This window comes from Cottoperca gobio, chromosome 5 (assembly GCF_900634415.1).
Source record: "Cottoperca gobio chromosome 5, fCotGob3.1, whole genome shotgun sequence".
Taxonomy (NCBI): domain Eukaryota; kingdom Metazoa; phylum Chordata; class Actinopteri; order Perciformes; family Bovichtidae; genus Cottoperca; species Cottoperca gobio.
Genome location: NC_041359.1, coordinates 3,679,133 through 3,751,221, shown reverse-complemented (window position 1 = coordinate 3,751,221; position 72,089 = coordinate 3,679,133). Strand labels below are relative to the sequence as shown.

The following is a 72,089-nucleotide window of genomic DNA, read 5'->3' as shown; positions in this document are numbered from 1 at the left end:
TTTTCTGAGACAGTCCTGTATATGTAAAAGTCCCGCACTCCAGCTATAATATACATGTCAGTGATTTCTTTATGCTAAAACTTTCTATGTAGCACCTTTAATTTATATCTATTGCCTTTAATATGGTTACCAAATTTAAGCTACTTCAGGTATAGCAACACAAGTGTGTGGAGACAGATGGACCCACGGAGAGACGGAGACTGATGGAGACAGAAGCAATACATTCCCCAGCGCTCTTGTAACACCCTTTCAACTCTGACGCTTCCTCTGTTGACGTGAGTGAGAGACGTTTGCTCCTCGTTTTCTGCTTCTGAAATGTCAAAGCAGCTGTTGTGGCTGCTGCCGAGCTGCTCTGTCTTTACTACCAGAGGAAGAGGCAGAGAGTCACTCTGTTTGTAGTATGAAGACTATTTCTCTTTCTATTTTCATATTTCAGATCGCAGAGCCTTCGGGATGTGAAGGAGAGCATTTCCCTCCTCATTAAAAACCTTGTAAGAGGAGAAGAGTCTTGTAGTTGCACACACACACACGTACGATATACATTAGATATGGACACACACGGATACACAAACATAGACACACAGCGACACTGAAGGTTCAATCAAGCTAACGGAACCCGACAGAGTAATCACAGTCACATACAGGCTTCCCTCTCGTTTTATCTCATCTCTGTTTCATCTCCCCACAAATCTTAATCCTCACCTTTTCTCTACCCCTCCCACCATTATCCCTGTTGCATTCCTGTCTTTCCGCTCTCCTGCTTCATCTGTCCTTCTGGCTCCTTTTCTGCACTTTTTTAAATGTTGTTTTCCTTCATTACTGATTCCATTATTAGTGGAAGGAAGTCCTGCATAAAGGACAAACTAGAACTAGAAGGGCACTTGGAGAGTGCAGACCACCGCCAAGGCCAAATGTCCAAACTCGCAATGTCAAGCAAAGTGAAAAATACTTCCTGTATCCCCTCATGATTTGGATCCGCTCCAACATTTAATGAGTGCTTCATCCTTCCACCAAGTTTCATGAAAATCAGGCTGGTAGCTTTTCAATGATCCTGCTGACAAACAGACAAACAAACCAAACTGAAAACATTAGCTCCTTGGCAGAGGTAACTATTAAAAGTACACCTGGACTGTTTAATATCTGTTTAAGTGATGGAAGCATGGATAATTAAACAAACCATATGGACCTAATCAAAGTAAACAGTGAACAGTTGTAATTATAAACTAAAATGATTTGTTGAGTAAAACTTGAAACAGCAAACGAGATGAAACCTGTGCACATACTGTAAAAGTTTTTCACAAAATGTCATTAGCAAACGTACATTAGCTACCAGACACAGCAAGGGCGCTGATGTATTGTGAGTCGGAGTCAACAAATTCTGTTTTGGAGTTTACATTTCAATGGAAGGCCGCGATTAGGGATAAAAACGTGGTTAAAGTTGTAAATTGAAACAAAACAAGAATGTAACTAAATTACTTGGTTAGGTTGAATAAAATTAAAGTAAGTCAACACTGGCTTTTGTTTTCACACGGGACATTAAAAGTAAGTCTCTTGTAAGTGTTTGGTGTGGCCGCTCCTACCTCCTACCTACGTGACTTTGATTAGAACCGTATTTGTGAAACGTCAAAAACAAAGAAGACAATACGTTTCCTTCTAAATGTAAATGACGATGCAGTTTTGTTGTATATCATTTTAGGAGACCAGGCTCTAAACAGTATAGGATTGAACCCTCCAACTACCTTCTCGTCATCATAAATAAGACAGAGATTTCAAAGGAGCTACAAACAAATCGCTGGGTCTATGTTTCCATAGATGGTTTCCCTTTATATATTATTTATTTTTTTAATGCAAAGGAATAACTAAGGCAAATAAAGATCCTAGCATTTATTTCACATATGTTCTCAGTTGCTTTCCCCAAACCCATCAGCCTATCAGGTACTGGGAGGAATTAAGTTTGTGAGGAAATGTTGCTGCAGAGTGTCACTTGAAAGAACTACAGTGACATACCAAGTGGAACTGGATGTTCCGCTGACACAGCGTGTTACAATCACTCAACATGGTGTTTGCTTAAGTGCAGCACCGCAACCAGGAGACACAGGGATGATTATTCTGCAGAGAACAACAGCCCCATCTCCCAGAAAACTGTACAGTATTGACTGTTGTCCTACATGTCAACAAAGAAGTCATATCCAGCGATTTAAGTTGCTACAACGGTCTCATTGGCTGTCTTTGATGTTTTTCTTTTGCTCCCTCTCTGTCTGTGGTGCTGGGTGGGTGGAGGTGGAGAGGTAATGTGATGCAGAGGAGCGACTGGAGCGAGACGGAGCTCCGAGAGAAAACCCTGGTTCACACCAGGATGGCTTACACTGCTGCTATACTCTCTGATCACACACACACACACACACACACACACACACACACACACACACACACACACACACACACACACACAGTATCACGCACACACAGTCATACGCACACAAGCATGCATATTCACGGGTGTGAACACACACACGGTGGAAGTGGAAACACACACACACACACACACACACACACACACACACACACACACACACACATTCAGAGCGGCTTATGAGTTGTGCACCTCAATACCAGCCGCAGTATAGCCCATCTGTGAAAAGGTAAATTGAATTTTACAGGCACAAAGCCGACTCCCCTGTGGTCTTTAGAAAAAAAGCCCCACTTTGTGAGACTAAAGCTTTTCTAAAGCTTTAGTCTCTTCATCGTTTTTTTTCCCCCTTTCCTTTTCTTCTCCTCCCTGCCTGCCTCTCTCTCGCTCTGTGGGGGAAATGAAGGTGTGAGAAACACTGATCGATATGCTCATTAAAGAGTTGTGTCTTTGGGAGGCCTGCAGAGGGTCCGCACACAAAGAGCACAGAGGCAAACGCTGCCCTGAAAAAGCTTGCTTTATCACCTCAACACCGTCCATAACTGAACAGCGCCACTTTTCACAATCACAAAGAGCTAAGAGTAAAAACAATCCCTCTCTTCTTCTCCCTCTTCCTCCTTTTCCTCCTCCTCTCTCCAATCGCCTCTTTGCTTGCCCAGAGACGTAGTTAAAACATTTTTATTCTGCTTGTGCAGAGGATTTTCCAATCTGTCCGTGCCTCTATTATTAGAAGCTCCCATACATAGCCTGTGTTTCTGTATTGAGTTAACAAAAACAGCTATGCAGCGAGTCACTCTGCCCACACAATTAACCCCCACACACACACACCGAGGTACTGGGAAAACGCAGTTTGATATGTTAACTTCTAATTAACTACAGCACTACCGCCTCCACTGTTTTACAGTGTGTGTGTGTGTGTGTGTGTGTGTATGTGTGTGTGTGTGTGTGTGTGTTTCAGGCAGGTGGGATAGACACTGACAGGTGGAATAAAATTGCCAGTGCGAGGTATCCATCTGTGCAGGATCCAGCATATGCATTTCAAAAACTCTGCAAGGTTTCCATGCCAAATGATGGAGAGAGATTGACACTGTTCCATCTGCCACTGCAGAGTCTGTTTTTGAGCTGTATTGGAATAAACAGGGGTGGATAGATTATTCAATTTGAAGAGCTGTTTGGCTGAAACTAAGAGGATAACAATAAACAAAAATGCTGTAAAGATGTGTTTAGGAAACTGCTTCCATCACTTTCCATGTGTTAAACTGAGTGAAAACACCACCTTGACCTTCGAAGAGAGATGTGTTTCTCAAAGTCAAGGATGGTTCCTTGGTAGAACGCCTCCTTCAAAAGGGAAGGAGGCTAGGCAAGACTCCTTCCTAGCATTTGGAAAAGTACTAACAAGTGCGTCGGTGTGGGGAAGAAATGTACGTTTTTAATTCTTCTAGTAAACTTCTAGTAGCAATATTGATTTTGAATAACTCAGCAAGGCTATATTAACCATAAGTAATAAAATCAACAGGGTTATGGACAATTGTTATAAACTTACATAAACATACAGTTAATATGTTCTCCTCAAAGCCACCAGACTTCATTGACAGAAACAGTCATTTTACCTCGCTGATCATAACTCGCTTCATTCAAACTCGACAGAAACTAAATAAAACTCTTTAAAACTGTTTCCACAGTTCCAACAATCGCCAACTCGGGTTTGATCGAAATCACCCCTTAATCCACAGAGTGAGATGTGAAAGTATACCAGCTCTACTCGTAGTTTTTCCTCGCTGTCTCTCTCTGTCGCTGCTGGCCTCTTTGCTGTTAGCTCGCTGAACGAGTCGCTAAGCAACGAAAGTCGGAACAAACTTTTAAATCAGACCTTGTAAATCTAATGTGAGTGAAGATTCAGCAACTTCAACGCAATTTATCGCCTTTGTTCAGAAACAGATTTGGGAGGATTGCTGAGGTGAAACGACTTAAAGGTTACTGTATATTTTCTATTTTTCCTAATCGGGAGAGAGGGAATGCATTGAGCGCAAAGGATTGTAGTTGATTTATTGGCTACACACATGTATCCTTGAAAATCTTCTGAAAGAAGGACTCAGTCCTCGACCGATCCTTGACTTCGGAACAGTCCTTCGGTGGGTTAGGGTTAGGTCATATTGGATGATTCACCGCATCATTATCATTGGTCAGTTCCAGCACAGGAGTGTGCCCTAAATGTAGTAAGGCAGAAAGTAACAGGGTCGGACCTGCAATAAGTTATTTATGTTTGTATTAACCATATTCATGATCTTCCCCTTCTCCTAACCACACTGTACTTACCAAGCGCAGATATTGAGCAGAGAACAAACATTATAAATTGTTGGCATTGGTCTGTTTGTTGACTGTAATCCGGGGTTTTGCAGAATCGTAGTGGTCTGAAGTTCAATACCCAGCACGAACTGCAACTAAATATTGCGCTAAAAGGAAAAAAGTGTATATAGTGATCTTTTTTACCCTCTCTAATCCCATGTAAATGTATAACCAGTGTTGGTGACAGTAAGGGACAATATAAACATATAATCAGTTAAAGTTACTGAGAAGAAATACGTAGCAAAATCACAGTTAATAATACAAATGTTGGTGGTTATATCCGAATATATATCTTTTTTGGTGAAAAGCTTATATGTAGGATTTCACATTCATCCTGTTGCTTTGCATCTATTAGAATATTTCCGGACAGCAAAACAGTTGGGAGAAATTTAAGTGCAACACCATTAAGGTTAGGATAGCTTTCAAGGATCTGTCTCTACGTCCAGACAGACTATTCATTTGGCAGTATCTGCTCAAATTCTTTAGTTTTTTTAAATTGGTTTTCTTGTTTGAATTTGCACCGCCTTTCGTCTGCCAATCAAATCAATGCTCATTGCTCTAAATCTGCCAAGCCTGCGACCAGCCGATCACGCCAAGGTGGGTGCTCATTGTTTTGGACAAGAATGCCTTTCGTGCTGGAAATTCAACAATATTTATTTTCTGAAATCTGAAAATGGCTTTAACATAACTGTTCTTTTCAGCTTTATTGTCCAGCTAGTAATAAGACATTACAACAGGGTAACTGATTACATTTCAAAAGTAACCTTCCCAACACTTATAACTTTCAGTTTTCTTCTAGAGAGCCTGCAGATATTAGACACTATTCAAAATTCAGCAAACTACAACATGCACAAAAAGTACAACGACTACTTAAAACTGTTGCTCACAAATGGTAACAATTGCAAAGCATTGCTTCCACTCACGGGTATAAATGTTGGCTCAGACCCCTGAGTGTTGATACATTAGGAGACTGGGAGTCGGGCTCCATTTGTGCCTCTGGTTCCCATAGCTGTACTGGCCAGCTCTGGTTGCCTGGGTTACTGCATCCCTTGCGGATGGTCAGCTCGCTGTTGCTATGCTAATGAGAGTATATCAAAGGCACGAGCGGGAGCGGCTGCCTGTCAAATGAGTGTGTGCATGTGTGTGTGCTGTATTTACAGTCTGACACCACAGGGTCACAGAGAGGCCAGAGCCTTTCATTTGAAATGCCACGCTAATTAAGAATTTGTGAAATTAAGCACGCGATATCAAACTTAGCATTTTATTCATTAGGCATGGAGCTCATCCTAATGGGATTTCTCTTCTCCATCTCAATGCTTTCCCCACCTCTCCTCTCACCTCCCCTACTGACTCTTCCTTTTCCTCGCTCCTATTTCATTATTTACATCCCTTTCTTTCCCTCTTTTTGGCGCAGTTTATCCGTTTAATCAGCTTACACTGGGAGAGGAGGGGGAGGGTGACACGTGATCTGCATCATTCTCACATCCTCATAGTAATGCATCTTTATTAGGCTCCCAACATCAGCCCAGGAGACAAGTCTCCGCTATCACTGTCAATTAGCAGGGGATCCGCTCGGGGAGACGGCCCGCTTCTCTTTATTAATATCTCCAAACAACCACGCAGCACTCAGATGTATAGGAAGAGGCTTTCTTTTTATTAAAACACACTCAGAGCAGCAGAGCAAACCACACAAGAGAATGTCATCAGGCGGTGTAAGGTGCAGTTGCAAAAAAATAAATAAAAGGATGAAGGGTGCTTTGCTTTATTCAACGTGGGGACAGATATTACATTATCATTTCATCATGGCTTTCTGGCAATATGGCTTTTTCAATCAGCGGATACAGACATTATTTATTCATAGATGCATTTTTAAAAAGGCACACAAGATACAGCATAGCCAATCTCCATAGAGTTGACACAATCAAATATACATGAATATAATATTAGTGTGAGATGGGGGGTAGGGGGTAGGTGGATGGATTCAACTTTATTCATATCGAGAACAAGAAAGAAAAAATAAAAAAGAAAGATTAGATTGGAGGACATTTACTATACACATTTATTCCTTCACCTGTTTTATTTCTTCCCAGAGACTTCTATTCTATTTGTTTGAAGAGGCTTCTGTGTGTGTGTCACTTTCTGTTGCCTGAGTGAATCTTTGTGTTGTGTGTGGTCTGGCAGTATATCCTTGCTTTAAGGCAAGTGTCTCTTTAATGAGGCTTTGCTGCAAAAGGAGCTCCCTAGGACTCTTGACGTGCTCTGCATTTCAAATGCTCTCTTCTGCAGCACGAGGACCCCTAGCACATCCTCTCCTCCATCACACACACACAGTACCTCGCAGGTTGATGTGTGTGTGTGTATGCCCTGCTGTGCCAAAGCATTGATTGGTGGGTTTCCTGAACAGAGTGAGAGCTTGTCAATGAGAGACAACCTTTCTGATGCAGTATATATGTCTTTCTCACTTTCTTTCTCTTGCCCTTTCTCCTTCTTCGTCTCCCACTGCGATACTCTCTGGCCTCATGTTTATGTATCTCACTATGTCGAGCTGTTCAGCAATGCTACTCTGCCAAAGGTCCAACCTCCTCCTCTGATTTTTCTCTCCCCCTCTTTGCTTCGGTTGTTCCCCGCCGCAAGGGCCCAGAGAAATGAATAATATGAAACTCCATAGAAAGAGAAGACAGCATTACACACACTCAGATGTTGTGTGTGTCGTTGGGTGGCGGGGAGCGCAGAGGGCTAACAGAGGTGAAATAATTTGCAAGATGCTACAAACACAAATCCTATCAAACAAAGTCAAAGTATGGACGCTCAGAGCGAAGCCGCATTAATGTGCAGATTTTGGAAAGCGCAGACTGGTTTGCTATGTGCTCAACGGCTTTGATCGCATATTGGATCGAAGGCACAAGTTTAAACAATATCGGTGGCTTAGTAAATGTTATGAATAGACTCAAATGACACAAAGTGTATTTGCAGTTTGAGCAGAAAGGCTCAGTCAAAGCTTCCTAAACAAAGACACAGACAGCTAGTTTTCACTTGTTTGGAGTTTTCACACGTTCGATAGTTGACGGAAGCTGCAATCAGGACAAGTGTTGTCTTTGTGTGTGTTTGTGTGACGCCACGCTTTCTTGTTTTTCAAGGAGAATGAAGTGTTCACGAGCGGATCAGCTCATTAGCGGCCCTGCTGAATTGCTCTTAATGAATGCTATGAGGCTCTAATGAAAAGTATTGTTCTTGAGCACAACTAAATCAAAAGCTGTTTAAAGCGTGCGCTCGTGGCACACACACACACACTTCATCAACGAGCGTTTGGTGAACAGGTCTCCGATGGCAACTCAACACCATGGTTACAGGGGCTAACACCCCCTGAGAAATCAATCTCTCATTTAGACCACAGCCACTGCTCAATACCTGCTCCGGTATCGACCTGTGGAAGTGGAAGTGCGAGTGTGTGTGTGGAGAAAGAGTGTGAGAGAGAACAGGAGGTGGGGCAGGATGAAGAGAAAGGGCTGAGGGAAAAAAAGTAGAGAGAAATTGATTTATTTCCCATTGATGATGGCGATTTGGCATCAGATATGACCTGTTTACAGCCCCCGGCCAATTAGAAAAGTTTTTCTTTTCTGTTCAGCTGAACACAACTCAATATACGTTTCTTTCCATTTTGAGACGGTACGGTAAATATAAAACAGAATTAGCTGAAAGTGACGTGCGTGAGCTCAGATAGCCTGGAGCAGCTGTAGAAGTTGTTAAGAGTTGTGGAGGATTGTGTTAAAGGTGGTGAGAAAAATATAGTGTCCATCTCCTATAACCTTCAGCCCACTAAAAGCGAAGACTCCAGGAGATTTTCAGCATTTAAACACATAAATTGGGTATTTTCCTGGCAGAGTTGCTGCTGACTGCTGCTGTTTTTTTAAAGTTCTCATTACCCCTATTAAATTCTGACACTTAAGACTATTAAGCAAAACTGCTCTGAAGCTGTGGCAGTGAACCAGGTTACATTCCACAAAGTGTCCCAGTAATGTTCCTGGTGAGCATTTACAGAGAAAAAGCATTGAGTAGTGAAATATTAAAGAAAAAATCTGAGATCCCAACTGGTATTAGCAAATACACCAACGCAACTGAGATGCTGAAATAACATTTTCTTCCAGTCAGCAGTGAAGAGTTCATTTTGGGTGCGTCGATGCTTTAATTTTACTTGGTGATTTTCAGTTTATATAACAAAGTTTCTCTTTCTGACATCTGAGAAAACAACCATGATGATGTCATTAGTCCGGTGGCAGGAAGGGTCGTATGTAAGAGTTGCATTATGGGAATTGTAGGATCGAATGTTTTTCATTCAATCTTGGAGTTCCATATTATTATCATTTATTCAGTTAACATTTAGTTTACATTGTCTCTACATTTCATTTCCCAACATGAAAACCTGGTTTTAAAAATCCCCAAATACAGAGAACACATCCTCAGTGTCCTCATACTGTAGCTTCGGCCTCGTCGAGAACAAAAGCCATCTGATTGTCCTTCTGTTCATCTGCATGATAACATATATTTTTACATCTGATGTATGGCTTTTGATTTGTAAGAAGAACGTTTGTTGGAACTGTAACACGTACAAAATACATCTTTCCTATCAGCAAAGGTGAAAATGTTGAAGATTTACTGTTTGCCGAAATGAAATTCTGCTGTCAAAATGTTTGATGGCAGCAAATATTTGATATGAAATTGAAAAAAGGTGAAATCCTTAACAGCACCAAGTGAAAACGTTGTGCCCAGGATGATGGCTGAACCTCTTCATGAGGTACTACATTTCAATCAGTTATGTCTCAAGGTTGTCAACATGTTGAATTGCCAGGTGCAGCCTTAACAGCGATTTATAAATACATTTTACTCAACTTAATCTCAACACTCCTCAGGCATCGACTTAAACTCTCGAGGGTGTCAGAATTGCTTTTCCATCACAAGTAGAGTATTTGCGGTTGGCAGGAGAACACGGACCAAGATAGGATTGGTTGGGCTGTGGTTGGGGGCTGAGGGCTGGTAATGAACATGGCGCAGATCCGAGGTTGGCACAGCAGGCTGCGATCTAATCAGCGCTGCACCTTATTTTCATCTACATGTGGAGGAGAATTAGATATTTAACGGTCACAGTTATATCTTCCAATCCCACGGCTTGGGTTTGCACCGTGGACACCTTGTTAAGTGGCTAGATGTGTCCAATCAGCCAGCGTAGGTGGGTTGTCAGCGTGTGTTCGCACGTGAATGTGTGTGGATGCTATTAGCTGGTTAGCACTCCTCGAACCATTGGCGTTTGTGTGTCTGCGCGTACTGCGTTTGATGTCTGTAGACTGGCACAAATTGGCAATCAGGTGAGGTTGGCATCCTCACCAGGATCCTGACTCCAATTGGCCCCTTCTCCCCTCTCCCATCCTTTTATCCCTCTCTTTTCCCCTCACCAAAGTCGTTTTAACTTGACCCTGACAGGTGCTTCTGACAAAACCCATTACAGTCTCAATTACGCTATATCTCTCTCTCTTCTTCTCCTCCTCTGCTCGTTTTAATCTACTCTCTCGGCATCCCTTTTCCCCATTCCGTCCTCTGATGCTCCAATATTGGTGGGAGCTCTAAGCGGTCGGCGTTGGCGCTTCCTTCCTGACTCTATCACCAGTCTGTCACCGCTATGCATCTCAGTCCTCCTAATTAGCCTTTCCTCTTCATTAGGAAAACAGAACAGATGTGGGTGAGGGAAGGAGAAAGAAATGGAGGGACAACAGGGTGAGGACACACGGGAGGGAAGAGTTTTGTAGTACAGAAGCCACTCTGACAGGGTTGAGGGTTACATTCACTGAAGAAAGGCACAGATTGCTGGGCCTAGTCCACACGTACAGTTATTTATAAAAACGCAATTTTGGCCTTTTGTCTACATGCGTTTTAGATCACTGACGGAGCTTTTCAGAAAATCCTTTTATTTTGACAAAGATTTCTTTTTAGGACAGTGCTTGTGTGGACTTTAAATACCTGTGTGGGTGTAGACTAGGCCTTTGACATTCAAGTGGTCAGGAGTTTCATTTCCTTGGATACTGGATTAAAGGGAAATACGCTTATTCACTTTCTTGCCAAGAGTTCCGTCTGCCTCCAGTTTGTATGCTAAGATAATTGATTCCCACTTTACTCCATGCTAAACTTACAGACATGAATCGTTCTTCTCATCCAACGTTCGAAGTCTATAGGGGTGTTTCTGAAAATGTCCAACTATTCCTTTAAACTGGGAACAGACCCTCGGACGTAGTTCACAAGTAGGAGAAAGGCTCTGCCTTAAGGGTTCGTTCCCTGCTGGGATCTTCCATAGTTAGAATTTATGTATGCACTCATTATACAGCTAAGAGCATTGGATAGAATGGCATTAATATTAAAATATTATCTAACCGATTTGTCGTTCACACTCTCTCTCTCTAACAGTCTCTCTCCTCGTTTGTCTTTGCAGCAGTTTACCTTCTTTGCCGGAGAGAAGGGGGAGGGCGGCGAGGTGTTGAAGGAGACGAGCGAGAGGTACAGCGAGGGAGAAGCAAGGGATGAATCTCCCCGCCGTCTGCAACACTCTCCGCTTCGTCGACTCTTCCCCTCGTTTCTGACCCAAATCTAATGCGACAGGACTCGTTTTTGCACACACACACACACACACACTCACACTCACACTCACACACACACACACACACACACACACACACACACACACACACACACACTCACACACACACAGTTACAGACACCTCCTCCCACCTCCCCTTCCCGCTGTCGCAGGAGTCGTGCACCACCCTTCTATTTTTAGCCGTTTGTCCTTGAGTTACAATCTCTGAAAATTGCCATGATCCATAAAAGACTGGGTTGTGGTGCTTGAGGGAAAACACACACACACCCTTCCTCACCAACTATCCTCGCTCAACCCCACCTACCACCTCCACGTGTGTGTGTGTGTGTGTCTGTGTGTGAGCAACAAATCGTTACCAATTTCGAGTCTTTCGCCATTACTGGAGCGAATATTCCTCTCATTAAAGAGGTGAATTGGAGGGAGCGTTAAACGAGTGTAATGCCGACAGATCAGGCTGTTCTTTTCTCTGCCCCCCCACCACACACGCACTCATCCCCCGCCTCAGAAAGTTATCCACTGTAGCCAATTAGCATGACTGCTCTGTCTAGCATTAGCCCCCCTCTTCCGTATCGAACTCTCGCTCTCATTACCGTCTTTTTTCTCTCTTCCTCCCCTATCCTCCTCCAACCCCTCTTCTCATTCTCTCGCTTTCTCATTAGGGCTGCGTCGTAACACAGTGAATCATAATAGGTGCTCTACACTGTGAAATGGCTTTAGCTTTGTCTCATTTCGCCGCTTGTAGCGGGAGAATGAGTAAACAGACAATCTATTCCATGCAGGCACAGACACACACACACACACACACACACCACCAGACACAATCAGGGCCGTCCATTAATCTGTCGTAAAGCAGCTTTTTGCCCGCCTGAAGAAATCTGTGATATTCAGAGTCAGTGAAAGAGAGAGTGGGGGCTAATCTGTGGGAGACGCCATGCAAGGCCATGTACTATCCACTGATTATAAACCGAAGAACCCCACGACGTAGAGACTTTCTGGAGAGATGCAATAGATGGAGGAGAGGAAGAGATAGTGGAAGGAAAAGGGTGAATGTGGCGGAAGGGCGAAAGGTAGACGAAGAGGAGATGGAGGATGGGCGGAGGAGGCGTGGGGTGGAGACGGCGGCACCGAGGCGTATTCTAAGCCCTGAATGTAAATATGCGTGAGGGGATTATCACAGAGTGCCAGGCGGCGCTTTTGGGTCTTTGTTTCCGTGACACCGTGACGTTGGCTTTGTTTCCCTGACAGCAGACGTGTGTGTGCGTCTGTGTGTGTATGTCATTGTGTGTTTGTGTGTGACATCCAGGCATCTGTTTCCTGCTGGAAAAGGTTAATTACATCTCCACTGCCTGACTGGACGTGCCATGCATAATCACATGCGCTAATGAGACCTGCGTGTGTGTGTGTGTGTGTGTGTCTTTGTGTCTCGATGTGCATTCTGAAAAGGCAGTTCCATAGCAGCTGAAAATATCTCTTAACCACTTGTTTCAGCTTTGAAAGTCTATTGTTGCAGCCAAGAAGAAACGCAAGAACACAGACATGCTTGCAGAGTCACACACTTACACAGGTGACAGCTGGAAGCGCACCGCAGTGGCATTTACGGACAGACTCTCCCCTCCCACCGGAGGACATTAATGGATGGGTCTGCATCAGTGTGTGTGCGTGTTTGTAATTACTTGTCTGCCTATTAATGAGACGGAGATGCTATGGCATCAGAGGAGGGACTTCTCACAAACCCTGTTGCTCATTCTGACCCTTGACTCCTATCTTCACACTCCAGCTAAGCTGCTGATTGGACAGCTGCTCTGCTTTAGATTGGGCCCAGCTCAGCGTGAAAACTGAGATGGGCTCCAGCCCTCCATGGGTGACTTTGGAAATTACTGTACACTTTCTCACTTGGCTGAAGTTTTCACTAAGTTGATCTGACATAAGCAGGTAGGTGAGGATTCAGCGTCCGTGGAGCTGCGATTAAGGAGGCGAGGGGAGAGATGGGGCCTCGTTGAGAAGTGTGACTGAGAGAAATAATGGTTGACTAGAGTCTCTGCACGCCTTATACAGTACAGCTATGGCAATAAATGAATCAAACTGATAAGAAATGTGTTTTTGGAATAACATCAGCAGAAGCAAAGTTCCCAGTCAGCTGCCAAGAGAAGAGAGTGAGCAGGGATGGGTAATAGGGATCATTATCATCATTCTGATACAGTATTACAGTAGTTGAGTTTATGGAACCTGAAGCCTTAGTCACATGTACTATTGGAAAAGATGCAGTATCGGTTCAAATATAAATTCTTAATTTTCAATAAAAGCCTGATGAAGCCCCTTTAGCATCTCTGTTATAGTGAGACAGTCAGACAGTCTGTGCTAAGCAGCAGTAACCCGGGCTGCACATTCCGGTCTGTTAAAGGATAAAACCCTGGTGAAGGTGAGGAGAGCACAGCTGCCTGCGCCACATTCACACCTCAGTCTCCTGATCCCTGCATCGTTCTACCTGTTCTACCTCCTCACCCTCCTTTTCCTCCACTTGCTCTTTTTTCTTCTTCTGTCGTCTGCAGCAGGACCCGTTCAGGCCGCAGAAGCAGGCCCAGGTGAAGGGCATGGCCTGTCTGACGCACCCTGCGGAGGGAGAGAGGGAGGAGAGACAAGGAGGAGAGGAGGGGAGGCGTTAAAACGTTAATGCTTCATCTGGCAATTTGTCAAGACATCACACTGCTTTCGAGTTCATGAGCCTTTTGAACACAAAAAGATATCCGTAATCATAGAGGAAGAAAGCGAAGATGGTTTGTTTGTTTTTCTGTTTTTTATCCATTTTAAAGCAAAGTGAGTTTTATGATTAGAACTTTTAAGAGAACTCTATGATGAAGAGATTCAGCCCTTTTTTTGGCATCATTTGATTCACTTCCAGTTTGCCTAAAATAAAAAATATCATCAAGTCGGCATGTCATGCTGTGCAGTGCACGATTCCAAGAAAAGTGCCTCCCAGTTTGAAACATGCATTAATATTTATCTCTGATCTTATTATTGCTGTGGCTGATTTGAACACACATTGGGAAATTTTACTTGATGAATTGAAATTTATATCAACACACGTATAGACTTCACGAAGACCAATAGGTTATTAAATCAGCTTATGAAGAACCTTCTGATGAAAGGCTTTGGCTGAAACATTTAAGCAATGATGCTTTAATAAAACATGAAGCTGTAAAAACATTAAGAGCTTCAATGGTGTGCCATCTCTGATCTCCTTTAACAGTTCTTTTAATGAATGTTCCATAACATAGAAACACAAGAGTGATCATGCAATGATACTATAGGTTTATGTCATAACCTTCTCATTGTTGCATAATGGGAACTCCACACATTATGCTTGTCTAATGCAAAATAAACTAATATTAAAATAAAGAATAAAGAATCTCAAGAATTTAAAACCCCCTGTGAAAGGGTTAAAGTCGTAAGAAGAACACAGAGAGCACCCACACTGTGGTAGCAATCTGTCAATCACAAGGTAGCCCCGCCCTAAAGCATACGCCACTTTATCGTCTATTTTACTCTAAATGGGAACATAATTTACTAACTGAACATCATGCTGTATTAATGAAGACTTAAAACTAGGCCATAAACTTGTCGGGAAAATGTTAACTGATGTAATAAAGTGAGAAGTGTGGTCATTTTCTCATAGACTTCTATACATCCAGAGGAGTCGCCCCTTCCTGCTGGATATTGAATAGAATGTGAGATTAAGGCACTTCCACATTGGCTTCACTTTTCAGACTCGGATGTTGCCGCCTGTCAGGAACGTATCCTCAAACATGGCTTCAAATCTTAATCGTCTGAGATTTACCATCACTTACATCAACTACAGGTTTACAGCTGGGAAAGTGTAGTAATCGAGTACAAATATAGCAGACAGCTGTCGATAAAGCTCAAGGCCGAGTGAGTTTGTCTTTCCCGTTTGTGCAGTGCTCTCAGCAAGAAACTCAATGCAGAGAAAGTTACTGTGATTCAGTCAATAGGTCAGTCAAACATACACTGCGGTAAAGATTGGCACCGTTGTCTATAGAGCGCTGTCACTCAATGAGGAGAAACATTACCATTGTGATTCTTCCCACATTTTTCTTCCCATCCGTATATGCGCCTCAATTACTCTTTCCCTCTCCCACTGTTTCTCCTTTTCTTGCTCATACACACACCCACACACACACACACACACACACACACAGCCAGAAGTAGTCTTAAGGCTCACTAAACTCCAAACGTTAACATTTTTCAGTTGCGAGCTAGCAGCCAATCACAAATGAGCAGAGATTAGGAGACGCGAGGTGAAACTGAGAGCTTCATTAAATACCAACCTGAGTCAGCAGGCCTGGTTGGGGAGTGTATATTGTGTGTGTGTGTAATGCAAGGGGGAAAGAGTGGGTGACAATAACACAGGCACAGAGCAAACATAAAGTGTCTGCATTCATGCGTGTATGTGTGTGCTTGTGTGGCTTTAGGGATTGATGTGGGCTTCAACCTGTGTCATATGGGGGCAATTAGCTGAGCTAGTTTCCAGGCTGCCTGCAAGCAGAGACAAAGCGCCTCGGGCCATGGAGTGTGTGCGCGCGTGTGTGTGTGTGTGTGTGTGTGCGCGTGTGCATGTGTGTGCACATATATGCCGTTAAACCTCCATGTACACTTATTTTATCCCTCTTGTCATTTCATATATCCATCTAATCCTTGTCTGCAGATCTCCCACTCTGTACCCAATGGCTTAAGACCCTATGTGACATGCCAGAGAAAATCACATAGGAATAGAAAGCCATAAAACACAGCAGCGAGCCAGTCACGTCGAGAGCAGGAGTAAACTTTTCTTCGCAGTGAGTCGTATGTGTGTGTACAGGTGTGTGTGCAACTCTCACTTCATGCCTTTAACACCCTCAGCTTGTCTGACAGTTTACAAGGCCCTGCAGAGGATTTACAACAGTGCTGAGACACCTCTCTCCACTGTATCCTTCTTGTCTCCTGTGTATCCTCCAATCCCTAGCTCCCCGTCTTCCGATCTCTCCTTCCCCTCACTCTCACCCGCTCTTCTTTCTCCATTTGCTCACTCTCCGTCCCTAGCCCGCTGCCAGCCATTGGAGTCCATGTCTTGTTTTGGTGGTGTGTAATTACTAGGGGTTCTTTCACAGAGATGAGACAGATGAAAACACAGCCTGCAGACCCTCTGAATTATTAACTGGCTGAAAATGGATGAGTCAACGTTAACAGAGAGAGAGAGGGAGGCAAAGCAGCCCACGTGCATCCACAAATACACACATAAATGAACAGCCACGGGCCCGAGTACAGCGTGGCACCATGGCGGGATCCAAACTCGGGTTAGACCAATATTTTTGTTCGGTGATATTGGCCAAGGAAAAAGCAATGAATTTGAATTATTTAATACTTTGATAAAAGTTTAACTTGTAAATGATTCATTTTAAGGTGGTGATGTTCCCAAGTATCCGCACCAACTAATCATTGGTTCTGCTCTAGCGTGCTGTAACCCCTGCAATTAAAGAATAATAATGACTGATATTGGATTTTTAGGCTGATAATGATATTGATATTTGAGGGTTTAAAATATCCCCATAACAATTTATTGGCTGATCATTTAAAAAAATAAACACATTATCATACATTTTGATAAGGATAAATAGTTGTTACCAACATTATACAGTATGTCAATCCATTTGAAATAATAAAAACATTAAAACAATAAACGAAATGACCAGTAACATTAGCGACTAACAACCCTAAAGAACAGAAATATATATACAAAAGAAGGCTTGAATAAATACGTACATATATACAAATTCAAAATCTGAACTATACACGTTATTATTGTAACAAACATTAAATGGAGCAGTGTATGAAAGTGAGGCTCTAAAATGAACATTCTTAGAGTAATATGCCAAAATGATGTCAGAGACGAGGAAATACCAAATTGGAGCCCAACTTGCTATCCCCACTTATTCAAGCATTTTCACATTCAATGTCATAGAGATGGTTTACAGTTTATAAAGTCTATTGTGACCTATTGCCTTAGGAGAAAGTGTTTGTTCCTACAGTGTAATAGAGAATGAAAATAGTAACTTTATACTAAAGTTGTCAGAGGACAAAATGTTACTTCAGTCCACGGCTGCCAACTTTTCAATTTAGTTTGGAGCGAGATTCAGTATCGGTGAAGTTTATGAGTAGGACTTTTGTGACACGACCCCCAGGAATTCTGTTTAAAAAGTTCAGCAGGCAAAATCTCACCTTTAAAGCCTGCATAGATGAAAAAGCAAGTCGATAATCACGTGTCAATGATAAATAAGTATGGTTGATCAGCATACTTGCCAACCCTGCAGACATCACAGCATTACTGATTAATCACTTACGAAGCTGAAACCGGCCAGCTGTGAAAACATCCTTATTTGATATATTCTATTTGATGAAATAGATTCCAGAGATGGCACATTTATAGCTGCTTGAACAGAAACATATGTTTGCAAACATGAAATATTTTGTAATTTAGTGCATTGTTCAGCAGTTATGGCGTTAATGCCAGGCAGGCAGTTAGACTCTCTTCACAGCAGGTACCTGTTCCATCTGCAGTCTCAAACTGGAGACATGATGTCACTGTCAAGCCGGCACGGCATATCTGCTGGTTGCCTTTTTGTGCAACCAGCATCAGACTGTTGTAGAATATCAATAATCGTACTCATGTGCAGATCAAAGTGTCCTTTGATTAATTGTTCTACAATTTCCTTCTGCACACAAACATGCATGGTGAAGACTGACACATTGGAAACAGTTCACATAAAAGATTTAGACTTTTTTTCTGATCCCACCTCGTGCCGACTTCAGGAAACATGCAGCCTGCAGTGTCCTTTTGTGCACACAGAGCAGCAGCTCACCATCGACTTGTGGAAGTAAAGAAATAAAAACATTTGCACCGTGCAGAGTGAGTACTGACAGCTGCTCATTCTGAGGACAAACAAGATGGACAAGTGAAACATAATGCATCATTAATGACACGTTGAATAAAACATCACACAGTTGTGGCAATCAGCCCGTACTAGTTTTGAGTCAGCAGCAGATGAGCCCATCATACGGTTTATACTGTCTGTCCTGCTGTCATATTATTTCAACACACATTTCAGATTTGTCAGCTGTTTATTCTAAACATTAATATGCACGTGCAAGTAAGCTGACACGTACATGCTCGTATCCAGGGCAGCCTCTCTAACCATGGAAATGGCCTTAGGAAACGCATCTCACTTAAAGGAATGTTTCGACACATTGCAAAGTACGCTTATGGACTTTCTGGGCAGAGTTAGATGATGAAACCTTTGAGCAGAGCCAGGCTAGCTGTTTCCCCCTGGTTTGAGTCTTTGTGCTAAGCTAAGTGGCCGCTGGCTGAAGTATCATATTCTCTGCACATGCAGAGATAAGGAATGAGATGAAGAAGCAGGGTTTAAGAAGAGGGGACCTCAGATATTTTGAAGCAGGTAGGATTAATGTCAAAGTCATCCATCCTTGTTTTAGTCCGTCTCTTTCAACCTTATCCCTGTGAAAACTCGCACCGCTTCCTTGTATGTGCCTGTGTATGTTTATGCGCGCGTGTTTGTGTGCGTCTGTGTGCGTAAGCTGATTTGTGTCTTATCAACATTCGTTGTGGAAACAGACAATGGTGGCTTATTCGTTATCTTGTTGTTTGGACGACAAGATTAGGCGATCAGCGTTTGCACGAGTGAGCGAGAAAGTACGAGCATGCATGTATGTGTGTGCAGCTGAGCCTGCATGTTGTGTCCGTGTGTGTCAGGAGAAGCAGATAAGCTAAGAGAGTTGTGCCTTTAAGTTTGAGTGACAGAATCCTAATGCTGATCCCAATGGTCAACAGCCCAGAGACGTTCCTCAGAAAGCTTATTAAACTTGATCCATTATTTATACTATGGCTGCCTTCGGACACTCACACACATACAAAGCAGAATCCCTGCATGTGAGTGTGATTCATGCTGACATGTGCCTGACTTCTACTCGTGGAATGAGAAAGCTCCCGTCCAGAACAAACGCAACGCACACAACAAGATGCTCTCACTGGTGAATAAATGAATATCCCGAATCCAATGCATTGACTTTCATGTACAGCTTTTCTTTAGGTCATTAATTGCAGAGGGTACACTTAAGACGCATATTACAGCTCATAAAATTCACAGATTACTTTTTAAAAGCAGAAACAGCTCATAAATATGTGAGAAATGCCAGAAGATTTGGTTTTACTTACATCTTATATTTGTCGTGTCGGCAGCAATCCTGCACTTTTCCGAGTTCCCTTCACTCTGTCTTTGCGGCCACATATGAACCATTTCCCTTCCACTTATCTGTTCCAATCAAACACAAAGATCTTCCACTTTTTCCTGTCGTTCTTTTCTAGCTTTCTAGTTCCACTCGTTCTTTACCGTCACGTAGACATTAAAAGCAGTGTGTGTTCTGGATTCCTGCACTTGCACAAAGCTTTTACCTGTGTTGCATTCTTGTCTCCCCCCCCCATTCTACCCGCCCTCTCAACTCTCTTTCTACTCTCCTTCTCGCTGTCTCTTGCTCCCTTGTCCGACACAAAATGCCCTCTGTCCTGATCTCAGGTACAAACTCCCACCCACCAACCCCCCAGCCTAGATTACTGAGAGGGCAGGAAAAACAGTGAAACTGTTTCTGTTGTTCCAACACAAAGACGCCAACGGTGGATGGGATGACAAGGTCGGGAAAGATGGATATATGTAGAGAAAGAGAGATAAAGTACGAGACAAGTAAAGAGGAGAAAGTCAGGGAAAAACTGATACGGTAATAAAGAAGGTAAAGCAGAACAGTGGACAGAGATTGAATGACGTCCTGTCAGGCTGAGGTATTTGAATAGTGTGTGTGTGTGTGTGTGTGTGTGTGTGTGTGTGTGTGTGTGTGTGTGTGTATTGTGTGTGTGTGCAGGTTCAGGTACACTATGGTGCATTGGAGTCTCAGTCTGTCCTCATGGCTAACTGTCTCCCAGTCCCAGCGAACAAAGAGCCTATTGACTCAGTAACACACAGGAGCTTTCTATCTCCTCCACAGGCCACTGCTTTGTGCTTGTCCCCTTCAACACACACACATTTCCAAATTCCCCCAATGCATACACACACACACACACACACACACACACACACACACACACACACACACACACACACACCACCACTCCACCTGCACCTACTTATATCTGCCCTCTTTCCTTGACTGCTCGATATTCAACGTCGATCTGTCCATTCCGTCTCGCCAGGCGTCCAAAAAATACCCATTTTTAAAAATCACTCAGTTAAATGTTATAGACAACAATGAAAATGTGATAATTCTACTATTTCCCACTGCAAACCAGATCATTTTGACCAATTTCTATGAATACAGCGACATTCACTCTTTGTGAAGTGGCTCACTTTATTTAAAGAGGAAATGCTTTTTAATGGACAAAGAAAAGATGATTATAAAATAAAAGTAGCAGAAGATAGGGTTGCTAATGATTATTTAAAGATGCGGTGCCAGGTTTCCATGTCATGTCTAATGGCTTGTTCTTGCTGGACCCAGCAAACGTTTGGCATTTTTGCTTGATAAATGACCTGGGTGATGGATCGATTATTTAAATTGTTGTTGATTACTTTTCTGTCAGTTGAGTAATTGATAAATCTAACAATTGTTTCAGCATTAAAGAGTCACAGGATCTTGTATGGAGGGAAACACTTTCTGCACTGACTTCTGTGTGTTCAGTAGTACGATGACTCACTCCCACCTTCCAGACATCACAATTGCTTGGGCTATGCTCTATCGTTTTAGAATTTCTAAAACCAACAATGCAACAATAGGGTCCTCCATATTGGAAACCTGGTGAATGGGTGTAGCATCGGCCAAGTAAGGACCCATTCAATTATGGAGTGAATCAGAATTAGAGGGCGGATACACGCATTATTCATCCCTGATAGAAACGGCCTTGGTGCAGGTCTGCGCGCTCTGACTGCCGTTCTAGTTTTTTTTAGAAAACTCCTTTTTGTTTGAAAAACCTAATGCAACAATTCTAAGAGTTTAAAAGTGTGCACCGTTATCCTCATTTGTTAGATTCATTGTGTCTCACCCCTCTCTGTTGCAGCATCTTTCTGCTCCACCTTCAGGTGGTCAGACACTTTGTAAGAATTAGTTTGATTAGTTACGCTGGCTTCAAAGTCTACTTGTGACGGATGAGTACACAGTGCAGACAAGATCATTCAAGACAATGGACATCCACTGCCGTTTTTTTTATATTTCGGTGGAGAAAAAATCATCAGGAAATGTTGATTTCTGGGTGAAGCCTCAGCATCTGTGTTACACTAACTAACTAAGTCTGCGGACAAACAAACTTTGTGTAGTCTGTTGCTTCTATAAGTATCTCTCTTGCCCCCTTGTGGAGCGACACCAGGACTACAGATAGCCAAGGAGGCGCTCCCGAGGTCTGCTAGAGGCACATTAATTATAACCTCCATGTTCCCAGTGGGGAATTAGGCTTAACGAGGTCCGGACAGAGCAGGGGGATTATGAGGTCTCACTAACACTACAACTGCCTCGCCAACCATTGAGCTCCCTTCTGAAGTTAACTGGCTGAATAACAGTGCATTATGGTAGTTTGTGTGTGTGTGTGTGTGTGTGTGTGTGTGTGTGTGTGTGTGTGTGTGTGTGTGTGTGTGTGTGTGTGTGTGTGTGTGTATGTGTGTGTGTGTGTGTGTGTGTGTGTGTGTGTGTGTGTGTGTGTGAGAGAGTTGGACAGATTACCTGAAACTGAGTAAAAGAGAAAGTAAGAGAAAAGACGGCATAAAGGTCACAGTGATCTCGAGCAGAGAAGGAGAGAGGGAGAGAGAGAGAGAAGGAGAGAGAGACGGAGAGAGAGAAGGAGAAAGACAGAGAGACAAGGAGAGGAGAGCGAGAGAGAGGGAGAGAGAGAGAGAGGGAGAGAGAGAGAGAGAGAGAGAGAGAGAGAGAGAGAGAGCGAGAGAGACACACATGTAATTAGGGAAAGGGAGGAAGGGTACCAGAAGAGAGAAAGTAAGTAAGAAAGAAACTGTATTTAAAGGAAAAGGTACATTTTTTTCCAATTCTATCTTATTACAATACTCATTTTCCATATGCAGGTAAAATACTTTTTGGTCACTGTAATCCTTCCTGAATCTATCTCTTATTAGCCCGATGTAAGATATAAAAAAAAAAAATGCAGGTTTGAATTTCGACACATTGCCCCGCCCTTCTTCAGACCGCACTTGACGCAAGTCTCAAGTTCAACTTTTGGGTGTTTTTGCAGTCTGTGTTAATTCACCCAAAAACATCCAGTAGCCTACAGCTGGAGCTAGCTAGCAAGGTTAGCACCAGCTGTGTGTGCTGTGCTTATTGATTCAACTTTTTATTATTTTTTCCTCGAATAAGTGAAGTGTCAAAAATGTTATACGAGTTCCCAGAGCCCGGTTTTGTCCGAGCTACACTTGAATCTGTATTGACTGTAAGCTAAAGACGTTATCTGCAGCTACGTGTCTGCTGTGTTTGTGTGTCAGCTCAAAACTCGCCAGGAACCTTTTTATTATTTTCCTGCAGTCTCGCTCCTCTGTCCTTTTTTAAACTTTTAAACTGACAACCACAGAAACTGTGCCCCTAACCCACTACAACTTTACGTCTATCAGAACCGCTGTTTTCCATTGGCTTTGTACACAATGATACCAATTGCTTTGCACTCAGTAACACACCATTACAGTGAAGTCGAACAAGGAAAGACCTGCTTCACTGCAGTACGGAGAAAAGGAATGATTATAGCGACCAATAAATCGCTTGAGTTAAAATCCCAAACTGTCTTTTAAACACTCACGAAAACAGAGGGAGAACGACAGAGAGTCAGAAAGAGCGTTGGAGAGAAGAAAGAGAGGGAGGGCACACTGGCCTAGATATTCGCCTGTAAGCTGCTCACAATGCAGACATGGCAACTGGCCGTGCGAGGCAAGCGCGGGAGACGAGATGAGAGGAGAGCGGAGAGATGGGCAGAGGAAAAAAAAGAACGAGGGACAGAAAGTCAGGCCCAGGCCAGAGAAAGGATTAGTGATCAAAGACAGCCACCGGCCATCCTGAAAGCCCCCTACACACACAAACACACAGTCATAGAGAGAGGGAGAGAATGACGGAGATTAGAGTTTTTTCCATGGGGTTAATCATTTACCTTCCTCCTTCCCAGCAGCACCTTGGCTGTGAGAATGAGCACTTGCATAAATGCATAAATCCATTTGCATTAGCCGTAGTGTAAATGTTAAGAGGACAAATACACTCGCACACACACCCATTGATTGATTATAGTGCTGTAATGAGAATATATGCCAGTCTAACTTTCTCTCTAATTGGTTTCATAGCCTTTTCCCTGGAGAAGTGCTTTGGGAAGAAAACACAATATGACATCTACATTTTCCTCCTGCAGAAATTCCAAGCTGAAAGCTAGACTTCTGAAATGCTTTTAATTCTTTCTCAACCTCTGTCTCCTTCACTCTGACGAGTCGCCGATGAAGAGATAAACAACGTGCTGGAGATACCAATTAGGCCGTCAAGCAGCAGCACAACAATCTTCAGCACTCCTCTGCTTCCCAAAGGAGCGCTGGTGGGGGGAGAAAAAAAAAAGAAGAAACAGCAATGGAGGAAAGGAGGACGGGAAGGGGAAGCTCTTGCAGCGAGGAGGAGAAGAAGAAAACTTTGTAAGAGCTTACATCCAATCAGGGAATCCACACACACACACAGAAATACACACATCTCCCCTGTCAGAGGCTTGACCTCCACTAGCTGAACTCGCTCCTCCGTATTCCATCGCCCTCCCACCAGCTGACCTGATTGGCTAATGACGGCTCATTTATCTTGATGCAGCACCTGCAGTGTCTACAAGGAACATGTGTGTGTGTGTGTGTGTGTGTGTGTGAGCTAGAAAGTGCCCGCACACACACACATACTGTATATCTCATCCCTGCTAGACTAGCTGTGTGTACGGCAGCGTTGCCCTTGCTGCAACAGCTTGCACACATTGGTTCACCTCTGGGAAATGATGGAGAGGAGAGAGAAGAGGAGGAGGAGAAGATGGAGAGGAAGAAGGGAAGAGCACGAGGAGGGAGATAATGATAAAGGGGGAAAAGGGGAGAAGAAGGGAAGAGAGAAGAAGAGGAGGAACGAGGAATTGGAGGAGGAAATGAGCAGAATAATAGGAGGTGGAAGAAGAAATGAAAGAGCTGAACAACATGAGAAAAAGAGGAGATAACGAAGAATGAGAGAAGAATGATTAAAAGATAAAAATAGATAAAAGAGAAGGGGAGAGGGAGAAACAAACACCAGAGGAGAGAATGGAGGAGGGGAGCTCAAATGAAGAGAAGAGGGATTGATGCATGTTTTATTCACTCAGCGCTAACACTTCTTTAATTACCGCAGCTGAAATCATTGCCAGAGTGTGATCACTGCACGCGTGAGTACGGGGGGGGGGGTTTAATATGTGTAATATACTGCAACCATTATTTAGCAAGTCAAGCTAGCCAAAGGGACAAGCCAAGCAATCCCGTAAATGCAATATACTGTAATCCCAGCATCCATCAATTACCTATTTAAAATTATAGGTAGAAATAATTACTTTCCCTTTTTTTTGTCGTTCCACTTTACATCTATAGCATGAACTCTTTCAGTTTTTAATTAACATTAACATAATAATGGTGCCGGCATAACGACTAATCGTTATTTTACTTTTAACACTGAATAGTACTCAAGTTTTACTCCTTCAAAATGAAACAACTAAATAAATCATATGTAGATGCTTCACAAACCACCCATATCATCATTTAAAAAAAAGATTGACGTTACCAAACCCTGAAATAAAATTACAGTTTATTACAACTTGGGTTTTATTTTTGCAGCTCTGGCCATTGGTTCTATCATTTATGATTACATTGTACTCACCAAAGTAGCGCTCCAGACTACAACCAAAATGTTTGCATACGTGTCGCATTCATGCGAGCACATGATGATCAATGTCATTGGTGCCCCCGCCGGAGCGTGGACCTCAGCTACTGTCTATTCCTTCCCCGCCTCCAAAGTCTCAAAAATCAACTTGACGTGCTAGCAAGTGTTGAGCAGGTGCGAGTGCTATGGGAGGGTCAAGCTAGCTCTCGTCCCAGCTCTGTACTGCCGCATTTGTGCGAAGACGATTTGCCGCTTGTGGTCATTGTAATGTGCACTCGCAGAGCAAAATTTCTCTCGTAAGGATGTTTTTACACTTGTGGCTACTGTTTCGTGCACTTGCAGAGTACGCATGCGCCTGGTTATAAAGTGCGCCGATTTTGGGACATGACAACATAGCTAAATGTAGATCCAATGGAGCAACGAAAAGTCAGAATACCAGACTATTATACCGGAGTCTCCTTCAAATGAGCTAGCAGTTCATTTGAAGGTCATAACGCAAGTGAATAATATACCTGTTGTGAATCTAGTCGACAGTTTAAGTAATAATTCACCAATCTTTTCTCCTCCAATTAAATTTGGCAAATTTATGTTTTTTTTTATTGCATTTACGCTTATGTTGAAAGAATAGAAAAAACCTTGTTCGTCCGACTTGGGAGTATGCCCACATTATTTCCAACTGCAAGTCTGGTAGTCACATCGTTTAAATAACGTCAACTGACTACTTTTGCTATGTCGCATATTTTGGCGATTCCTTATTAGCTAAATCAGTTAGTGTTGATTCTGGATCTTATATAACTGCCAGCGATGGAGGCTTTGTAGACATATAGCCCACTGTTTTTTGACACTTTTGTTCACCAAGTGGGAGATATTGAGGCTGTCCCATCTCCGATACAGAATTACAACTCAGAGGCTTATGTGTAAGTTGTTTTTAGTTGCTCATAATTAAGATCTAAGTGGTCTAGCTACAAGATTAAACCCAAGTTCCAATAACTACTTTTCGTTAAGGTTTGGTTACGTTTATGTGACTGAAAATTCGGAAAAATGTCGTGTTTAAAATAAAACCATTGTTAGCTGTTAGTAAAATACGGAGCGCAAACCAGTTTCCTGTGTGTGATTCCAACATATTGTGTGCCCACCCTCCTCGCATGGAGTTTTTCTTGGCACTATGTGAACGTCGTGCTCCTTCAGCCTTTGCTTCTGAAAGAGGAAAGCCTTTATTCGAGCGCCCACAAGAGGTTGCTTGAACATGAGTTGTTTGAAGAGTTCAGGTGAGGACAGACTCTTTCCTTATGACATCTATCAGCTCATTAACAAATGAATCTAGATAGTAGAAGGTAGAAGGTAATCAATGCAACCCAGTTAAATGATGTTCCTATACAACTAAACTGCCTTCTTCATTTCAATTGGAAACGTATTTTTTGACGGATCACGCTGGCAATTTTAAACACGTGGTTAACATTGTGAATTGAAACAAACAAAAAGGCAACAAAACTATTTAGTAAAACATCAACGTCACTTAAGTTATGTGCGTAAATTCAATTAAATCAACATTGACTTTTTGTTTCAGACAGGACATGAACAACGGTCTCCTCGGGTAAAAAATATATTACCCTCGCAATGTAATTGACAGTGTTGTCGTACGGAAACGACTATTATATATATATATATATATATATATATATAATATGGCTATTATTTCTTACTCCAACTTGTGTTAAATAACATTTTTCTTACGTCTCAAAGTTCACCCGCTTATTTGCCGTCTTTTCAAAAGTACACCAGTTTGACTTTTCTGGAGCAACAATACAGCAGCGTAGTTTATTTTTTATATAATTGATTACCGCAATCGCCTTAGATGTCCTGCCTTAGTCATCCCTCTCTCTTTCGCATCTCCTCCTCCTCTACTTCCTGACTGCAGAGAGAAGAGGGTTTGCATGTATTATGTCTTCTTTTGTTCTTTGCTGTCGGCTCATTGTCAAAAGAAAGGAGTAGAGAGGAAGAGGGCGGTTAGTGAGGTAGACGCAGGGAGAACGTGAGAGAGGGAGGGAAAGGATGAGTGGGTCTTGATGTGACATCCGTCCTGACTGTAGGTAGATATTGGATGCTTCACCCACCTCTACAACCCCCACCTTTCTCTTTGTGCATTCTTATCTTTTATTTTCTCTCTCGAGCCAGGTGCTGCTTATCCAGCCTTCAACACATCTTATCCTTCCCCACCCCCCCCATCCTGCTTTATCTCTCACACTGCCACCACAAACTCACACTTTGACATATGAACACACACATTCCTTCAACCTGCTCCCCTGTCTTCCCCCTCCTCCTGCCTCCACATCTCCATCTTTCCCTTCCTCTGCGGGACCGCTGGAGGCAGCTGGCGGGCCACGACCTATCCTATCACTGCTCTGGAGTCAGCCCTGACACGCAGACATGGCAGGCAGACATACAGGTAGGAAGATAGACAGGCAGCTAGGAGCTCAGCAACTCCAGATCTGTATCTTAACTCATGGCTTAATCTGGAGGCTTTTTCCAGCGCAGCCAGCTACTGTAGCAGCTAAGAGCCGCAACAGACAAATCAATTCAGCTTAAACTCTCCGAAATCTTTAGAAAGTCAAGTTTGTACAAAACAAGCCAGGCACTTTAACATCCCCTGTTTATTTTGAGTATTATTTTGTGGGTGGTGCAGTGCAAATTGAGAGAAAACACTTAATTCCTGTGAGATGCATTGTTTCGAAATCTCCCAAACTGAGATGCCCTTTTGTCCTCCGCCTCCGACGTCCAGCATCTAGGCCAAAGTGTGTGGGGTTTGGCAATGTTTCAGCGTTGCTATTTCATACTTCCGCAGTATATTACTCACTCAATATAATTCCACTGGTAAATTTGCAGCTAATCTTTGAACTTTCTTTTTTTTGGAGTGCAAGTGTTGTCGCTGCTGGCTGTAACGGGAGGGAGGGGAGGGAGGGAGGCTGGCGAGGCTGCCTGAGCCGAGCTCTCCATCCTGATTTAGAATTAGATCTATTTCTGTTCATCCTCCAACCCCGCCGGGAAATATTTAAATCTGCCACGGAATGTGTGTATGTGTGTGACAGAGAGAGAGAGAAAGACAGTAAAAAAAAGTAGAGATCATTTAAATATATATATTGTTGGCTGGTTGTTTAAGAATTTGCATTTGGTACACGGCTTTGGCAGTGTGGTTTTCTATTCGCGGGCATGCCAATTAAGTCACTGAAGTCAAATCAAACAGAATGAGAAAAGAGGAACATAGAAAAAGAAATAGATAGATGGAAAAGAGGAAAAAACCCAAAGGGGGGAGTGTTTGCAGGCTCAATGTGAACTAGTGGGGAGTAAGACTCAAGCCGTGGTCAGTAATTCATAAGCGGAGCACGTACGGACTAAGCCAAGCTCACCCTCTGGCTACACACACACACACACACACACACACACACACACACACACACACACACACACACACACACACACACACACACACACACACACACACACACACACACACACACACACACGCACACAATCACTCACAATCACACTAGCAGTTTGGACAAGCCTGAGCCACATTTTCAGTTCCATATCCATCCTACATTCATTCAAATGTCACCACCAGCACCTTTGACCCCTGTTACCGCAAAAAACAACACACACACAATTTCACACAGATACACACACACTCTACACTATCTTCATTTCTTTCTACAGTTGAAAAAGAGACAGTATACCCAAACTTTAAAAAGAAACTAATTTACAGCCTCAAACTGTGAAAAGTGTGTTTATCAGATAAGGAGGTGACACAAACTCACCTCAGAGTGGAACCCGGCGCTCCGCTGCTGAAGCTGTGGTGTAGAAATGACCGGCTGCACCCGCCAACCTCACACAGATTCATGCACACACACGCGCACGCTCACACTCGGAGTCGAGTTGTGTGTGAGGACAATGAGACCGGACTGGATGGAGCTGAGCAGCGGTAGTAGGAGGAGGAGGAGAGCGAGCAGAAAGGAGAGGGAGGAGGGAGATGTGTGGTTGGGCGGGAAGGTGTAAAGGAGAGGGAGGGAGGGAAAAAGGGAGGGAGGGAGGGAGGGAGAGAGAGAGAGAGGGAGAGAGATGAATACAGCAGAAGAAGAAAAGAAGTGGCTGAAAAAAAAGAAACGTGAAAAGAGTCCCACTGAAGCCGAGTCCCTCTTGTTCCATTTGTATTTTTTTGTGTATGTGTCTGTTGAGTGTTTAAAATGTGTTAAGGTGTGTGTGTGTGTGTGTGTTGAGTGTGTGTGTGTGTGTGTAAAGGCTCTTGAGGGTCTCCGGTTCGTCTCTTGAGACTTGGCGCCCTGCCTCAGAGCAGAAAGTGTAGCGAGAGCGGCTTTACATCTCTTCTAAGTGTCGATGTGTGTGTGTCCACTCAATCAGTTTGCCTGTAGCTTGCCAGCATTACAACACACCTCTCTCTCTCTCTCTCTCTCTCTCTCTCTCTCTCTCTCTCTCTCTCTCTCTCTCTCTTTCTCTCTCTCTCTCTCTCTCCAGTGAAATACCTCTGCCACTAATCTCTCAACTACTCAAGCTCTCTGTGTCTTGCTGTGTTTTCTCACTAAGCTTTGCACTGTAAAAAGGTCACAACAACAACACATTAGACTAAAATAATAATCATTTCTTGTAAAGTATGAATAATTGTAGTTGTCTGTGCCAAAACAGCTACATTTGTGCCTAAACACTATTACAAACATGACAATGACATGTTCCTTCAGTTTATTTTGAATTATTTCCACATACATCTATAAAGCTGTAAAAGCTCACCAGAGCATAAAATGTATATTAATCCGCGGCTGAAAATAGTCCCTAATAAACACACTATTTACAGTGCCCAGCTGTTTAAGGAAATGACTCAGCCTTTGTTAAAAATGTAACTATATATTTGTGAGGGCCAAGAGAGCCACAGACAGAGTAGAGAAGTTGGAAAGTATTTAAAGACGCAATAACACATTGTTGGTTTTGTTTTTTTCATTGAATTTGGTGACAATTTAAAAGAGTTATATTTAAAGACTACACACAAACTCTGCACAGTAGGATATTCACTTACAAACACACACAGTCACACACACCTTGAGCTCCAGGTGTATGTGTGTGTATGTGTGTGAAGTTCCATACAGCCTCAATCCTCCGGCTCAGCCACAGAGAAGCCAATGTCCACACCCAATTATTTGCTTCTCAAAGGCAGACAGATGGAGAGTCGGGAAAAAACAGAGAGCGAGGTAGAGAGAGTCAGAGTTAGAGTTAGAGAGAGAGCGAGCGAGGCTCTTTGACGATCTGCATAGGGGGGAATTAATTAGAATGAAAAGAAATGGAGAGAAGAGAAAGTCTCTACTTCGCTCGAGTCCGGAGAATAGTTTCACAATTAGTCAAAATCCCAAATAGAGCCTGTGGACACAACTCAGCAGAGAGAGAGCGAGAGAAGCAGATCAAAGAGAGAGAAAGGGACAGAGGAGCTGAAGTTGTTAGATAAATGATTGGCAAGAGCATGTATGTTTTTTGTTTTGTGTGTCCGTACCCTCCTGAGGCGAGCGCTGGTTGTCCTGCCTTCTCAGTCCTTCTGTTCTTCTTTCAGTCCCTCTTCTCCTCTACTTTTTCTTCTCCCTCCTTCTGCTCTCCACTGTCTGGGATATTCCCTCAAAGAAGAGTCAGGCTCAAGGTGGATGGAGGCATCGCTGCACTCCAAACACGCTCCAGCTTTTGCTATCTTCTTCTCTTTGACTCTTTTCTCCGTTTTCTCCTTTCTCCTCTCACTTTTGTCGGCCGGAGCATTTTTCTTTCTTCCCGGCAGCGGTGACACACAGCGTAGGGGGGGTTGAGGACAAGGAGGGGTGGAGAAAAAGACTGAGGCAGAGCAACAAAAAAAAGGAGGGAAAATAGCAAGCGTAGGTAGATGGAAAGGAGAGCGGGGAATGACGGGGAGAGGCAGGTGGAATCGGTAGTGACACATCGCGGAGGTGTGTGTCTGCGTGTGTGTGAGTGTGTCAGAGCACGGGGGCCGTCCTTCTAGCCGACACACCACCAACGAGGAAGAGGTGGAGGAGTAATACATGATGGATAGAGGGGAGTGATAGAGCAAACATGCCACCTCCTCCCTTCCATACACACACATTTTTACACACACACACACACACACACACACACACACACACACACACACACACACACTCACACACACTCACACACACATTTGCACACACACACACACACACACTCACACACACACTCACACACACACGCACACACTCACACACACACACACACACACTCACACACACACACACTTCATCATTCATTATCATTCACTAGATTTCACCATGACACGCATGGCTAACCTACTCACAGAGACGGAGCCAAACACTGAACTGAATCCTAATGGAGGAGAGGCAGAGAGAGGGGAAGAAGAGGAGGGTGTATCAGGCGAGCAGGTGTCCCCTCTATGTCTATTGTTCCCTATCAATGTGTGTTTATGTGCATGTGAGTGTGTTCGCGTCCTTCCAGTGTGTGTACGTACGCACACACACTAGCATGTGAGCTTTTCTTGTGGTAAAGTAACTTAAACAACGCACACATGTATCTGTTTCAGAATCAAGCTCTGCTTCTATTTTGGTATTCAAACTGCTGTAAGCCAAACATTTTCAACGTAAAACCACTCACAAGGATTCAGTGTTCCCTGAGAATTTCACTCTTAAGAAGTTTGTGTCTGGAACATAATTCATACCGTCATGTGACAGACAGCTGAAATCGTTTTTTTCACAATTGCAATATGAGTCATAGTTTTCCAAAATGATAATGAGACAAATCGACATATATACAAACCTTGTGAGATTAGATTGACATTCAAGGCATTTAAAACAAACAAACATCAAACACAAATTGATTTCAGTAATTTGACACATATTTCCCAACCATTGTGACAACGGGAGAATATGCCTGCACCTGGGCTAGGAACAATGCTGGGTGGTGAAGTATGACTTCATACATTAATAAAAAGGCACGGTGAAACACCACAGCACGGAAAACCTTGAGGTCTGTAGCTACTGTAAAACGCTTTTGAGCAATCAAATCATTACATTTACTTCATTGGTCCATATAACAAGATTACATTGCTTGCCGACGAGCGCCAATTAGTTAGAATAAATCAATTTGGGGAGAAAATGTGCTCCCCAAGCACTAATTCTTGATTTCTTTGAAGATGCAGTTGACTCAATGATATTACCTCGAGGTCTATTCAGTAGCTGCGTTGGAGCAATCTACTTTCAAATAATTTGATATTTTGAGAGCTACACTAATTTGCTGCCTTGATAAGAGTTTGATGAGAAGATCAATGCCACGGTCATATCTGCTAAATATGGAGGAAGAGCAAGAAGCTGGTTGGCCTATCTTAGTCAATGAAGGGGCCATCTAAACACCTTCCACTTTCCCTCATCAGTCCTGCAGTTTACAACCAGCCCTTTCCCACACACTGCTCACCAGTTCGTCCAAGTTGACGTGTGTTACATGCCTTTGAGTTTCAGCCTTTTGTATCTGATCCGTTCCTGTTGTTATGCCTCCACACCGGCGACAGACGTGACATCACGCCTTTCCCATTCTTGTGAACACGACATCCCAGGAACGCCTGGAGGGAATTTCATTACATCTGGCACAAACGTCCACTTGGACTCCAGGATAAACTGATTAGAATTGTATGGTCAAAGGTCAAGGTCACTATGACCTGAGGAAACACATATTGAGCCATAACTCACAAATTCATGTGCTCATGATGACAATGTTCAAAGTGACGACATTCTGGACAGACATGGGTGTAAACTGCAACTTGGTTGGCGGAGGCTTACAACCACAAGGAGGAATTTCTAGTTTTCTCTGTTACCTGTTCTGGATTTACCTGCCTGTTTATCCCCTGCCTACCTACTCTTCGTCAGATGTGTTTGCCTGTTTGGACTGACTTCCTGTTGTTGACTATTCTCTGCCTCAAAGCTTTGTTTAAATAAATGATTGTACTCTACCAGTCAGCTTTTATCGTCTGCATTTGGGTCCTATCGCTGTTAGCCCATCACACCAGCCTTGACACACATAAAACAGTGTGCAGGGACTTCCTTCATCTTGTTGTCGCTGAGTGGTTACCAGACAGCATTGGCTCGGCAAAGAAATGGTTCTAGCACAAAGACTCCCCATAACACTACAAGTTGACATTTCTACATTTCAGTTTTTGTACACATTAAACAACATACAATGTGTATAATATTGATTGTAGTAGTAGATTGTAATAGTGTACAGACATGAGACTGGTTTAGATATTATCTAACTCTGCAAGACAGCAGTAGGCTAAGTATATTCCACACTACTGCTCTCCCATTCACCCCTCCAACTCCATTATAAAGTTTGCAGATGACACCACTGTGGTCGGCCAAATATATAAGGGAGACGACGAGTCGGCATACAGAGACGAGATCCTGAAGCTGTCTGCGTGGTGTTCAGCTAACAACCTACATCTGAACACAAGCAAAACAAAAGAAATCATCATTGACTTCAGAAAACACCATCCAGAACCCGCCCCCCTTCACCTCAATGGAGAGAGAGTGGAGAGGGTGCCCACCTTTAAGTTCCTGGGGGTTCAAATTTCGGAGAGCCTCAGCTGGACAGCACACACCACTGCAGCAGACAAGAAGGCCCAGCAGCGACTACACTTCCTGAGGGTGCTACGGAGGAACAGACTGAACAAGAAGCTGCTGGTGTCCTTCTACCGGGCGACCATCGAGAGCGTGCTGTCATACTCCATCTCTGTGTGGTATGCTGGATGTTCAGCTGACAAGAAAGCCCTGCAGAGAGTGATTAGGATGGCAGAGAAAACCGTTGGCTGTCCCCTGCTCTCTCTGGAACACATCTCCACCTCCCGCTGCCTCAGCAGAGCAAACACAATAATAAAGGACATCTCTCACCCAGGTCACAGACTGTTCTCTCTCCTGCCTTCTGGGAGAAGATACAGGAGCTTCAAATCACGGACAAACAGACTAAAAAACAGCTTCTACCCCTGGGCCGTCAGGCTGCTTAACCACCACACCTAATGCAATAACCATAACAATCTTCTCACACATACACACTCTGATTGCACTTTTAAGTAATAGATTAAGTATAATCTATTTTTATATCAATATTTTTAACTATGTATTCCCCGTATGATTGCTTATGTTGTCTGTCCTACTGCCGTAATTTTAATGTTATGTATGTCTTTGTATTGTTTGCACACTGGGACAGAGTGGCACTCTGAATCTCATTGTACTTTTTGTATAATGACAATAAAAGGCTTTACTTTTTTATGTAACATATATTTTTTAAACATAAACAAATATGATGGGGAGCATACCTGGACAGACCAACGGGTTCCCTAATGAGTGTGTTTTGCAAGACAACATTATAAAAGGTCCAAATAAGTCATGGTGAACCTTTCATGTCATTAAGTTGTTGTAACACTTAGATGGAGACGGAAAATGAGCTTGTACACAAAGGTGAGGTCGGAACTCCATCTGTGTCTGCAGCTTCTGTTCCTATGTTGTGAAACATGAAATCATGTAAGTTTGTTGCATGGGTCCACTTTAATGAGATGTAATAGCTGGCAGGCAAGCATCAATTAGGTAGGATTAATCATTTTTGGAGGCAAAATGTGCTCTCCAAGCACCTATTAAAGGCTGTAAGGATGGCTAAGCTGTTAATGGTCATGATCAACTTCAACTGTTCACTTTTTCTTGACAAACAAGCTTACTGAGTGTCCACACTGTATGCAGTTTCCCTTTTTACTCAGGTGTATAAAGAAACTCCGCAGCAGGTGTTACATTTGATGTTACTGTGACAACATCAAATGTCACTTGTAAATTGCAATGACAGTAAGGCTTCAAGATATAACTAAACAACAAATCTGGCTTTTCACATACTGATGAAATTCCACGTGATGTGTTCACAGCTCCACAGAAGAACATAATGTAATAACTGACATTAAATGAATAGGACATTTTGTTAGCTTTACATGTATTCCATCATTGGTGTATGTTTATTACTGGCAGTGATTGAATCAGTAGTTCAATGTAAACTAAGGCTGTAATCTTTGTAGGCGTTATTTGTTTTAATGAAACACTGTTTAGTTTTTGTGTTGTTCATACTTGCAGTGAACTCTATTCTCTGCTGCTGCAACAATTATGTTTGCCCACACTGCGATCATTAAAGACTCATCTAACTTTAACACATGTAATCAAGGAAATGGAAATTAGTTCCTTTTAAAGTGTTTTAAGTCTCCAAGTCCTCAATCTAATGAGCCATTAAGGTCAAATCCAAGTGAAGTGAAGCCAACAAATCATTGTGGAGCCAGCTACATGCATCCCTCAACCAGCAGCATACAATATACAACTCCAAGATACAATATGATATGTAATAGTGCCATTCATAGTTCAAGTGTAATCACTGACTCACCAGATAAAGAGGTAGAACGTTACAGAAACGATGTGTAGTTCATATCTGTGGTGGTGATGGCTGCTAAATGACCTGGAATGTAATATCTAAGGTGACAAAGTATCAAGACTGAGTTATTCATGTTAATTAAAGACAAATACAAAACATTATTACACTCAGTCAGAAATATTCAGAACTCAGGACTACAACTACTTTGGATTTGTTGTTATAAACAGTATTGTTATAATTGGAATAAAATGTACAATGTGTTCAAAGTCCACATAAAATGTTCAGTGGAAAAACTTAAATGAAAGGATTTTTGCGAAGTCTGCCTCAACACACCAACAAAAGAAAAATGTATTTGCAAGTGCAAAAAGAATATACTCTCAACCAACAAATATGGCAGTGGTTCTGGTGTCAAATCTCTTTCCAAAGAATAAAAAGCACCCTGGCGTATAGGAAGTGATAGGATTTATGTTTGTGGTAGTCTTAGTCGAGAAGAGTTGGATCAAATATTTACAGAAACTCAGAGGTCATTCACAAACAATCCAACAATCCTGTCCACACTGTATGTTTGCAAAGTTATCTCAAGTGATACAACTAGAACAGCAATGAGTGAACAAAGCTCACCTCTCCTCCCCTCAGATGAGTTGGATACTAAGTTTTGGTCGTACAGTATTATAATACTGTGGGAGATTTTCCTCACATACTGTATGGATATCATGTAGTGCATATGAGGAAAGGGATCTCCTGATGTTCCCTCTCCCAAGGTTTCCACCACTTTCCCATGAACTAAGGTTTTTTTTTTGGGGGGGGGGGGGTTCTCCTGGTCTTCTTAGGGAGCTTGTGCCACTTCGGAAATGTTACTGTTTCGAAAATGTAAAGCCCATTGAGACGTTGAGCCACAAGTTGTGTTCTTGTCCTAAACTTTTCTTATTTTTTTCCCCGTGAGGATTGCTCATGAGAGCTCATGTGCCATGTCGGGTATGGATTCAACCTAATGAATACCACCTGTTCACGAGTAGGTGCGTGTGCATAAGATTAGTTCATTAGCATAATCAGAGCAGCCCTGATAAACATTGCTACAGGCCACCGCTTCAAAAACGCTGTGCAAAACAGCGTGGTGTACCGGTGGAGCGGAGCTGAGTGCGCAACCAGGCAAACAAATGTGATTAACGGGGGAGAAAAAAATATTCAGGCAGACGTCAAGATCTAGCCGTTGCTGTGCTATTTGATGAAGAGGGAAAAGTGTCAATAAAAAGCAAAGGTTTTGGGTCACTGACAAAAGGAAACATAATAATTGCTTAATACCACCATCCCTTCCGCGAAATGTGTCTGAATGATGAGTGCTTCCAGTCCTTCTTTCGGTTGAGCAGGTGTCCCTTAAACGTCACTTATATTGATAATAGCTACCTTACATCTGTATGTGCAATCGACCAACTGTTCTTATCACATCTAATGGCATCAAAACAAGGAAGTGGTAAAGTAGTAAAGCTAGACTCTTGCTTACTTTGATTGGCTGCCTGGGCAAAGTGTGACATGGCCGAGCCGTGTGCTGAAAAGTATAGTAGTAGAGTATTTCAACTTTTAAAAAACGTTAGAAAACGTTGTGTGTGGCGCAAGAAAGGAGCGCACGCCAGGTACGCCGTACCATAGGAAAATTATGGGTTTTTTTCTGCCGACGTGTATTATCTAATAATGTAAAATATTCCAGAACAATACCCCCAGTAAAAATAGTGCCCGTGTGAAAATGATTATGCACTTTTAGACTGCGGTGTAGAAGATTGTTTTTTAAGTCATAGTTCATGTTAGTTTGCTACTCCACTCTCCTATAAAGGGGTAGAAATGAGGTAGGTGCATCTTGTAATAGTTGGTGTCCTATAAACAAGAAGGAGCTGACATTTACTCTGTGATTGTTCCATTTTACCACTTCTCATTGTTTGCCCAATTGCAGCACTTTTACACTTTGCACTGTTCTGATAGCAGATTCCCTTTCTGCAAAATTCTGCTGTAAAGTTTCTCCTTTTCTTAATGAGGCTTTGGTGGGTGGATTCCCTTGTTCTCAGTGTGGGTTTAGGGCTGTGGGGTGCCATTTTCATTTACTGGTTCATCATGTAGGCGTTACAAAGCCCCCTGAGAGTATACCAGTTAGTAAGGCCTATACGAATATGCTTCACTTTTTCCATCGCAAACAGCTTTCAGTTTCCGGCTAAGACAACGGTGGAATTCCATTAAGCTCTTCTAGGCTCCAATCTTTGAGCTGCATTTTTTATCATCTTCTCTGCTCACAATTTGTCTTAAAGTATCCTCTCTGTATTCTTCATGGATAACCCCACAGGGGTCATTTAAATCTCATCTTGTCTTACCTAACGGAATCTGCGGCCCAGTCAAGGAAACAAGTCAGTCGCCCACCTTAACTGTTGTCATTTGTCCTCATCTCATGACACCTTAGTGACACCCAGGGTGCCGATCACCGCCTCCTTCACCAATATCTCCCTTTCAATCACACTTTCAATTGCAAATCGTCTAATTTTCTGCTGGCATGTCAGCCCAGAGTGGAGATATGAGATCTGTCAAGTGCGAGACTGGGGGAGAACCTGCATCACGTAATGCCTAGACGCACGCTATTTCCTCAGTGTACGGCTTGCAATTCATTTTATAAATGTCAGACGAAGGTTGGCAAACCATCTAACTCAGCCGCCCCCCCACAGCATGATGGGTAATATTCTTATTAGAGATAATTTTGATCGGCTTCCTCTGCCCTTTTCATTGTCTGAGCAACAGGGAGGGAAGGAACTATGAGGTTTGTGTATGGATGTTTGTGTGTATGCATTTATATGCATTTATATATATATATATATAAATATATATATATATATATATATATATATATATATATATATATATATATATAAATGCATATAAATGTATATAAATATATATATATATATAACACATATACATACATTGATACATAGGTGTGTCTGAATGTTGAGGGTTTATGTAAGCAGAGATTAGAAATGCAATAAACCTGTCACATGGAGAATGCTGCTGTCATGGCATCAACCTGAGCACGCTGTCACTCTTATCTACTTTTTTTTCACACACACACACACACACACACACACACAAAAAAACACACACACACACACACAAACACACACACACACGGTACGGTAGAGGATTACAGCTGGATATTGACCATCTTAAGCCCTCCTGACTCCTATGTCATGCTGTTGGAGTACCAGCAGTGTTTGTGTGTGTGCGTGTGTGTGTGAGGAAACAGTGTCCCTGTGGCTATTGAACAGGCAGCTTGCTTCCCTATTTCTTGTGGTGCCACAGATTATTTCACGGCCCTTCGTCTTCTGTTTGTATGAGAGTGTGTATGAGAGGCCTCCCTATAAGAGTCATTTGCCATGCCTTTGGTAAACGATTGTGTGTGCGTGTGTGTGTGTGTGCATATGTTTGTACCATGGCCGAGACCCTGATGGGTCCCTAGACACTGAGGATGAGTTAGCCTCTGCCCTGGTTTCCATGGCAGCTGCTGGCTTTATTAGACTCTCACTTTAGCCCTCACAAACACAATCACACACACACACACACACACACACACACACACACACACACTTCATTGTACACTGACAGGGCTACATTGCCACCCCACCCCGAGGCGCTCGCATTTTGGAGCAGTTAAGCAACTTGTCAGGAATGAGAGATGGGCGATGTGTAGCTAAATGAAGCGCAATGGAGAAACCGTCACACGATTTCACACTTGAGTAGCCTCCGGCACTGCTGCCGCCCCACACACACACACCACACACACACTATCCCACACACACACAAACACAGAGGCGGGGTGAGATGAGCTTGAAATGAGAACCATGGCAAACATCAATACAGCCCTCCATATCTACGCTCGGCAAGAACCATTCTAGATCAATATTCCTCAGACCAAACCAATGTCACATTTGGTATGCTACAAGCCAGACAGCATTAGAGCCGCTCCAGCCAGCATCAATCAGCTCCGAGCCATCCCTCCAACCACTTACGTGGCTCATAACATGCTTCATAAAGGCTGTTACCACCTCCCCACACACACAATACACCAACATTCAGATCTGATATGGTGGTAAATACTGCAGTTGGAGATCATTGTAAGGCATCGCTATCACAATATGTAAAAACAATGTATTAAATGCTCTAATAGACTTTTTGGGAGATTGGTACCTTACTCCAGAGTTGCTGCTCAATATTCTGGACCTTGTTAAAACAACTCAGTCTAGGCTTTGAAACTGAAATAAATAAATCCAATAATGTTTTTAATCTCAGGTATGTTGCAGGTCCCCTGCTCTGCTCTTGGCCTGCTGAACCATTCAAAGCTTCAATACTACTTGGTGGCCATTCTGCACTCCAATATTAAAAGATAATTGCAACATCTGATTTCAGTTTTATTCTAGTTTGATTACTTTTCTACACTGCACAGTAATGAAAGGCATCTCAGCCACCAGCCAGTGGTCTGCTGGTCGCTGGCATGGCCGACTTAGGTTGCTTAGAGCAATGATTTGATCAGCTGATGTGAGGCAGTGCAAAATCAAAGAAGAGATCAGATCAAAATTTGACAAAATTACTGCCAAATGAATGGAGTTTGTCTGGACGAGATAGCTCCTTTTAAGCCATCCTACCCTTCATGGTGTTGCACTTACATTTGTCCCAATGGCTTTGCTGACCCCTGTTATCTTGAATCATGTTACTAGTTACTCCACATGAAGCTTGCAGCATGGGTATATTATGCAAGTGGCTCTGTTCTCATTTCTATAGTCAAAGCTTAATTGGTTGTGTTTCTGAGGGTGACTGTGTGGTGAAGAAGAATTATATGTGTGGGCTTGTTTGGAGGCTGGGTTGTGTTAATCATCTTAATCCATTGTGGAGTCACGAGATCAGTGGTTACCCGACCCGGGGTTGAGATCTCAAAAGGGGCAATCAAAGATCAAACATAAATGATTTAACACCTGTAGTTGGGTTCATTTTATAATGGACCAAAGAACAAAATGATACATTGTTACATACTCTGATCAGTTGTTGGTTCACTTTGACCTTTTACAATGAGGGAAGAGGTAAACATAATTTTCCCGTGAAATAAGTTGAATTTAGTGATGTCATCCTGCATCATTGTACTACGATCAATGTAACAAAATCTAAATCTGTGCACTTTATCATTCATTGTTCACTTATGAATTCATGTTAAAGTCGACTGTCATACAATGCTAACCAACCATACCAGAGTCTGCCTGGAGGCAGACAGATACACCTTCTTTTCAAGAGATCTCTGTCTGGTTGTTAAGTCTGATGATTGGGATAATAACCAACATTTTAATTACAAAAAAAATGATGACTGAATTAATTTGATTGAAAATTTAGCCGGTCCCAAAATGAATGCTATGTTCATGCTATCAATCTAATGTTTGCCTTTTTTAAAACCTCTTAACGGGTGGACGGGTGGACGGCCCGCCAGTGGGCCTTCGAGGAGTTTTATTGCACGATGTACATGTACATTTTCTTATTCTGAAAAATAAAAAATAAAAATTATATTTTTGGAAAGTTTGAATCTCGTCTATTTAGATATTGAGATGAAAATCACAACAGCGGTACAATCAGCTCCTCAAACTAGCAAGCACACTCAAAATCAAAATCATAACTTTGAGCCCACCTACCTATAAAGCCTCAGAAATATCCTCTTTTCAACAATATTAAAAAAAGACGCTCATAAGCAATTGCCAGATGTCCCATGTTCCATTGACACTTAATGTGAGCCAATCAGAGCTTCAATGGGTTTTTTACAACCTTCATGAGCCAATGAGTGTCAACTTCCTAAGAAAGTGCCCGTCCTCTTCTTTCATTGGCAGGCTGCGCAAGGAGCAGCGCAGACTCCCAGTGGCGCGTGCATCGTATAGACCAGGGGTCTGCAACCTGCGGCTCAGGAGCCACATGCGGCTCTTTAACCCCTCTGTAGTGGCTCCCTGTAGATTGTTGCACAATGGACAATCTTTCAAAGGGAACACCTCTTATCTTGGAGTTCGAGGTGATATTTTGACACTGAAATAAAATAAAATAAATTAAATTTCGTCAACTAAAATATGCGTCACATTCTACTGCGTCTACGGGCATGGTGCCTTTCCCTGCAGGTGGCTTATCTTGAGTTGCAGACCCCCGCCTTACTTGGTGTGCTAACCATGGATAAAACCAAAAAAAGATAAGTTTCGGAGGAAAATTGTTTAATTCTGCGTGGACAGATACATTTGCTTTCCCTATCAACAATGCTGGCTTACCAGTGTACTTGATATGCGGCGAGAAATGAACAGAAAATGTAATGTTGAAAGACATTTTGTGGGACATTTGTGAGGCTGTTGTGAATTGTTTAAAAGCCATGTGGATGAAAACACACTGAAACGGACATAATTAGGTACAAACTGGTTTACTCTTTTTAAGATATTAGGCTGCAGCTATATGCTTTTTTTTATTTCAAAGTGGGCTACATTTTTTATTAATTTCATTTTTAAATTAGATTTTTTATTGTTTTGTGTATTTTTATATTATATTTATTTTTATTTTATTTTATTCAACACATATGGGGAGGACTCAAATAGGCTGCATAGGTCTGTGTTTAATTTATTTCAAAGTAGGCCTTAACATGCCAGTGTATTATTTCCTTCTGTTCAAAAGAGTATGGTGTTTTCCATTGTTTAAACAGGTAAAAAATAGCAACAGTTTCATTCTGTAATTTCATAAATGCAACAAATATAGTATAACTATATATTACATCTATAAACTGTGTTATCAAATATGTTTTGCGGCTCCAGACACATTTTATTTGGTGGAAGAGGGGCCAAATGGCTCTTTAGATAGTAAAGGTTGCCGACCCCTGGTATAGACATTGAACATGCGTCATGCGTCACTTCCCATGGTTTGTTTTTACAAAATAAAATGTATTTTCAAAATTATATTTATTATTTATTGTTCAGAAGAAAATACAATAAAAACATACAAATATTAGAAAGAAATGTGTTTATACTTCACTTACTCTGTGTGATTACTACTAACAGGGAATATGGGTATATAATAGTTATTTATAAATAAATAAAAATTATATTTTATTAATAAATATTATAATATGTACACATGCACAGTTTGTGTACGCCTGGTGTTACTCTTAGAAGAATATGTCTAATAAAGTTTTTATCCTTTTTATCTGAAATTGGAAGTTTTACTTCATAACACTTGGTGCTATGTTTTTATTGTGTTTTCCAGTCCTACCAGCTATACCATCTTCAGACATCTTTTTCAACAACAAACTTCAGGCGGAGTGTATTTTCTTCAAATTCAGTATATTCAGACCACTATTACTCAGTGCCAGAAGCACTTGGAGTGATTCTTCACTGTTTTGTAAGAACAAAAAGAGAGTTGTCTTTTGAATGAGACCAAAATCATGCAGCTGGTGCAAATGGTTGAAGATCAGCTTTACTTTGGGTATGTGTTTGTAGGTATTTTCGGGTAAATTCCCCCACCCCTTAAGAGGTAAGTCTTGTATAGAAGTATATAAAAAAAATACAATTAATTGAACTGCTCATGTTAGAAGAAGAAGACACACTTTATGTCTCTAGAGGGGAATTTTTCACTCTGTTTGTACACATTACACACATAGGCGACATACACACACATGCACTGGGGGAACCAGTGGGGGTTCAGTGGGAGTTCAGTGCCTTGCTCAAGGGCACATCGGCAGTGGAGGCCCATGAGGTGAACTGGCACCTCTCCAGCTACAAGTCCTCACTCTGTGTGGGTACTTAAACTGGTAACCCTCCAGTTCTCAAGCCGATGGACTGAGCCACTGCAGCACTATACATGGCTTTGTATACCGTTTTTGTGTATATACATATATATATATATATATATATATATATATATATATATATATGTATATGTATATATATATACATATATGTGTTGCACATATTGATGCATTTAATACACATTGTAATGAATAATTATAAGCTATCTAGTGTTAGAAGTATGACCAATAATGCTCATATTAGATGTTTTTATGAGACATGATTTGCATACGATGGCAATATTCAGTGCCAGTGTTGGAAGCGTAAGTGTACTGTTTATGTGGCTGGTGACATTAAGACTGTGACACATCTCTCTGATGATTCTGCAGACCACGGACCAACAATTAATGCTGACTTGTTTTAAAATAAAACCATAGTAATGATCTGATCAACCTTAACCACACTGCAGTGGTAATGCACAGAAATGTGTAGTAACCACACAAGAAACAAAGATTAAATTACAGCGGATTGCAGATTTGTGGTGTTGTATGTCACATTGTGAACAGCATGATTTCTCCAAGAGGGCGTTTCTCGTGATTGGCTCAGCTGTTTCAGAGCGATGACAACAGTGATGTGACTGGCTGAGAGCATACAGTATTTGTCCGTTACCACACCGTTTCACCTGGGAATACTTCACAGTACAGAAGCTCAAGACACTCTAACTCCCATTTCACTTTAAAGGTGCAGTCCACGATTCTAATTCAATACACTTTGTGTCAAATTCAGCAAATATCTCCTCACGGTCCACTAGCTGTCTGTTTTGTGTGTGCGCTGAAATAAAATCCGGTGTTCATACCCAGCCCTGGCTCTTTAAATGAGAAAATAACTAAGTGGCTTGGACCGAGCCACACAGCACTACTCCAGCCAGGACAGGTTGAACGTGAGGGACCGTAAATCTGGCACATGCTAACGTTCTGAAGCAGCACAGACAAGACGGGTGTTTGTTAGGGTGTTACATTCAAATACCATCAATCTTTCTCCAGAATCACAGACCTGTGTGTTAACGACCTCACCATTCAGCTTCAAGTTAGCAGTACACTTATAATTATTGAATCATAACCATGGGCCCTGGACACACATTTGCTAAAGCTCACATAGACATGCATGAACACACATGTACCATGCACCCTCTCCCAGCACACTAATACTGTAACCTACACACAACTGTACATGTATTATGTTGCATCTATGTTGATTATTTTGGAATAAACCACATGAACACGAGTTCTGTTTTGCTCTTATCACTACATGGAAGTGTGTTTTACTATATGGAAATTACACTTGACATTACCATTACCTAATTTCTGCACAGCAATCAATGTAATTACAAAGTCCTTAGAAGCATATAATTAGATTATAATGTGTACGTGATGTTCTATCCTGTGTAAAGTCCTTTTTCTCATATCTATATCCACTTAAACAATCCTTAAGGCCTGGTGCCCCCCATTGATTGCAGCGACCGCTTCAGTCAATGCTAATAATTAAATGTCATTTGGTGAGTTCACACACTATTGCCAAGTTTGCAATCATGCCCCATTTGAACTTTGAACTTTATAATGAAGCTTTAGTGAGAGTTCAATAAGGAAAATCTTTTCTGCCAGCTTTAATCTTTTCCGTCACTTTCACTTACTTACACTGACCTCTACATTTAAAATGCTAGTGTCACAACCCATCATCACGACCATGACCTTCAAGGTATTCCAGGAGATTCAACTGATGATATGTTCAGCTCTCAGTACTTTTGTAGGTTCTACCTAAATCTCTGTGGTCAGAAGTTTAGTGTCACTCCTGTGTTTCACTCATGTGTGTCTTTGCTGTTTAGCGGTCGCTTTCAGCCGTATTTGAGATGTGTAAATTACGAACATTTCTGCTGTTGCTGCTTCATATTAAATCTTTCCACAGCCTAACTACCTGGTAGAAGTGGGAAAGCTGTTTCAAACCACTTTGTTTAGTTCAGTTCAAAAAGGTGGTCACATCATCCCTTAAATACACTTCAGTACATCCAATAGTAAGTGAACGCGTCATCATTCATATGGCGGTGACGTTTAGTGCTGATGATGTACACAAGGTTAATAGCTCAGCAGTTATAATTACCATATTTTGGTTGTTTCTGTTGATTTTGTGGCCTTTTGATAGGCTTTTAACAACCTCGCTCTCTGAACACTGCTAGTGCCACTGATTCAGTCAGTTGCAATGGTTGTTCAGTATAGTTGGTGCATTTGCACTGTGAATTCTGCCCTGTCTCCTATCATTATGTTGGCCCACGCTTAATGAAGATGCTTCACATTGATGTAGTCTGATCGCCAAGTCTTTCTCTACTGCTAACCTCAATAAATGGGCCTACTTTTAAACACTTCCAGCTAATATTAGCCTATTGAATTTAATTGATTGAACTGTGCACAGACAAATCTGTCACATTGCCTTATTCAGCAGCACACCAATCCTGCTGTGGCTCAGGAGGTAGAGCGGGACGTTCACTAATCCGCCCAAGTTTCTTCCAATGGGCAGGCAAGCGCCTTATGGTAGCTCTGTCACCATCAGTGTTTGAGTGTGTGTGTGTGTGTGTGTGTGTGTGTGTGTGTGTGTGTGTGTGTGTGTGTGTGTGTGTGTGTGTGTGTGTGTGAATAAGAGGCCAATTGTGAACCACTTTTATCTGTTATAGTACAAAGTGCTATAGTGCAGTACATTTACCATTTATCTTCACCTGCAACTGCCAACTATGCCATATGATTGATTGTGGGCTGCATATCTTTGATTTACTCTTCCTGGTTTTAGTAAAACTCTTGTCTGTACTTTTTGCTTTGAGGACGTTGTAAGGCATATCTACTCCCTCCATGACTTGCAAGCCTCACCATCTGGCAGGGACACATTTCGGCAGCAGCCTGAGAACATACCAAATTAGATTTTGTTTGGATTAAACTGCTGTTGGTGCTGCTACAAGCTGCCATTTTCTCACTGTTGGGATAATGCTAATCACCTGTGATTACTAAGCATACTGTAGGCTAAAAGCACAAGTATATGACAGAGATATGTATTGTACAACTTGTATCAGTTCACTGTCATATGAACAAGAAGTCATATTGGTTTATATGAACATTAGAAGGTGTTAAACTCAGTTCTGTGATATAAAGGGTGGATAAACTGAGCGTAGTTGGGTTTACCTTCCAATATATCCACAGTACATATACTGTAGATGTCAAGATATGCGAGATCAACACAGCCTTTACTGTGTATCCACAACCATTGGACAACATAACAATCTCCTATGCAGCACTCCAACAGCTGCGTCTCCTTTAATTGTCTATTAAAGAATGCAAACTACAGCGCCATGGTTCCATCAGTCATGCTGTATAAACTTTATCCACCTGCATTTTGTTGCTTGCTCCCCCGTCTCCTTCTGTCTCCCCCTTTCTTTTTCTAACCCTCTTTCTCTCCTCTCTGTATCAGTCGTTGGTATTCTCATCTGAAAGAGGAGAACAGAGAGGGAAAGAATAAGTATGGGGATGCAAGGACGCATGGCGGGGAGAATACTAAGCACCGATGGGTGTTAAACACAAAGCCCTGCACAGACGCTGGTGTACGCACATCCACTCACACACACACACACACACACTCACACACACACACTCACACACACACACACACACACACACACACACACACACACACACACACACACACACACACACACACACACACACACACACACATATACACACACACACACACACACACACACACACACACACACACAGAGAGGTGTATATAAGCACACATTACTCGGCGGCACGTAATCATGCACACATATACACGAACACACACTCTGCTGGGTATTACCGGAACCCTTGGTACGGGTTGAATAGAATGTATTTGTACCTCAGGCTTAAACAGTAAGGATTATGGGGGATACGAGGAGAATGCTAAAGCCAGGAAGAAGGCCAACGACCTTGGTATGGACTCGAAGGGAGGGGGAGGAACAGGGGGAGTTGGTATTGGGTGGCACATTATTCAAAATTGCAGTAAACATGAGCGCTGAAAACATTGATGACCTTGTGTGTCGATGAAAATCACAGCGGCATCATCAAATACTTAGTTGTGAAAAGTTTTGTCAGCCCAGAATGATGCAACATGTTAATGATGAGTTTGTGCTAATTTGATATAAGCATCAATAATACATTCATGCTTTTGTTTTTCACAACTTCTCGTGTGTTTTAATGTGTGTACATACAGTATATCTCAAAAGTGAGTACACCCTTTAGATTTTTGCAAATATTCTGTTATATCCTTTCAGGGGATAACATTATCCTACTGAAACTTTGATATAACTTAAAGTAGTCAGTGTGCTGCTTGAATAACAGTATAGATTTATTGTCCTTTGAAAATTACTCAGTACACAGCTGTTAATGTCTAAACAGCTGGCAACAAAAGTGAGTACACCCCATAGTGAACATGTCCTAATTGTGCCCAATGATGTTGTTTTCCCGCCCTGGTGTCATGTGACTCGTTAGTGTTACAAGGATTCAGGTGTAAATGATAAGCAGGGCTGTTAAATTTGGTGTTTTGGGCACAATTCTCTCTGAATGCTGGACAACATGGCACAACATGGCAAGGAACTCTCTGAGCGGCTGAAAAAAAAGGATTATTGCGCTTCACAAAGATGGCCTTGGCTATAAGAAGATTGCCAACACCATGAAAATGAGTTGCAGCACAGTGGCTAAGATCATACAGCGGTTTTCCAGGACAGGTTCCACTCGGAACAGGCCTCGCCAGGGTCGACCAAAGAAGTTGAGTCCACGTGCTCAGCGTCATATCCAGAGGTTGGTTTCCAAAAATAGATGTGCGAGTGCTTCCAGCATTGCTGCAGAGGTTGCAGAAGTAGGATGTCAGCCTGTCAGTGCCCAGACCATACGCCGCACACTGCATCAAATCGGTTTGTATGGCGGTCGCCCCAGACAGAAGCCCCTTCTGAAACCGATGCATAAGAAAGCCCGCAAACAGTTTGCTGAAGACAATGAATCCAAGAACATGAGTTACTGGAACCATGTCCTGTGGTCTGATGAGACCAAAATAAACCTGTTTGGGTCAGATGGTGTCCGGCGTGTGTGGCGGCACCCTGGTGAGGAGTACCAAGACAAATGTGTTTTGCCTACAGTCAAGCATGGTGGTGGCAGCATCATGGTCTGGGGCTGCATGAGTGCTGCCGGCACTGGGGAGCTGCATTTCATTGAGGGACACATGAATTCCAATATATACTGTGACATCCTGCAGCAGAGCATGATCCCCTCTCTTCGGAAACTGGGCCGTAGGGCAGTTTTCCAACATGATAATGACCCTAAACACACCTCCAAGATGACAACGGCCTTGCTGAAGAAGCTGAAGGTTAAGGTGATGGACTGGCCAAGTATGTCTCCAGACCTAAACCCAATTGAGCACATGTGGGGCATCCTCAAGAGGAAGGTGGAGGAGTGCAAGGTGTCCAACATCCGTGCGCTCCGTGATGTCGTCGTGGAGGAGTGGAAGAAGATTCCAGAAGCAACCTGTGCAGCTCTGGTGAATTCCATGCCCAGGAGGGTTAAAGCAGTGCTAGATAACAATGGTGGTCACACAAAATATTGACACTTTGGGCACAATTTAGACATGTTCACTATGGGGTGTACTCACTTTTGTTGCCAGCTGTTTAGACATTAACAGCTGTGTACTGAGTAATTTTCAAAGGACAATAAATCTATACTGTTATTCAAGCAGCACACTGACTACTTTAAGTTATATCAAAGTTTCAGTAGGATAATGTTATCCCCTGAAAGGATATAACAGAATATTTGCAAAAATCTAAAGGGTGTACTCACTTTTGAGATATACTGTATGCGTGGGTGTTTGTCTGTGTCTCATGTGCAACCAGTTTTCCCATTTTGGATGTGTTTCTGTGTGCCCAATTGTGTGGAAACAGGGGATGTATCATATACTTGTTACGAGTGGCAGGATAAAATGTATAATTCATTTTCATTTGGGCTGCTGTAATAGGGTATGTGTGTGTGTGTGTGTGTGTGTGTGTGTGTGTGTGTGTGTGTGTGTGTCTATGTGTGTATGTGTGTGTGTATGTGTGTGTGTGTGTGTGTGTGTGTGTGTTTGTAGCAGCCCCTGGGAATGGGCTTTTTCTTGGTCTAAATGTTTGAGTGTGTGTGTGTAAGAGCGATAGAGGGGAGAGAGAGAGTTGGCACATCTGTGTAATAACCTGGGATTGGATGTGTCAGGTCATTTCTACAAGTGTTAAAGAAAGCAGGGAGGAGAGACAGGCAATCTCATCTCAGCTCATCAGTTGGAAAAAAATGGGATGGAGGGATGAAGGATGAAGGAGGGATGGGGGGTGGTGAAGTAACAGGGAGGGTAGAAGAATAGCCAATCTAGAGGGGGACCGAAGAAAATGTTCAGAAAGAAGGAAGGAACGAGGGAAAAAAGGTATAACACGGAAAAAGAATGGATTGCGGAAGGGGGGATAAAGGAGCGAATGGGTAGGGACATCAACAATTCTGTATAGATTGAGTTCCGCAGATCACATTATCCGTTTATGTTCATATTCAGTTCACCCCAGGAGACCGACATTGCAAAGCCACAAAAGTTATTTACAAAGAACCAATGCAAAAAGATAGAGCTTGAGAGTAATGTTCAAAGTCCAAATAACTAAAAGCATGGACTTCTTGTGATCTTAAACTTGCATTTATTGCTATTGTTCCTGAAAACTTTCTTGTCAAACAATAGTTTGGGGTAAAAAAACAACTAATCAGACAGACAACTGATGAGTTGAAAGTGTCATCATGTTTAAAGGGAACAGTTGTGTATCGTCTGCATAAGCATGAAAATGAATGCCTTTTTTGTGAAATAAAGCCCAGCGGCAGCATGTAAATGAGATGAGATTGAATGCAGAGAAGGGGATATATATAAAGAGGTGTTGCAGTAAAGGAAAAGGGTGGACTGTTAGATGAAAAAGGAAGCAGAGATGTATGGATAGAAGAAAATAATATGAAGGGAGGGAGCTGTGGACGGCGGCTGAGGAACAGATGGATGGAAGTTGTAGAATAGACAAAAAAGGACTCAGGAAGAGGATGTAAGGAAGGATGCATATAAGATTGAAGCAGGGATAGAGGACTGTGGGTGAAGTAGCAAGCAATGACCAAGGGGATCTAAGGACTGAAGAGGGTTAGAAGGAGGAAAGGTGGATAACTAGAGAAGGACCTGATGTGTAAGGGATACATTGAAGGGTCTCATGGCTAGAAAACCTCACTAAACAACAGTGCACATATTTGTGTGTGTGTGTTTGACATTAAGGTGAGCTGATCAGTCACCGGAAACTCCCCCGTACCTCCTTCACTACGAGCTGTTTAAGGTCACTTTGTCCCCTTAGCAACAGGTACGTCAGTGGACACCCCATCCCCCAACCACCTCTCCCTAAAGCCCCCGCATGACTCCGACCAAATGCCACCATTTGTGTGTGTGTGTGCGTGTGTGTGAGTGTGTGTGGCTGTGTACATGTGTGTTTCCTGAACTTCGACAAATGCCATTGACCAATGACACCATCAAACCAAACAACAGGGTCTTGGTAGGGCTTTCAGATCGTGTTAGGAGTGCTGGCTTTGCAGCAGAGAGGACACACACAGACACACACACACACACGCACACACACATACACGCACACACACACACAAATAGCGGCCAAGTTCTCTGTTCACTTTTGCTTTTTCCAAAAGTTTACCTGAGTTTAGTTGGGAACGCACACATGCGCACACACACACACACACATCCTGTGCATTGCTCAGGTATTGAACTAGCCTAATTGGACTTTAAGCCATGCATTTGCTTCATATGCATAAATGTGTGTGCCCGCACGCATACCCGTGCCCTTTCTCATTTGCCTGCAGTGACAGGCTCGCCTCTCCTCGCTAATGCTAACACGCTGCTGCTTAGCTTCTAATTAAGATGTATGAGTCACCAAGTCTGTGAGTGTGTGTGTGTGTGTGTGTGTGTGTGTGTGTGTGTGTGTGTGTGTATTTGAGTTGTCATCATAGTCTGCCACACATGAATGGTGCTGTCTGCGTTGTGTTTGGCAGGGTTGAGTGGTTTTGCAGCCAGGAACCTTGTCTAATTTAAGATGCACACATGCTTGGTAGCTCATGTACGCACGCTTTTCACACACTCACTCTGCTGTAGTAGCAGGCAACATGCTGCGGTCCAAAGGCCACGCACACACATATATAACCACATTATGCCATAGAACATCTTGATGGATAGACAGTTGGGCGAGGGGGTGTTGATGAGAAACACACACAAATGTCATCTGTTTGCAAACCCACACACAAGAATGAGCCCGTTTTAAAAACAGCAACCACTGTGCCTTCAGTTCCCTGGCAGGGTGATTACTACTTTTATCATCATGCAAATCATCAGTCATCATCCAACAGACACATGCATGCTGACATAAAGACGTTCCAGCTCTTAAACACACATGTGGTTTGGTTGTTCTGTGATGTCTCTATGAGCCCATATTCAAGTGTATTTAATGGAGCTCAAGAATTCTAGTAAAATAATTTTGTCCAAATAAAGTGAATAAAAGCAGAAATATACTGATCCTGGAGGTAAATACAGTAGGCTATTAGGTGCCACTTGTTCGTGACAACTGAACAAGTGTACAGTATGTCTGTTCTGAAGCAAAGCCACCCAGATGTCTGGAAGTGAGAAAAAAAAAAAGATTTCAATTAGGAAACAGATTTGGATTATCTCAGTTACCATTAGATACAGTGGAGCAGAAGACAGAAAAACTAAAAGAGAGTTCCAAATAAAATCGTTCAGAAGTATGGTATTGTTGCTGTTGTTGACTTGCCTGTGCATGATAACACACAAGCTACTGTTATTATGGTATAACAGCTTTTATGCAGTTGAAGTTTATTTAAATATAAACAAGATTGTACTGCAACTCTAGACACTATTTTCCATTGCATCCATTGTAGTTCAGTGTGTCAGCACTTAACAAACATTACTGAGGCTGATGGGTATGTCATTAGTTTTTGCAGGTAATTGGGCATTTACCAAAGTATCAGACAGACAGAAATGTGGACCTGATGAACATGTCATTTAACCTGTGGGGGATATGAATGTGTGTAACAAATTCTGTGATAATCCGTCCGGTAGTTGTCAAGATATTTTACTTCAAAACCATGAGCCTGCTGGTAGAGCTAAATAAAAAGTTATGCAATTGTCAATGTATCTGGGGACCAGGAGTCTGTGTACTAAATGTAGTAAAAACAAAAATTGTAGATGTGCAGGTATTGTACTGCATAACTAAATGGTTTGAATCACTGGTGCCACTAGGTGAAACGTTACAGGATCAATAAAAGTTATTGGAATCCATCCTCTGGGGACCATGATTATCTGGACAAAATGTCATGGCAATCCATCCAGTAATTGAGATATTTTGGTCTGTAACAAAGTGGTGGACCGACCGACCAAAATTCCCTTGAGCTATCCTGCTAGCATGGCTATGTTTATGCTAAAAAGGACTTTGTTTCCCCTTCTCGGGCAGCACTTCTCCTTATCTTTGTATCATGTATGTATATTGAAACACGCTTTTCTCATTAACGATAACTAAACATATCAAAACAGAACTATCTCGTCGTCCCATAACTAAACCTAACCATGATTACATGATGTACAGGCAGAAAGAAAGTACAGACTAGTCAACAAGACAGGCTAACAACACAAATGCATTAATTTCCTGAAATCCTAAAACTTTTAAAAGTAACTTAACATCCCCGTAAAGATCGTGTCTTTGCTGACCTTGTTGAAGTCATGTACAGTTGTACTGCCGGACCCTATGACGTCACTGTTGGGTGTGGTGCAACACAGCCCACGTCGGAAGTGAATCAGGCTTGAAACCTTCAACCAGCGAGGCTAGTAAAAAATTGCTTTACTCTTTCAACAATTGAAATAATTTTTACGATACCTCTACATTTTACTGCTTTTTGTTTTTACAATAGAACACCAGGATTGTCTGATTGTCTCAAAACTGTTCGTCATCCACTTTTGTTTCCATTGCTGCAGATTTTTGCCACTAGCAGTTGTATGTCACTGCTCGACTGGAAGCCTTGAAACAAATGTTCCCACACAAACAAACAAACGCACCTCATTCCATCCTCATATCTTTCTGCAGCATGAAGGCCGATGTATACTTACTGATTCCAGACTGGAACATGTTCACTAATTCTACACATTGAAGGTAATTGTATTCAAATCAGCAACTTAAACTCTTTGTTTCTCTCCCTATTGTTATCAATAAGACATTTTATTTTGACTGTTGTTGTTTTACAATATTTAATCAAAGGCCCTGCTGTAGTTCAATGACAAGTCGGTGAAGAGGGATTTTATCATTTCTCAAACATTTCACTGAATAGATGGAATATATTAAGCAAATCTGCTGAGAGGAAGTTGTTGATTTGTTGTTTCTATCCAAATGATTGACTTTATCAAATGTTGGAATCATTTATAGCACGTGCTTTGAAGCAAAGGAAAACAGGAAATATTTCAGGAATGAATATTGGACAAGCTGATCTTTGGTTCTGAAATATTTCATTAATTTTCCATGTTGTCTGAGGACTAAACAGACACATGCATAAGTATGTCATCTACTAACTGGAAACCACACAACCTTGGGACAAACTCCCATTTATGTGTAAGTAAATTACTGTGGCGATATTAAGACATTTATGGGGGTACCCTGAAGGCCAAGGGGTTCAGGCCAAGGGGTTCAGGCCACGACCATGAGCACGACCATCTCCTTTACCTCCTGTATCTCCTTTGCACATCCAGACGGCTAGCCTTTCTCTTCTCTACTTTCCTGGCATCTTCATACTGTCGGTTAAAGGCATGACATGACCCAACAAAAATTATTAAATAACATTTGTGGAATGTTACGATGGACAGATATTTTCAGATATGGAGATGAGGTTTCAGAATATCGACTTAACCTGAAATTCAGCCATTTGTTCAGGTGATCAAGCTAGAAATAAATGACCATGGCTATTTACTAAGTACATATTACTGAGCAAGCATATTCGTTGTCGACGTACAATTGACTGATGTCCAGCTTCTTTGTGGGTCAATTTCAGGCCCTAAAACTTCATAGAACCCTTGAAATGTATTTCTGTCATGTGTACATTTAGTTTAACTTGAATCAATACATGACGTCGATTCAGTGTTTCAAGGAAGCCTCCTTAATGAAACGGGACCCTATCACTGGTATATCAAAGAAATATATATTGTTAAGGAAGTTCTTTACACACAGGCAATGTTAGCTGTTCTGCTGATTTGGATGTATACCTACAGTACCATTGAAGTGAAGGTCACTGTATGACAGCTACTGTCACCAAGAGGCAGTTGTGATGTGTTTGAGTGTTTAACATAATCCTTAATGACCTCCAGTCCCCTCTGGGTGTCAATGGTTGTTCAGAGGCTTTCAACACCAAGGTGTATAAACAGCATTAAAAAGTGTCCAATCATGAAAATACACGTGTTTTGGCATGCACTTAGAATGTAGACTTGAGATTTGGCATCAGGCTCAAAGCAAAGGTCTTTTTTACCAAGATTCCTAACAGCCTTGCTATAGTGATATGAAAACACAACAATACTAAACCATACAGTTATATTTGACAAGGAAATTGAAACTCTGTGGAATGTAGCCTTTGAAGCTAATGTACTTGCAAGATTCTTGCTGTTCTGAGTTGTATCCTCATGATTGTTTGCACTTATTTTTATTCATTGATTACTTGTCCTTTAAATTAGTGGAACAAACTGGAGACACTTTTGTTTCTATGAGAAAAGGGCTCAGGCCCTGTCACACTTACAGCGGATAGATGCCAGGTCTCTATAAAGTAAAGTTAACAAACGTAAGAAAATAAATCTGTTAATATTTTCCTTTACGGTCCCTGACCAAGCCTTCTATTGGAAATACTTGACATTGTCACTGTGACACCAGTAAAAACTCTAAATAGACGGTGACATCCATACGTCAAGGTTAAATGACTTGAACTCTCCATCTGTCATAACATATGGAATTCTAAGGATGTGTCTTCAGCCCTGACAGACAACACAGTTTTTACTGGAAATAAAATGAGATATAAATGCACACAGTGTGCCGAGATAACTTCTAGCAGATGAGAAATAATTAAAATGTAGGCTCACATAAGCCAGTGGGGGTCATCCTCCTAATAAGACTTTATACTACTACTAGACCACATTTCACAGGAAAAAACATTGGCTTCTTCTGGTCCATGTTTGTCTGACATTTTATCTCCTTTTTTAGATCAGTATTTTACATTCAACAGATACAGTAAGTGCATAAATATCAATATTGACGTGTAAAATATATTATGTCCACAATGGCAATGCTTTTTAACCTCGATTAAAATGCACCTTTTTTGAGACATTCCTCAGCTTGTAGAGAAGCATGTAATCCTTCAACTAAGCATGGAAATCCATCCAATTGCAGGTTTTTACATGACAGCAACAATATGCTTTGCGGGATTTAATCTCCCCAACTGGAATGAAGTAGCCAGACTCACTTGGACCCTGTCCATTCATCCATTCATTATCTATACCTGCTAAGCCTTTGCAGGATACTGGGGGCTGGAGCCTGTCCCAGCTCAAGCTGAGCAATAGGCAGGGTACAGTCTATCATTGGACCTTTTAGAAACATTAAAAGTGTCAGTTTCATACTTTTTATTGGGTTTCTACTAGTGGTACTAGTACATGATTACGTGCTTTAATGTTACAAAAAGACATTATCACACTCTCCATGCTCCATTTAAGCGCCTGTCTCTTTAATCCCATCTTGGAAAAGCCCATACTGCTCTGACTGGCGCACCTTTACAAAGGTAGTTCTCAAGTTGTTGGTGCAGATACTCAGATGGGGGCGGTATTTTTTAATACGACACTTTATGTCACGTGACAGTAAGCCACATCTGAATGCCTTATTGAATCCCATGTGTTCTGACCTGCAGCCCACAAAAAAATGACTTGGCACTAAAAAGGTTAGTCTTTCTTAATGTGTACCCCTTAAAATACACTCTTAATATTTGAGTACATTGTAATGCTAATAACAGTTTACTTGAACTTATTATATTGCTACAAGGAACTTTAGCAAACAAAGAAATTAGCTAGAGGGGGCATAAATGCTTTGTAGAACTGAGGCAACTGGCAGATTCGAGTAATAATTCTCAATGGGTTCGTCTCTTGGAGTGGCTCCTTTCACATCACACGCTTTGAGTTATTGTGTGATGGCACCTGCTGCCACACAGCTGATTTTAATTTTGGTAACCCTCCTGTACACACCTTTGTTATCTTTATAGTTTACACTTAACAGTTCATTTTCTCCTCATTGATTTTGTTGAACGTATGCTCATTGCTCATACATGAGAAAACAGATACATGACAATTAGCTTTTTTTCAGAGAAGTTTGCCTTAAGTCATTGTAGTTTCTGTTTCTTTGAGTTACCAGTGCTGAGGCTGCTGCTGCTGGATACAGGAAGTGGCCAATCAGATTGTACCAAGTGCCCACCACTTGGATTTTGATTATTTCTTTAGACAACATTAGTTTGTTGGTGCTTCTGTTTTAGTTTTTCAATTCGGACAGTTAAGTTTGTTCAAGCTCTATTCAGTTTATGTTAAGTTAGCATATTCTCAGTTAGGTTCTGTTTAATTGAGCTCATTTATGGGCATAGAACTCCGTCGCTATTTTTGTACATTGACAGCGTAGCTGGTGTTGTTTTTATCTGTGCACGTGTCTGTGGGAAAGAGTTTTCTGACGTCGATAGCCTCACAACACAAACTTTACAGATGTGTAGTTTTTTAAAGATAAATCAAACAATGTATGGTCATTGTTATTGTAAAATAATATTTATTAGTGCAGCTTTAAGAAAACAATTAAAGAACACTACCACTGCCTGATGCCACACATGCATACCTTCTATAACATCTGACTATAACTTCATCATTAACAATACCAGACCAGGGGCGGATGTATAAATTAGTTTCATAAGTTTCACAGTGAAAGCTCACGTCAAAGATGGTATTTGAAGACATTTTAAGTCCATATATTTATACAAGCATGTCATCTAATAACATAAATAATATTTGTGTTAATGTTGTATCTAATAACGTTTTTTCTACAAAACTACTTTTATTCTAATGTGTGCAAATTATTTTACATGCAGCCACCACAATCATTTAGTAATATTGATATACTTACATCAATCATTGAGGTCTGATACCGGTGACCACCTATCTCTCTACCTGTCAAGCTGTCAATCAAATGTCTTATTGACAAAACTAACAAAAATATCATTAGTTTGAGATTTACAAGAAACCTCTTATTCATGGTGATAATTAAATTAGATAAATGACAGAAACTATAAATACCTGTCATGATTGTGTTATTAATGCCTCTTTTTAAAGTTAAGATAACTCACTCAGAATGTCATGACATGCTCGGGAGGATAAATGGTTTAGGGTTTCAGATTAATTTTCTCCCAGAAAGTCATGACCAAGAGAGATGTGCAGCCTGAATAGTTTGACAGAACCGCAATTACCTCTGATTACTTTCCTAATCATAATCAGACAGGCTCCATGTTGTCCGTGACAGGGTTGAACTCAAACAGTGTCCTTGTCAGAGAGCAGTGCCTGATAATGATTGTGGTTTTATGCTTCAGGTGTGAGAAAGTGTGTTGTGTGTTTGAGGTGTGTTTACTTCCCACAGCAAACACGTCCTCTATCAGATTTGAAATGAAATTATGAACTTGTTTCCCTGTCTAAAATGATAACACCTGAATGGCATCCATTTGTGTGAATCACCCACATGTTAATTGCCTCCAGCTAGTCTAATACACATGCAAATTCTGTTTTGTAGTTCGTTAAAAATGATTCCCAACCATTTAGCATCTGATCTGTCCACCTAGTATTATCAAATGTATCTTTAGCCCCCTGCAGTGTGAGCATTTGAGTGCTTTTTTTTCAAAGATGTTGTTAAATGGCACAGTTACTCTAATGGATTCCGCTGGAGCCTAGTGCATCCAGCCAACTCATCAGCCTTACGAGGGCACTCAAACTATTGTACCCAGTAGATGAGATTTTTATCAGCTTGGATGGAAATGATAGGAGAATAATAGCTAATGGTGCATGATGTGCATCCATTCTTACATTCTGCTGTGCTTTATCAAAGCCAGGTTCTCCCCCTCGACCCATCATTTAAGTTTTTGAACATCAGAGATAATCACAGGGTGATGAAAGCTGCACAAGTGAAATAAAAGGTAAAGTCTTGTATGGGAATAAACAAAGGGAAGTTTTCCTCTGACTTCTCCATGGAGATACAACGCAGAGGGAAAGCCTACGATCTGGTGAAGCAGAAACTCCACCGAGGGTGTCCAGGCTTTTATTTTCCTACTAAGCTCTGTATAAGCTATAACTGTCAGAACTTAACATTCCAAAACTCCCAACACATAACTACAGCTCTTCAGAATGAAAACCAAATCTTTCCATGAGAGGAGAGTAATGCTAACTTATTTGGACATGGGACATTTGTCTAATTGTTTTAGTGTATTATCCCTTAAATTAGGCTTAATGGAACTTAAGTCAAAGGAGAACACATTGTTTTCTTAGTTTATTTTTTCCCTATTCAAAGATAACACACGATGAAGGAGACGGGAGACAGGAACTCCACATCACTCTACCTTCCATAATATAATATGCACTGATAATACCTTTTTCTGTTCCAATCATTTAAAAGAGTGAACTATATAAAACTTGGTTTACATGTTTGTAAAAGGATAAGGATTAGCTAGAATCATGCTGACGCTGGACAGTTTAATTTGACACTTGCTTAACATGAACAGTGATGTTTTTTAAAAGAGCTTTCGTTTCTGATTACTGTGTCAGAAAGTATAACATAGTTGATTCAGCTTGATGATTCTTTAATCACCACTATGAAGGTCAGAGATAAAGAGCAGTGAGGTGTGGGGTATTATCCTTCACATAGGATGTACACAAGCCAAGAAAGTCCCAAGACTGCATCAAAGGAAGGCAGTCAGAGGAGAATTAGTAGGAACGTGGTTCATGTGTTATGCCTGATGCTTTTTGTACAGGTTTGCAGACAATTCTAATATCCACTGGGTTGAAATGATAAAACAGCACCTATCAGGAATCCTCAACCAAAGATTAGCTTGGTGCAATAGCTTAATGTGTCATGATGCCTAATATCAGCCTAGGTGGAAATTGTTGCAATATAAATGGATCATGCGCATATATGTCACTCCCACTCTGTTATACCAATTTAATGAAAATAATCCCTGTGTAAAATGTGGCTGACATTTGTACATTGTATGTGGAAAAGCCAGGAGATGTACATGTTCTGGGTAACAATAGTACAGTCCATGTCATTGTATCTTGGGAATCTTTCCAGGATATAAGAAATAATCAAAATCTAAGGTAACATTATATATTTGTATCTGACAGGCAAAATATTGTATCCATCTTCAATGGAAAACATCTGTGTATTTAAAATACCTTGTTAAGGTTAGGGGAGCTTTATCGTCATGGTTAAAATAAAAACCCCTCTGTTCTGAGATGGTAATAAACTCCTGTCACACATGACATAAATGTAATAAACAATCAACCTGTGTCAGGCGTCACACACATTATTAAAAAGCATTTCTTAATCAGAAATACAATTTTAAACTTCTGGCAGACTGAATATACACTGAATATGGCCAATTACTCAGTGCCATGAGAAATAATCATTTTGTCCCTCAGAGAGACAGCAGGAGCTGAGGATCCAGCCGAGCTGTCAGATGAGCTGCAAAGAAACAAACATGTTTTTGTTGTTGTGAGCTGTTGATGGAACCATGCACCTAAACTGACATATTTATTTATTACCTTGGTATTAAAGCTGAAATTCCAACCTACTGCACATTGTGCACTCTTTGTGCACGCTTTCTACCAGCACAGATGTCACACATCCAGTCTCATGTCATGCTATCTTTGGGTTCATTTTGACCCCATTCAATGTTTAACTTCTCAAAAGAAATGCTCAAGATCTTTTTTTTTGTTTCATAATTCATGACTTTTCCTAATTTAATGTGGACAACTGAATAAACATAACATGAACATCATGATATATCTTTCCTGTATGCATTCTCTAGACATCCTTGGGGTCAATTTGACTGTTTAACACATAGAAGAAGAGAAGAAATGTGTTTTTACACTCGTTTAGGTTGTTTTGGCTGATATTGCGGTCACTCTAACATGCAATTTTATATGCCCCTAAGCTGCCATAACTGTACCTGTAGTGGTGCGAGAAGCCTGGATATTTCATCAACATAGGGGAGGAACAATATAAAAGTTTGTACTGCAACCTTCTAAACCATTTCTCTTGGTGCTGTGTGCTCTCTCTCAATTAAAAAAGACCTCTAAGCATAGGTCTTCTACCGAACACAGTTCTTTGACAATGAGACACAGAGAAGAACGTATCTGAGACTGAGGATAATGCTGAGGAGCACCCTGATGGAGCCTCTTGGGGTTGACCCTCCCGCTGTCTCTCAACCATCACATTCTGGACACGTTACTTTCCAAGGATGGACATAATGTGGTTCCTCTGTCCACTTGAACTGTATGTGGGCAGTTGGAAAGACTTTGATTTGACCTACTTGCAAGCCGACCCACTTATAAATTTCCATAGTCATGTAATGGGTATTCTGGATGTATGGAGAGGATGTTATGTTTTATCTAAAGGGTTATTTAGGTAGTCAACAAAGAGACGTGAAGCACCTGACACATAAAGATGGGTAATCATTTTGACTACAATCATTTTCTGGAGGTTTAAATAACTGGGGTCGAATTGACCCCAAGGATAACAGCAGGGTTAAAGGTATAACATGTTTCATTTCTGTATTGAAACATCTAAAAAGGACTAGACCTCCTAACATTATTCCTAAAGTTTCCAACACTAGTTTGCAATAGACTGTAGATTTCCTATAGTTTCTTTATTGGGTGTTTTTATGTTTACCTTCCCTAAGATTACACAACTTAATACAATAGCTTTTAACATCACAATAACGTTTATACACTCGATGTGGGAAGTTATAGCTGTGGTTATGCTGTTATCATATGCTGTGTAGACATTGAATCAGATGATATTGCCCTCAAAGCTCTGTAAGGTAACATTGGGATATGGAACACTGCACCGACAATAAAACCCCTAAAATATAATGATTTGAAATGTGTGTTGCCATTTAGGAGATCAGCAGCAGCTTTTTGTGAATATTTGATGACTTGAAGCCCATTTAGTGTAAAGAAAAGTTCAACGGCAAATTTGTGGCAGTCATTTTATGGACTGCAGAGATTCTCAGTATGGCTGGTTGCATCGGAGAAGATGGATGTGGATATGTTTCTGATGACTTTGTGTCATGCTGGGATAAATTTGTCTTGGACTTGAACATTTTAAAAACTAAGGACATAGCAATAGGTTTTGGAGGATTACTGCCCACTGTAATCGAAGGCAAGGACATTGAGTTTGGTGGACAGCTATAAATATCTGCTGTTGATAGCAAACTATGCCTCAAGAAGCGAACAGGAGCAATCTGTACAGGCGTTACAGCAGCGCTCGTTTTTCCTGCAGGAAATGATCTCTTTTAATGTGGCTGATAAAAATGACCTCGCTTCATCAAAATTGTGTTCAATATGTTTTGACATTTTGTCTGGTACTGTAGGCTGAAATTACATGTTGAGTCTGTATAAATCAGATTTAGGAGAAACTCACAGCCAGGAAAGGTTAACTGTGAAACAGGGAAAAGCCAATGACATGTTGCACACACTTTCTCCTCTGCACAGATCAGTTGAAACAACATTAGTAATACTAGTAGCACTAGTAGGAGTCTGTGTGCCTGATCTAACCTTAACGATAGAAGTCACATCATAACTTTGTTTGTTTGCTTTAAAAATAATTGTAAGGGCTGAGTGAGTTCACTGATGTGTGTTACACTGAAAGTCTGCAGCCATTATAGCAGGTCTGTGATTCTGCACTAAGGCACAGCTTGCTCAAAACTACGAGGCTAACATGCTTAAGGGTAATGTATAGCGAGTGAAACATTCTTGCTTTACTAATTAGCACGAAACACAAAGTATAGCCGATACTTATGGGAAAATCATTAGTTTTTGGTTATAAAGTATTGAATGTACTAAAATGTCACCTGTTTCAGCACTAAAATAACTAAGAATTAAAATGTTACATTGCACTGCAGTCATATCCATTTTTATTTGCCATTGCTAAAAACAGCTACAATCTCTGTCTAAAATGTTGCAATTTGGCACTATTTGTTGTGAAATTTGTGATAAATATTTTAAAGTGAGCTGTGTTGACTATTCCCTCTATCTGTTTTAAATTGTGCCCAAATGCTGCCAGCGGCGATAAGTGCTGAACTAAACTACATTAGGGGAGGCTCCTGTGTAAGAACACCATCTGTCTGTCTCTATCGCTCTCACACACATTTCTTTCTCCTTCTCTTCGCTACACAGAGGTGCTGCTGTCTCTTCGTCTTTTCACCAACTTCCCCTTCGCTGAATGGCACATGCCCAAAATCAATTGCAGTCACTCAATTTATATCAGCTCAAGTCAACACGGCTGAATGAAATGGAGGGACATGCACGCCTCACGGCAGTCTACACAGCGACACGATGCTCATCAATAACCCAACTGATAGACATCAAGTACAATGAAAGGGCACAGAAAATAAACATTACTGTTGAATCACAGATAACAGTATGCTCCATTTTCCTGAACAGCACTGAGGCAATTCAAATCAGACCATTATGTATCCTATCACTTCCACTAGCAGCAGCTGCTGTCCTATAAGTGAACCCCACTGCAGTGACAGCATCATTTCAACCCGCTGGCCTGGAGGAATTGCATGTGATACTCTGTAAGGAGGAAATAAAAACTCTCACAATGGAGAATTTAGACTTACTGTCAATTTATTTTTGAACCGCAGAATAAGAGCATTGACTGAAAATACTTCTCAAACAAAAGCAAGTTTTATTTTAATGATGTCTTTGCGTTAGTTTTCAAAACGCCACTGTTGTGGAGAGGGATGAAGCTATCTTTTTCCATTAATTGATTTGTCCATCTATGGCTGCTTCATATTGGTATTCAAAAACTACACTGAGTAAGAAAAAAAGGAAAAGAAAAAGAGAGATTTCTCTATCAATAACTCACCTGCTCATGTAATATTGAGTCCGAATAATTATGTGATGCTAAATAAAGCGGGTTGGAATGAATTCCGTTTCCTTCTCAAAGTGACGAGTGTTACAGAAAGTAAACTCCGTTTCGCCTTTAAAATATTCAGAGTCATAATGTATTGGCAAACAGAAACAGCTGACGCGAGTGTTTGCTCGGGGATATTGGGCTGGAAAGGGAGCAGCATCTTCCCCTCGCGGGAGGGAGAAATTCAATTGAAGGATTTGGAGAAAATCCTGTCGGGTGAACTGTGTCTTCTCCAACTGCAAAAGCAGTGTTCTCCAGCATCCTCTTGTTTCCCTCTGGGCTCTCAGTATGTGTGTGTCTGTTTTTCAGAGACTGTGAGGTGAGGGGGCGGGTTATAAAACCAAACTTCCCAAGACCTCAGAACTGTAAGAGAACTGAAAGTAACAACTGCACATGATGTTTTTCTCTTTAGTTGAATGAACATAAAGCTGTTATATTTGCTGTTTAATGAATCCACTTTATTCAAACATGTACTGTACCTCAAAAGCAACCCTGGCCGACAAAAACATCTCTAATGAACACCATGGAATGATATTAGAATGTGAGTCTTTCTTTGGATCACAAAGGCCTTTAATACACTGGAAATCTGCAACCTTCTGGGAGCTGCACTAAATACAAGTACAGCACCTACTTTACCTGACAAGAAAATAGACATCCCATAATGATCCTCTCTTCATGAGGGTTCCAGTTGTGAATGTTGGAAAGATGAGCTGATATGCACCGTACACACTCATAGCCACAATTATTCTTGATCTTGATTAGACCTTTACTTGTGCTGGATTCATATACATATATACATATATACATATATACATATATACATATATACATATATACATATATGTATATATGTATATATGTGTACATTTACATGACCAAACTGTAAATACCATTCAGTCAACAGCCAAGTCATAATTATGAGCAGAGAAGTCAGATTTTTCATCACTGTTAAAGGTAATAAAAGAATGAATGAACATCAGGAGGCAATGAACCTGAACCTGATGAGTTCTCATTAACATTTGTAATAAAGCAAATGACTACAACTCTAGCCCTACAACACAACCTTCTCAACGTTCACTCCACTTGTTTAGACAACGGTAGTGACTGAAAATATGTTTCAATGTTGTCAGGCTTCAGTTCAGGCTTTTAACTAGCCTCATGGCAGCACCCACTTCGAATGATATCATGCTATTGAACAGCAGTTATCAGTGGTTATCAGAATCATAGATATGGTTTAGTACTACACCAAAGAGCAAGTTCAGAACTTCAGCCATTATCAGCTATTCACATGGTTGCGCACCGATACGACTAGAAGAAGGTGGTAGTAATATAATAACAATAATGATAGAGTAATATAAAGACAGATACAGTTGGTAGGGTGGGTGGGTCAAACACACACAGGGCTTTCTTCCCGGAGACTTCTGTCCAGTGCCAAACCAAAAGTCAACGTTGAGTTACTTCAACGGACGTAGCCTACGTAAGCACAAGTATGTAAACTTTGTAAACGTTTACTAGAGAAGAGTTGTGCAACATGTTTTCATTTCGAGTGACTATGGACCCAACACAGACTGACTGAGACTGATGAGGTCAACCAGACATTCTAACCCTGAACTTACAGCTCCAGCACTTAGCTGTCACGACCCTGAGGGATCTCTGACTGTAATTGTAGAAAAGATCAAAATCTTCACCACGAATCCAAGCACACGACATTCTCTATTTCAATGTTAGACCTGAGAATACAAGATATTCTTCAGTTCCTGGAATGTATGTATGATTTAGAGGCAGAGGTAAGGAGGTACAGTTCCTCTCTTTGTTGTTTGTCTTAGATAAAGTTGAAAAGGAAGAAGTGAGGGGGCGATTCAGGGGTTAGAGAAGGATGTGGGGATTTTGAAGAAATTGATTCCCTCATGTGCACGGTATGAAAGAGTCAGTATTTGATGTTCTTTATGGAATATTTTACAAGACAGTTAGCTGCCTGCTCCACAGATGCTTTATTCTTTAGAAACAGTCTGAAATAGGAAGCTCCACATAATGGAGACAAGAACATTAGCTCTTCGACCCTTCATCTGTTCACTTATACATCAAGCAGAGAGTCAGGTTAATCTACTGACATAATACTATACTGTACCTTTGCTAAAACACAAAAGCAACAACATGATCTAGTATCCACTTCATTTCAAATGTAAAAGTGTTACCTGTCTGTGACGTGCCCGGTTGCTTCCTCTTAACATTTGAGAAATTCAGATTTATTCTTTCGATTGGTTCCATCATCTGATACTTTCAAACTGTGTCTCAGAGCTGGAAGAGAACGCTTAGGGCCCTGCACCCACGACAAGTCTTTCTGTTTGCATCTTAGTATCCATAGGAATTATGTCCATATTGGATAAGTCTGCACCTTACAAATTATGTCAAGGCCAATGCAGGAGGTGATGTGTCCTTTACGCAGCGAGGCAGAAAGTCAAGATGTGGAGGTCGGGGTGTTAGATGGGTATGAAGCAAATCTGAATTTCATGTAGGAGTACGTGTTCTCTCACAGACCTGGAATGTGCATTTTTATTAAATGTAAGCATAATCTTTCCCTAGCCTGATTCAAGTTTCTTTCCCCTGTGAAACCGTAACCATACATTAAGCAGTTTATTTCCCTAATCTCAACCGCAGTTGTCACGTGCAGATATTATAGAGCATGAACATTTTAAAAACGTGAGCATAGGATGTAAATGGTGTTATTGCAGGGAATTCAGGCATTAACAATGTGCTGCTGGGACTTCGGAGGTGGGAGTGAGAACATAATAGGATTGATCTACAGCAGAAACACTGTTGGTGGAAACATAAAGTGGAACGTTGTGCTGAAAATATTGTTACTTACTGTAGGAAGATAGCCACTTGATGTATGTGACTCCGACTGCTAAACCCTCATATTAGCTTCAACTAAACTTAAACAAAACTAGGACTGTAACTTCCTTACTTAAGTAAGGGCACTTCCATAGATATTTGAACCCAAACCACCATCTTTTCCTCAACCTAACCAAGTAGTTTTGTTGTCTAAATAGGTTCTGCTCTGCAGGGGCTTCTTCAGGCACACTGATGGCTCGTGTTGCTGGACATGTCGTAGGAAAACACACAACGCAACGCACAAACTAAATCACTTTTGGTAAGATATGATATAAACTTTTGTATCAGGATACAGACTTGAAAATGTGTAAACCTATCCTTTAATCTCATTAGACTTAAGGTCGGCCCTGCGTCTAACTGGGCGTTCAGATTTCATACATCATCTTTTAAGAAAACTGTAAGAAATGCAAGAGGCCACATTGCTGGTATAAAACACAGTGGTTTGTAATACTGTGAGTAATACTGCGAGTGTCCAGTCTGCCCACAGTCCTCTTCAGCTGCTCTTGTATTTCTTATTCTGGCTGTTGTGTCTGCTTGAGAAACATTGACGGGCTTTGGAGAGACAGCGAATGCCAAGAAAAACTCAAACCTCCGCTTCTCAACAAACAGACAGTGAGGTGCCAACATGAGGTTTTCACAATCTGTTTTCTTCTCACACTCCTGTGTTCAAAGTAAACTGTTTCACAGAAACACCAGAAATGCCTGCAGTCATGCTGTAGCTCCACACGAAATCAGGACACGCTGCGGCAGCTTTCAGGCTGAGCATCACAGGGACGGGTGGACCCTGGCTGCCACCCGGTGGCTTAACTTCAACATCACATTCACAACTACTTTGCATCTCACACACACTAAAAGACAGTTTACCTGACATAGCACTACATTCATTTCCTGTCAGGCATTATGGTAGGTCAACAACTGAAGAATAATACACACATATGTATCTTAAGTTGTATATTCTAAATGGCTATTGTAATATTAAGGGAAGAGTTTCTGCATTACAGTTTGTATTGTGTTATTCACATTATAGCCAGGACATAGTAGGACTGCTATATTTATCTGCTATATGTAAATGATATGGCACTCTTTTATTAAATTAAATTAAATCAATAATCTGGGCGGCATTTTAAATTTAGGACTAAGTATTAAGACACTTTTCAATTTGCTAGATTCAACATATTTCCTGGAAACGACAAGATCTTCCCTTCAAACATCATACTGCTTAAATTAAATTAAATTATATATATTATATATAATAAGTTGTTAAAGGAACACTTTGCCATTTTGGGGAATATGTTTATTCTCTTTTTTTGCAGAGAGTATTGGACTATTTCTTGACGGGACCAGTTACTTCCTGGAGTCAGCAGCCAATTCAGGTCAAATTCAGCGAGTTGTCATTTTCACACTTTTGAACGGACTTAACAAAAAAAGACGAGGTAGTGAGCTTCAGAGGTGCAGGTACTGTACTTGTGTTTTATTACCTTTGGACAGAGACAGTTTCCAGTCTATGGGTATTGATCTTCTCATCGTACTACTCTGCAACATAAACAGTTATGTTGTGCTTGCAAGAAGCCTGAACACTTGGCCTCTTGGGGTTTGCTTTTCTGATACAAAAAAGAACATATGTATTTTTTGACTTTTGTCTTAATTATTACATTTTAGTAATTAGTACATTATTGTTTGACTACTAAACTGATGTTTCTCAGAAACATATAATTGCAAACTTTAAGGTGAGAAATCCACAATAAACAAAACTTGTTCAGCAGTCTACAGTAAATCCACAGTTCCATGTCTTTAGTTATTCCTCAGCTCAGATTGAATTGTCTCTGTCAACTCCTCTTCCTACGAAAGCATGAGTGTGTAATTTGTGCTGCTAATAAACTCACTGGTCAGTTGACCTCCATCAAGGACCGGCCCTGGAGCAGTGGAGCGCATCGCTGCTGACCCTGCACCCACAGATAAACAGTCCTGTTCCATTAAAGTGGCCCCGTAGCACCGCCTGTCAAAACTCTGTCGACCATTATTGGCTTTGTTTAGATTTAAATTTGAACAAGTTGTGTGGAAATAGCTGGGAGCTACGCATTAATGAGAACATTAGAGTGTGTAAATGTTTCAGAAGGCTGTTGAAGGTCAATTCAAAAGTGTGTGTGGAGCAACAACCCTGTTTCTGTGTACCGTTCAGACTCCTTAGCAATTTATATGAAAATTAGAAGAGGTAAACATTTTCTAAGGAAAGTTTGAGTGCTCATTTAAATGTTTGACATAAGACATGTGCATTGTTAAAGGACCGTTTGGTTAAGAGGCGAGCACAAAGCTTGTGTGTGAGCCGCAGAGTGTTTTAAAACAAGCTGTGGAAGGAAAGATGGACAGAGACAATACTTGCTCAAAAAGTAATGTGATGATAATACACTTTAATAATTGCATTGATTGCACAAACAGGAGACATCCTCAGTGAAGGTGTCAGTAAATAAACACAAAACAATGATTCCTTATTGGAAACGTTCTGATCAGTCAAGAATAGGTGTGGTTTTAAATATTAGCAGCTATTCACAGACTGTGTGGACTATAACGCACAAGAAGCCCAACAACAACTCACATGTCTACAATCACTGTGCGCTGCTCTTCACCTGAGGTGGAAACCCGAAACTTACAGAAAACACTTCTGATCAGACATGAATGTACCATTGCGTGGCTTATTTTCCACGTAAATGTGTGCGGTAGGAAACCAGAAGGCTCCTAAATATTCCCATGTCTGCATGCCTGGCCAGTCCAGTGATTAAAAGAAATACATCATTAAATGAGGAAAAGCAGTAAAACAAACGCTTACAATATATCTTCAAAACAATCATCGACGGCTCTACATGGGAATGAACCTCGTGTGTGCGTAATGTGTGACAACAAGTCGGTCCCCCATACCGGGATCCAGTCCCAGGTGATCTGAGTGCAGCAGCACTGGGGGGGCACAGTATCCATCTTTTAATTAAAACCGGCCTGTTTTCAGTGTAATTATGTCGTCACACTTACACATATATGACAGGGACTGGTAGAGGTGGAGTGTGAGGCTCTAGTTTGGAGGATGGCGGGTAGATGATTAACATCAGAACCGATCTGAGTTTCCATCCGGGCTGGTTTCTCAGACTGAACGCTGATGAAGGGTTTCATTTAAACCACTAACAGATAGTATATGTGATGATAGTATATAAGACAAAATGTAATCCAGCAAAGTGTCCACAGTCCGAGCAGTTGCCTTCACCAGAACTTATTAGTGAAATTGTTAATATTATTTGCCTGTTTAGCTGCAATCCACTGCTTCATGGCGAGACCTTCAGCTACCAAAGCCGGAGTTGAGGACCTTAATAATGATGGCATGACATGCTGCTTTAACTGGTAGTTACATAAAACACCTGACGGGGTCACTGCTGTCACATCACCATTCATTAGCTGGGGAGAAAAACGAGGCAGGAGGAGATTTGTCATTACTAAAGAATCATTTAGACTATAATCTTCGCAAAATATATAACACCAGCCTATATGCAGTGAATTATCACATGGTCTATCACAGGCAACTTTAAGAGCAAATCCCCCAAAGCACTGTCTGCTGCAAATGCAACATATCTTGTTACCCGATCAGCCACTGTAGGCTGAGGGCTTCATGAGAAGCCATCGATCCCGTCAACGCACCACAAATGTTAGAATATGTGACTGTGTCGTCTGGTAACACTGAGTGCTCACCACATTTTATACAAAGTTCCCAAACTATGAACAATTTGCTCAGGACAACGTCCTAATCTACAACGCCAGACCATACTGATGTGTAGATTAATAGAGCAGTGTTATTATAATATAAAATAACATATTGTGTTCATGTGGTCAATAATAGCAACACAAATCATGCACTTCCACAGTAGAGCCGATGCAATTCCAATAAGTTATAGCACCTTAAAGATATTATTGCCACTCTGCACACACTGTATCATCAGTGTGCATACTGTGGCTGTGTAGTGTCGGTGCTGCATGTAAATTCATTTATCACCATTTCATATACGCCTGGCAATAAAAGGCCAATTTAATTATCCATGTTGAACTGAACTACACATTTGAATTGCTAATGTCTGAAGATTGTTACCGTCAGTGCAATTATATAATTCTCATACATATTTTGACTATAATCTGGAGGACAGCAGGAGCGATCTAACGCTGCTTCTAGTTACTTCATTAATAAGAATTATGAATACATCAGCTGCTTCTCTCTATTTTAATTGTTTCTGGTGAGCAAGCTACACACCATTGCACAGTGTGTTTACAAAATACACACTTCGCTAGTGCCTTCTATTATTATGTAAAATGGATTCTGACAGGATGTCTTTTAAACTTTTCCTTTTTCCAAGATCCAGTGAGGACACTTAACCACATTTTCTCACTTCACTGGTTGTAGAATGTTAATTTGTGTTTCATTAGATTTAGATTTTAAAGTGGATATGAAAACTCATAACAGTAAAGAATGCTCTTGGGCCTCTAAAGGTTATGTTTGAACAACGTCTTGAGTCCTATTAGTCACATTGACAATACAAATGTCTCACCAAGCATGATTAAACATAATCTCTGAGGCCATGAGGGCAGGGAATGCCAGAAACCAAACACCTAGTTCATTTTACATACAGGTAGTCTATATGTATGTCAAAATGATTTCTTATTCAAATACAATAATCTAAAGTTAATATTACTTCCGTAAAACACTGACCAACGTTAGCTTGCTTGAAGTTATCCTGTTGGGAGCTGTTCCCCAACTCACTATCGTCTGGACACATTAAGAAGACTTTTCAAAGGGCTTATGTTCCAAGCAATGCTTTTTTCCCAAGGTCAGATGTTCAATGTACGTTTCCCTGGGTCAAATGTTTAAATGACCCACCTACAGCTTATTGACCTACTGAAGTTTCCTCCCTAAGACCTACAGTATGCCCTCAAAGTTGCAGACAAGACAGTTTTCTTGACTTAAGACATTGCTATATCCACAATGACTAAACAGATTTCTAACTATTCAATCTGCATTAGAAACGTCCTTCTCCCTTCGTTCTGTTGTATACCTTATCA

General features: G+C 41.4%; 1 long non-coding RNA gene across 1 annotated transcript; it reads right to left on the bottom strand.

Annotated features, from left to right (window-relative positions):
* Positions 1-11,993: 11,993 nt before the first annotated feature.
* LOC115008702 (uncharacterized) lies at positions 11,994-31,320 on the bottom strand. The gene is made up of 3 exons (XR_003832328.1): positions 30,952-31,320; positions 29,216-29,369; positions 11,994-14,006 (listed from the first exon to the last, which is right to left on the bottom strand). It is a non-coding gene; the product is annotated as an uncharacterized LOC115008702 (long non-coding RNA).
* Between the last annotated feature and the right edge of the window lie 40,769 nt (positions 31,321-72,089).